At 36.7% G+C, this 65319-nt stretch overlaps 1 protein-coding gene across 1 annotated transcript; it reads right to left on the bottom strand.

Annotated features, from left to right (window-relative positions):
- Positions 1-16112: 16112 nt before the first annotated feature.
- On the bottom strand, positions 16113-48755 carry LOC136024933 (glutathione S-transferase D7-like). The gene is made up of 4 exons (XM_065700520.1): positions 48530-48755; positions 30000-30159; positions 21595-21765; positions 16113-16375 (listed from the first exon to the last, which is right to left on the bottom strand). Exons 1-4 carry the CDS (start codon positions 48709-48711, stop codon positions 16202-16204), a joined length of 687 nt encoding a protein of 228 aa, XP_065556592.1. The 5' UTR covers positions 48712-48755; the 3' UTR covers positions 16113-16201.
- Between the last annotated feature and the right edge of the window lie 16564 nt (positions 48756-65319).

The following is a 65319-nucleotide window of genomic DNA, read 5'->3' as shown; positions in this document are numbered from 1 at the left end:
ATACTAAAGATTGTAGACAAAGCTGTTCTATCATAGTTAGTAATGTCATTTATATTTTAAAAGAGCTAATTTGATTGGAAATTAAGAAGTTTTAGTTCCCTTTTTAAGATTCGAAAGTGATTGGAGGGCAATCAGTCCTCCTCTTTAGCCATAATTTTCCAAACACTTCCAATCAAGATTTTAAGGCATCCATTTTGTTCAGTAGAGCGGAATGGTTTAGTAAATACATCTATAGCGTTACTAGTAGGTCAACCCCCGCCGTTATACAATTTGCACTTTATTCTTAAAAAGCAAATGCTACTTTAAAATTAAATTAAATTTTAAAGGTTGCCGATAAGACCTCTCAGCAATATCCCCAGAATGACTAAGCGTGCTAGGTTTAAACTTTTGGGGCTACTTTTATTAATACTTTTGCTTTTATAATTTAACTAAAACCCTAGAGTGTAAGCGTATCCAGGCAGTCAAAGACCATAGATAGAGCATTCTGGGAATGGTATCAAATTTTATTCTTCAGGTTAACTACAGGAGGTATAAAATTAAATGAACAGAGACAAACAGAATTTACAATTGATAACCAAGTCAAACTCAAAACGAGTAGAAATTAACATGAGCAGAGCTCAGAACCCCTATGCCTGCCCAGGGCCAGAATATAATTTGCACTTTACTGAAAACTACAAATGAATGTGCATTGTCAGTTTGAAATACATATTCTGACATTTATTCCTTAAAATATTAATAATGTTTGATTTATTAAAGTTAAAAAAGAGAAAATATTTTTTTTTAGTAAAGTGAAAATTATATTCTGGACTTGGAAGGCATAGGGGTTTTGATCCCTACCCATGTTAATTTCTGCTCGTTTTGACTTTGACTCGGCTGTTTATCGCTATTTCTGTCCTTTTGTTTTTTTTTATTTATTGATGCTGTTTTGTGGTTCAATTCTTAACAGTTCAGTTCCTTTTATTATTACAACAAAAATATTTACAAGAGCATTATTCCAAAGGTCTTCATAAGGCTCCATGGCCCGTAGCATCAAGCCTAGTTCTACGCTTGATAGATTATTTGATTCTATTAATGCTCATTTTTGGTTTGATGGAGTTTTTTATTTTTCCTTGAAAAACTTCTTTTGTGAAAAACTTTTTTTAAAATTAATTTCTGTTTATTTTATATTGACGTATTGTTTTCATGAAAATAGAATTAGAAAGCTGATTGCCCTACAATCACTTTTGACTCTTAAAAAGGGCACAAGAACTTTTAATTTCCAATCAAACTAGCTCCTTCAAATTATCAATGATATTACCAGTTATAACAGATCAGCGCTGCCTATGATATTTTTTATATGCCCATTTAATACCGACATGCATATCCTTTTTTCGTTTTATTGAAATTTCCCCTAAATGTTCACTAAAAGTTTCAGCTTATTGCCCAAAGTATTGTTAGTTGCAGTAACTATAGAAGTGGGACTAAAAATATGCACATAATCTCTTCTGTGCTATTCAAAATCCTCCACAACTTACCCTGAAAGGTCTAATTTATACTGTAAGCCGTCATTGCAATATTACTTTGTCGCTCTTTTGACAATCTACACGACCATAGTTTGTTTTGACCTAGTTCAATATCTGCAAAAATATTGTTCGAAAGCTTTACATTAATACCCTTAGCTAGTGTAGTAGCAATAGTAGCATTAGTAGCAGTATGCATATATCACAGTTGGTATTTGTTCAACATCCCTTCAAAACCCGATGTTCCCACATAATACGCAAATTAATTCTCCAAAAAACAAGTTTTTTTTTAACTGCAAGTAAGGAGTGACATTAAAACTTAAAACGAAAAGAAATTATTAAAGGGGTTGTCCCCTCCTCAAGGCCTCGATCTTTACGCTAAAGTTTGCCTCTTTGTCAGAGTTCTACTTTTTAACACAAAAAAAACTTTTGCGTAAAGAGCGAGGCGTTGAGGAGGGGACAGTCCCTTTCATATACGGAGTAATTTCTGTTCGTTTTAAGTTTTAATGTTGCTCCTTACTTGTAGTTGAATTTTTTTTAATTTAATTTATGAACGTTTTTAATTAATATGTTTTTTTTTTTTTTATTTTGGCTCAATGATTTTGGAAATGAAGGATGTTTGAAATAGAAGAAATATCTCAAGATGATAGAAAGTAAGGGAAATAAACTAATAGGAAGGTTAAGTAAAAGTAGTGTTAAGGAAATTAGGGAGGTAGGACTGCTAAAGTATGTTTTTAATGTTAGGGTTAGATTGGTCATTAAGGAGTGGAGCTTTGGGGGGTTTAATAAGGGGTTAAATTTAGAGAGAATGCAGTTGAATTTTTTAAGCGTATGTTAGGCCTTGATAATAAGTTTAATGGACTAGTGCTGAGAGGCAATATACGAAATAAAGTGCATGAGACAGCGTAGGATAATTAGCATGGTTATATATTGGGAAAGACTAAAGTATTTTTAATGATGCTTCAAGATAAGAGGAAGGAGTTGTGGCCAAATCAGGTGAAGAATATATTAGACTGTGTTAGACTGTGCAGGGCTAGGTAATTGCTGGAATGAGGGAAAGGGGATAGGAGAGATGGTATGAAATTATTCTGTATATGATAGGGTTGTCCCCTCCTCAGCGTCTCCCTCTTTCCGCTAAAGTTTGCCTCTTTGTCACAGTTCTACTTTTTAAAACAATGAAAAACTTTAGCGTAAAGAGCGAGGCATTGAGGAGGGGACAACCCCTTTCATATACGGAATAATTTCTGTTTGTTTTACATTTTAATGTCGCTCCTTACTTGCAGTTAAGAAAACTTGTTTTTTAAAATTTAATTTCTGAACGTTTTTTAATTAATACATGTTTTGATTTTGGCTCACCGCACATGAATAATTAAAACGAAATTTTTATTCATTTTTTTATTTTAATTCTCATAGTTTTGATCGGACGAATTTGAAAGAAAAGGGTTGAGGAAGAGGGCTAGTTCACTTGGTTACTTAAAAACGCAACCAGAACTTTTTATTTTGTTTACGAACGTTTTTATTAGTAATAAATATTCGTAACTTAAGAATTAACTTACGTAACGAACTTCTATATTTGAACATTTTTATTACGTATGTGAGGGGGTTCGTCCCCTCGTCAATTCCTCGCTCTTGACACTAAAGCTTGATGTTTGTCCCAATTCTTTAAGAATGACTCCTGAATCACCAAGTCTGTAGAATAAATGGTTGAAATTACTAAAAATACTTAAGCGAAAAGAGTGAGGTATTATTGAGGAAAAGAACCCCCTTATATACGTAACAACTTCTGTTCGGTTTGTGTTTTAATGCTGCTGCTTACTTCAGGCTGAAAAATCTTTTTTTTATATTTATTTTCCATTGTTTTTTTTAAAGTAATGCTAGAAAATCCAGCGGCCCCTTCATGGAAATTATCTTCCCTCGTGATAAATTCTCTCCATGGAAATATCCTCCCCCGTAACCCCCTCCCTCTCCTTTACCGTGAAGAGTCCCCCTGAATACGTCTGTACACTTCCCAATGACCATTACTATATGTAAACAATGGTCGAAGTTTGTAACTAGCGGCCCCTTCCCCAGGGACTGTGGGGGATTAAGTCGTACTGAAAGACATTATTAGGTTTTTCGACTATGTTGAACAAAATTGCTATCTCAAAATTGTAACCGGTGACTTTGGGAAAAAAAATGAGCGTGAGAAGGGCCCTAGGTGCCCTCCAATTTTTTGGTCACTTAAAAAGGGCTCTAGAATTTTGAATTTTCGTTCGAATGAGCCCTCTCACAATATTCTTGGACTACTGGGTTGATACGATAAACCCTGAGAAAAAAACAAATAAACACGCATCTGTGATCTGTCTTCTGACAAAAAATTCAAAATTCCACATTTTTGTAGATAGGAGCTTGAAACTTCTATAGTAGGGTTCTTTGATACGTTGAATCTGATGGTGTAATTTTCGTTAAGATTTTATGACTTTTTGGTGGTGTTTTCCCCTATTTTACAAAGTAAGGCAAATTAGCTTGGCTCTTAAATTGAAGGGTAAGACTAAACCTGATGAATATTCTTATATATTTAGAATCAGCATAAAAATGCAATTCTTTTGAAATAAGTATTGGTATCAAAATTCTATCTTTTAGAGTTTCAGTTACTATTGAGCCTGGTTGCTACTTGCTACAGTTCGTTACCACGAGCTGTTTGATAGTATCAATGTAGTTACTGTGGTAGTAGAAATAGTTGCTGTGTCACTGTTGTATTAGTAGAGGTAGTAATAGTAGTAGAAGCAGCATTAATAGCTGTAGTAGCATGAACTACTTGCCTTTTAATCAGTTGAATATCCCTTTTACGATGCCCCGGCAGTTTCACCTTGGCACAGTAAACTGTTCCAAAAATATTGCTGATTTGTGCTTTAGACCCCTTTTTACGCCCTTTATAAAATAAATAAAATAAAAACAACTTTACGTCATTTTCAAAAAGTGAAAGCATGGGATATCAAATTGATCTAAGTTACAGATGAATAAATTAAATAAGTTGCTGAGTTGGGGAAAATCGGTTGAAACTTCAAGCTATATTAAGCCTAGTCGATTTTACGCCCCTTTTTTCATGAAATAAAAACATTATCTTCTATTTTTTAGCTCATTTTGAAATTGATTTTTAAAAAAGAGTTATTTTTATTTACTATTTTTGTTTTAATATTTTTCACATGGTCTTTCCACTTACAGCTGCAGAAAAAGAAATCAAGCATTAAATAAAAATTTCAATTATTCATGTTGATGTTGAGGTGGTCTTCCCGTTTCATCGGGACTGATTGTACATTGCCATATGACGGTGAAGGTTGCGCATACGAGTGTTATGTTAGACGCAGAGGTCCGGTTTGTGAAACTCGAGAAGATGCAACCTAAAAATAAGTTTTTCAATAAGTTATGAAAAACGATAAAAATCAACTCCTATCTATACCCTCCACATTTGGTTAGAATGTAGATGCATTTGCCTTAGTAGACTCAATTGTTCTGCAAGCGTTTGAGATGGGGCTGCGGAGCGATCTCCAAGAAGCGGTTAGGTTAAGACAAGATGATTATGAAAATCTAGACGAAGCACTTGAGATCGCCCAAACTATCGAATCAGTAAAATCTAGCCTCAGATTTAACAACCAAATGGAGCAATTTGAATATCTTACGGCGTGGGTCGCAGAAATAAATATTAGTAGAAATAGAACTCCCCACGGGCAAGCAGGAAGGGCTTCCCGTGGTAATAACTTTACAAATCAATACAATACTTACCAGCAGGCTCGACGCCAGATGGCCCGGCACTGAAATACGGGCAATACTTTTTTCAATCTAGAAATTATCAAGGCCCACGGGATCGCATCCACAAGGTCCTGGGAGGTACTATGAAAAAAATCCCAGAGATGGTTATAATTATTCTAGCCCTAGAGGTCATTTGATCAAAGAAGTAGTTCTACTTCACATTTTAGAGGTCGATTTAATTCAGGGCTTAATTATGAGGAAAATAGAAATTTTGTTAGGAGCGACCCGAACAGGAATGGTAACTACCGCGGTGCTATTAACTCACACCAAGAATCACAGTTTAGTTGTAGTCGTTCCGATTCAGCTTGTATTCCCTTTCGTGGTATAATTATAATGGTAGATTTGAAGGTCAGAGAGGTCGAAATTCCGATCGGTCTCAACAACAGATTAGGAAGTACCAGACGAACGACGTAGAATTAGCACCAATTATATGCTTAATGCTTCAGCAAGGGAAAAATGATTACACGAAATTTGGATTTAGTATTCTGACCCACTTGACGAGATGTCATAATTCTTCAGATCTACCGAGACAACGTTTAACTTTAATGAGGGTTATCATATTTCCTTTCCTCCAAAATTGTAAACTGCACGTAAAGTAATAAACCTGGAATTTTTAAATATGTCCTAGGGACTCCAGTAGTATCTTCATAAGGCATTTAAAGGGAAACCTGTCCCTGCTTTTAAAGGGTGCCATCCCTACTTTTAAAGGAGGGCGTATCCTGTCATTCTATAACCACCAGCAGGTGTATGGTACATCATAGGGAATGTTTTTCAGGAGATGCAGGTGTCAGTTATGTAATAGGGAGGGTTTACTTTGGTTTTTAGGTAATATGGAGGGTTTAATTTGGTCGATACTTAATATGGTTTAGGGTGTTACGTTATAGGCTTTGTTGGAGTCCATTAATCAAGCAGGAAAGCTTTTTTTAAAGACATTTTTCTTCGGGAGTTTTTCAAGATGTTTCAAGACATCCCATGACGTTTCTTAAGACATTCCTTTTCAAGACGTTTAAGTCATCCCAAGGCGTTTTCTATGACATTTTTCCTTTGAGGCACTTTTCTTCATGATTTCTTTAGTTCTTACGCAATAAGGGAATGTTTCCTTATGATAAGGATGACGAATTAACACGTGACTTGTTTCTTCAGGCCCCCGTGGGGGATCCCCTGCTTGTAACTGAGGAGGACACACACGTCGGTGTTACGTAATGGCGGCGCACATGTGAGATGTCACGTAATAGCAGCGCAAACAGTGGATTATTACGTAATGACTGTGCAGACGTGGGATGTGACATAATTTTACACATGGGTGCTTTATAATGAGGAGGGGTATCCGTGGGTATTACGTAGTAACAGTACACACGTGGAGTATTACGTAATAACGATACACATATAGGTGTTACATAATACTTTAACAGATTTTTTTCGGGATTTCTTTTTCCTTCACGGCATTTTTTGTCAGGGAGCATTTATATTCTAATGATTTTTGTCCCCTTTAGGTTTTTAGAGTGACATATCCATCCTATGGGACTATGCACAAGACAGCTAAACCACCAATCTGTTTCTAATATTATAATTCCGGGAATTGATTCTACGGAATAAATAATTGCAAAAACGTAGAATTCCAATGTCCAGCTCACTAAAATGATTAAGCTCTTGATTACGTGATTCAGGTGAGTGCAATAATTGAGATACTGAGGGGAAAATTTATTATTAGAGTTTGGCTGTATTTGAAATGCGCCTGCTTGTTAATTAATGCTTTAGAGAGTGTTATCCGATAATATTTCTATCAGAGATAAAATAAAAACGAGAGTACCATTATGGTTAGAATATGCTAAACCTTCATATATTATCAAAACTTTTTTACTTCTCCTCTTTAATACACATAATTTTACATTTATATTAAGGGCATTCTTGAATGAGCTTATTTATGTGCATAGTATGTTGAATATATGGAAAATATGACGAAGTTTTATTCGGTATCAATAAGTCTAAAAGATACTAAATTTTATTGTACCTACAAATTTTATTAATAAAAATATCTACCAGCATTATTAAAACGCAGAAAAAGCAGTTAAAACTCAACAGCAGAATAAAGTTGATAAAGGTTAAACATGACCGAAAAGAACCATGAATTAAAGAAAAACAGGGGTCCTACCAATCAATTTCAGAGGGGATGAGGGGGCTTTGCTATTAGAGGTAAATTTAAACCGTATTAAGAGCTATTTCTGAGGGGTCTTAATGAAAATCTCTCATTTTCTTTTGACTTTGTCTTAGATTTCAGTTGCCCCACTGCCGAAAAATTCATTTGGAACCTCCCACCTTAATTTTAAGCTGTAGAGATGCTAGTCCAAGCAATTCATGCCACCATGGTGATATGTGGCTTCCCTGTAAGAAAAATCAGTTAAAACTTGACAACCGAAAAACAAAACGTAAAAAAGTTTACAAGGGGAAAATATGAGCAGAAAGAACCGTAAATTAAAGAAAAGTGAAAACTCTAGCATTCAAGCCCACCGGTCACCTAGCATCAAATTCCACCGGGGCCCTAGCAAGAAATTCCACGAGAGGGGGGATGTACAATAATTCCACCAGGGAGGGGGCTTGTTATTAAAGGTAAATTTAAGTTGTATTAGGAGTTATTTCTGAAGGATTTCAATGGAAATGCCACCGTTCCTTTTAGCCAGGATTATGCATATTCACGCGATCCTGACAATATGCGGCTAGCTCACCCTAGAAAGTGATTCCAGAGGGGAAGGGTTGTTATTAGAGACAAATTTGAACCACATTAAGGAAGTTTTGAGGGCTTTTAATGAAAATAGCTTTTTTTTTTACTAAGGTTTATATTCCACTTCCTCTCAATCGAAAAATTATTTTAACACCTCCCACCTTTAACTCTACGCTGTAAAACTAGCTATTTTATGGTGATTCTAAGCCTGTGACACTCAATGGCTGACAAACGATACTCTCTAGCAGGCATCATTGGACATATGAAATTTTTTGAGAATTTTCCTACAAAAGTGTTATTTACACTAGAATCAATTGTTTACACTTGATGAAAAAATCCCCATTAGTGTTTCTTCTGATGACTCCTAGAAATTGAAGTCTGCGTGGCACAATGTAACAGCGGCCCACAGAAACCCTTCTTGCACACATTATCACACCAAAGGGTTTTTCAAACTTTTTCTCACAAAGATAAATTTATAAACTTAAAAATGACCATTGTTTTTATTTGAACGGCAGAAACTTGCCATTCCATTGCTAGACTGCGATGTCCCATGACAATTCCTCGGCTGTGACACTCTATGGCTGAGTAAAGATATCTCCAAGCAGGAATTGCCACGCATATGACTTTATTCGGGCATTCTGCGGGCAAAAATGTTCGTTTATACTAAAATCGATCGTTTAAACTTAATGAGAAAAATTCCCGTTAGCTTTTTTTCTGAGAGCTTCTAGCTTTGGAGGCCAGCATGGCACAATGTGCCACCCTTTCACCACTGACACCCACCTGGGGCACATTATCACGCATAAGGGTTTTCATCATTTCCCTTTCAAAAACAAATTTATAAACTAAAAAATAACCATTGTTTTTATTTGAACAGCGGAAACATTTTATTATATGTGATAAACATTCATTAAAAAAAAAATATTCGGCAATAAGCTTGGAAGGCCAAGCATGGTTATCACTCTCATCTAATTAAAACCACATTCATATCACCCTGCTCAATACAAAATAAACTCAAATGATGAAGGAAGAAAATAAAAAAAGAAAGAAGAAAAGACAAGAAGAAGATAGAAAACAAAACAATTTAATAGCAAAATAAATCATTGAAATATCTTTAAAAGAATGACAACCTGGAGCGGGCTTCACATTAAGATCACTCACGAGATAAAAGAAACTTCTTTGCTCGTGACTTGAAAGCCGGAAGACTAGGCCTATATTTCACACATTCGGGCAATATATTCCAAACATGGGGATCAAAATGACGAATCACAAAAGATGCCCGAATAGTACTCCTAAACTCATGATTCAAGTCATCAGCTTTTCTTGTATTATGACCATGACGGTCTCTGTTAAAAGTAAACAGATTTTCAAAAGCAGGGGTGAGCAGGTGACTCAAATATTTATACGAGTAAATCGCCACTTGGTAATCTCAAATTTGGGATACATCCATTAACTTATTCTTTTTAAAATGCTCATGAGCAGGAACCTCATCAGAATCATAAAATTACGATAATAATTTTACAGCTCTCTTCAGAAGTTTTTGCACTCTTTTGACACATGTTCAAAATTACTTGCCCATATAGAGCATCTGTAGCTAATATATGGACAAAATATAGAAAAATAAATAATTTTTATAATCTTTTTTGGGACTAAATTTTTAATTCTTCGCATCACCCCAATACCTCTGCTTAATTTTTCAGCTATCGCATTTGTATGGTTTTTTAACGACAGGTTTTCATCAATTAAAAACCCCAAAAATTTTGATGTTGATACTCTTTTTAACACATTTCCTCGAACCATGATTTGATCATTTCCAACACTTGACGAAAGTCTAGAGAATAACATGAAAAAGTTTTAGAAAAGCTTAGGGTTAACAAATTTTGTCGAGAAAATATTAAAAATTCAGATACAGCATTATGAATTTTATTATACAAAACATCAAACGAAGGCGCAGCTAGAAAGAGTATGGTGTCATCTGCAAACAGGATAACATCAGCCTCCAACAGGAAATGCTTCACTCCATCAATAAAAATAATGAAAAGAAGGGGTCCCAGGATTGACCCTTGTGGGACCCCGCACTCTATTTTCTTTTTTGAAGGTAAAAATGATTCACTGACAATGATTTCAGTACTACCTAATGTAGATTGGGTAGATATGATGAAAACCACTCAAGGCTTGAACCCTTCACCCAAATTGAGAAAAGAGCTTGAATAAGCTTTGAGTGGTCCCCCGTATCGAATGCTTTTCTCATATCCAAAAACACAGCTTCAGGTATAAGACCAGCTTCAAAGACATCATTAATCCAATCAACCAATTTTAGAAATGTCATATCCGTACACAGTCCTTTTCTGAACCCAAATTGGTTTTCCATTAAAATTTTATTCTTTTTAATGTAATAGCCTAACTGGACATGTACCGCTTTCTCATATAACTTAGTGAAAAACGGGAGAATAAATATAGGTCTTCGATTCGAAGGGTCATCTTTTTTCCCTCCTTTATGAAGATGAACCACTCTTGCAACTTTAGTTCTTCCGGGAAGACTCCAAGATCAATAGGAAGGTTGATGAGGTGCGTCAAGAGAGGTAAGACACTCGTTTTTGCGGCTTTTACGAGTTTCAGCAAAAACTCATCCATCCCACTAGAGCCCAACTTCATTGTAGAAAGTAACTGTACTACTTTCTGTTACGAATATCTTGCAAATTCAAAGAAATTGTCACTTGCAAGCTGTCTTTCAAAAACATATCCAAAACTCCCAGATTTACGTACGTTAGCCCGTGCTTGATCGCAGTCTTTCTCCTTCATTTGCAAGATAACCACACAGAAATTCAGTCATGTGTTGAGAATCAGTAAGACGACCTTTTATCATTTCCGTAGCTCTCACCGACTCCCTACTATGAAAATTCCCCAAAAGTTTATTTCTTGTTTTCCATGTATTTTTCACATTTCCTTAATTTTCATGAAACTCGCTTTGAAAATGAAGTTTCTGAGCTTTCTGTTTTACTGAATTTAAAACACTCCGAAATTTTTGTATTTTGTAAAATTATCATCTGAACGATCCTTTAAATAATTCAAATGAAGTTGGTTTTTCTGCTTTATTGAAACTAGAATAGCTTCCGTTATCCATCGTTTCCTAGGAAAATTTCTATTAGGGTTTATTCTTCGTAAGGGACATGTTTCATTCATTACATTAGTAACTATCTCACTGAAGGGGTCACATGCTGTATTCGGACAATTTTCCCCACGCGAGAAATTTATTTCATTCATCTTATTCTCAAAATTCTTTAGATTTTTATTTTTCACTTCACGGTAAAACAAAGCCCTTTCATATCGTCTGTTTTATTTTGACTGATTCATCTTTATTTTGATTATTAAAAGAAGGTGACCTGACTCGTTGGACACGATCGCATCTGCTTGGGATCTTCCAAGTAATCCACCATTAACGAAAAAATCAAACAGGTCGTGATAACGAACTGTAGTAAGGAGCGACCCGGCTCAATAGTAAACGAAACTCTAAAAAACAGAATTTTGATGCTAAAAGATACATCAAAAGAATCGTATTTTCATGCTGATTTTAAATATATAAGTTTCATCAAATTTAGTCTTTGTCATCAAAAGTTGTCACCCCGCTCCATAGCTGTCCGTTCTCTTCGCTTGCAAACATATCCCGGAAAATGAAAATCCCAGGGCAGTGAATCGCTAGAAAAAAATGTCTCACAAAGGCCTACAATGCAGGGCTTCTTATCCAGTAAACTTAAAATCTCACATAAAGAAGAATATGCCGTTCTTAGACTTGGACACTTCTAAAAAACAATCGCTCTTTCTGCACTCACAGGTTTTGAACACTCATAAAGATTATTCGGATTCACAAAATTACTTGGTTGACGACTCCATAATAGCATTTCATTGCTAGACTGCGATGTTCCATGACAATTCTCCGCCTGTGACACTCAATGACAAACGACATCGTCTAGCTTGTTCGGGCATTCTGCGGCAAAAATATTCGTTTACACCACTAGAATCGACCGTTTAAACTTAATGAGAAAAATTCCATTAGCGTCTCTTCAGAGGACTCCTAGCTCTTGAGGGCAGCATGGCACAATGACACCAATGACCCTTTCACAAATGACACCAACCTGATACACATTATTACGCATACTGGTTTTTAAACATTTTTCCCTCAAAAGTAGATTTATAAACTAAAAAATGAACATTTTTTTTTGTTTGAACGGTGGAAACTTTTTATTTCATTGTTTGATTGTGATGTTCCAAGGATATTCCAAGCTCATGGCATTCAATGGCTGACACGCGGCACTCTCCACCAGGCATTATCGTAATTGTTACATGTTTAATAATTTCTGCAAAAAACATTCGTTTACACTAGAATTGATCGTTTAAACTCAATGAAAAAATCACCATTAGCGTTTCTTCTAATGACTCCTAGCAATTGAGGCCAGCCTGGCATAATATTGTAAACTTTGAAAGTAGGTTAGACACATAATTAAATTCTTAATCATAATTAAGTTCTGTGAAATTCCCACTTCCTAAATGATTACATTAATATTATAAATTCCGAATATTTGCAGGAACTGACAGATTAAAATAGGTCAGTTCCTGTCACATGCTTCAATGTTTGTTTCCTTGTTTCAGTGTATATAAGCCAACGTTTTAGATTATTTTATTCAGTTCTTATTCTGTTTCTGTCCTCGTCGTGTGTACATTTAATGTATTATATGTGTAAATAAACATTTTTATACTCTACGCATAAACTTTATGAAAGTTAGAGACGCTCGGCTTCCTCTACCGGTCGAACCCCAGAATGTAGGCCAACGCTACCATTAGATTCTCAAGAAGAGAGCACAGAGAAATAGAGTCACAATTTACAGTAAAGTAGTAGTAGAGAATACTTTACAATATACCCCCTCCACCAATGAAACCCTTCTGGTGCATATTATCACATCAAAGGCTTTTTCGAAAATTTCCCCTAAAAAGTAAAATTATAAACTAAAAAATGACCATCGTTTTTATTTGAATGGCAGAAACTTGCCATTTAATTTCCATGGCAATTCCAAAGCCCATGACACTCAATGACTGACCCAAGGCAGTCTCTAGCAGGCATTATTGCACACATGACATTTTTTTTGAAATTTCCTGCAAAAATAATCGTTTACATTAAAATCGATTTTTTAAACTTATTGAAATAATCCCCATTGATGTCTCTTCCAATGACTCCTAGCAATTGAGGTTAGCGTGGCATAATGTACCTTTCTCTCGATGACACCCTTCTGGCACACAATATTAGACCTAATGGTTTTTCAACTTCTTTCTCTCAAAAATAATTTAATAAACTAAAAATTGACCAGTGTTTATATTTGAATAGTGGAAACTTTATTATATATATATTTAAGTAGTAGAAGCTAGACTGCGATATTCTCTGGGAAGTCCCGGCCTGTGACACTAACTCGCTGATACACGGAAGAATTTAAAACATTTTCTTGAATAAGCCTTTTCTTTATTACCACAACATTTAGAAACTCAGAATGAACAAAAGACATCAAGACCAAGCCGTAGAATTCCAGGCAAACTCATAGAAATCATGACCAAACTGTTGAAATCGAGGGCAACCTCTAAAATCAAGGCTAATACATAAAAATCATAACCAATACTTAGATATGAACACCAATACATAAAAATCAGGGTCAGTCGTAGAATTTCGGACCAAACCATAGACATTCAGACCAATCCAAAGTAATCAAGAGATCAACATATAGAAATCCAGAGCCAATACATAGAAATCAAGACCGAACTGTAGAAATCATAACCAATGCATAGAAACCCAGAATAAACCATAAAAACAAAGACCATAACTTAAAAATCATGGTTAACCTATAAAATCAAAACCAATCCAAAGAAATCAAAGGCAACATCTAAAATTCAAGATCAGTACATATAAATCATGACCATGCCACAAGAGTTTAGACGAGCTTATAAAAATCAGGACCAAACATACAGAATCAAGGCCAACCTCTAAAAATCAATACTAAACCGAAGAAATCAAGTGATCAGTATGTAGAAATCCCGAGCAGACCCACGGAAATCATGATCAACTCATGAAAATTGAGACGAACTCATAAAAATGAAGAGATAAATATGTAGAAATCCAGAACAATCCTAATAAATCAATACCAGTACATGGAAATCAGGCCAAACTCTAGAAATAAAGAACCAAACTATAGAAATCAAGACCAATGCGTAAAAATAAAGACCGGACCATAGAAGTCAGACAAAACTATAGAAATCATGACCAACTTACATAGACTTACTTACACCAGCTTACAAAAATCATTACCATTACATAGAAATCCTGACGAATTCATAAGAATCAAGACCAGTCTAAAGAAATCAAGAGGTCATTATGTAGAAGTTTAGAGCAACCCCAAAGAAATCATAAACAAAGCATAGAAATCCAGATGAACTCACAAAATTCGAGAGATCAAAATGTAGAAATCCAGAACAATCCTTGAAAATCAAGACCAATATATCCAAATCATGACCAGCCCCTGGAAATCCAGATGAACTCATAAAAATCAAGACCAAACCGAAGAAATCAAGGACAACCTCTAAAATCAAGACGAAACCAAATAAACCATGTGATCAATATTAGAAATCCTAACCAAACTATGGAAATCAGAACACCAATGCATAAAAATTCAGACCAAACCAAAGAAATCGAGACCCCCCCCCCCCCGAAATCAAGAAGTCAAACTTAGAAATCCAGAATAATTCCCTCCTGAAAATCATAGCCAAAACATGCAAACCGGTGTAAATTCTTGCATATCTTCATCAATGCATAGGAAACCTTACGAATTCATAAAAATCAGGGTCAACCCTAGAAATCCAAACAAAACACTAGACATCAAGACCGAGCCTTAAAAATCGAGAGAGCAACATATAGAGACCCAGAATATTACTTAAAAATCATGACCAATATATACATTTTAAAACAGGTTGAGCCATTTCTAGGGGGGAGAACCAGGCTAAATAAAAAGTTATAATTGGCTCAACCATGAGGTTGAATCCAAATGGTGTTTGATGGTCTCTTCTTTGAAAATCAGCAGACTTTTGTCACTTTTTGTCGTTCCTGAGGGGGAGGGGGAGGGTACCGGGGTTAGGAGATTGCTCATTTTGATCAAACTTTTACTCTGATTAGGTTTTTTGCTTGAATTTGAGTCAGGAAAGCAGGTACTATTAATATTTTTCCCCATTCACCATTAACCCTAAGGATGGCTCTTGAAACAGGTGACTTAACCTGAAGTACAACTTTGTCTGTATTTATGGTCGATCTTGTAGTCAGAGTTTGTCAGAGTGCCCATGCTTCAAAACCTTTTTTAACCACTGTCATCACTGTAGCTTCCAATTTCTTAATCTTGGTTTGCAGACTTATCTTCTCATTCTTCCGAACTTTTTTGTAGAAAGACACACTGAGCCTTGACTATTCTACCTCTAACATCTTCACTGCCCCCACCGTCTGTTAGGGTGTTTGTGTTGCTGAAAGCAGGCCGTGGATCGCTTATAAAACAAAATCGATAGGTAAGGCCGTCAGAGCACACTCCTTTGTGGAAAGTTCCTGTCACATAAAACCCTTCCTTCTTCACAAAATTTCCTCTGAATACTTTCATCGTTACTGATAAACTTTGGATGCAAACAATAATGCAAAATATTATTGCAAACAAATAAATTTTATAACTTACAGCCCTTTCTCCAGGGTCTGAGCTGTCATATTCCCCCCCAAAGGGAAATTATTCAACCTTTCAACTATTTTGAACAAAATGGTTTTCTTAAAATTTTAATCAAATGACTTTGAAGGAGAAAGGTGCATAGGGGGTGGGCTAGCTGTCTTCCAAGTTTTTGATCGCTTAAAAAGGGCACTAGAACTCTTCATTTTCAATCAGATGAGTCTTCTCCCCATCATTTAGGATCATAAAAGTAATCATGACTCCACGATCACTCCCAGAAAAAATGTTTATATTTTTTTCAATAAAACACAAATGAAACTGGCTTTCAAAAAGGCTTAACGTATATTAGCCCACTTAGCCCCTATCTTATCAAAATAAGAGCTCAAGTTTTATTAGTCTTAAAAACTAACAAAATTCATACAATTTTCTTTTCTCATTATCAAGTGCAAAATTAGAATTGCTTATTACACATCTGCGTCTGGTAGTTTGAGTCCCCTCGTCTTTAACATTGTACGAGCTTGTGCGGATAGATTTTCACAACCTGGCTTACATAAATCTTCATAGCCTGGCAGGTCCTGTTTGCATCTGACTAACCACGCTCTAATGGAGGGATAAGGTACCAGATTATGAGAAAGTGCCTAAAAGAGAAGAAAATTAACAACAATATGGCCCCTAGGCTAAAACTTTTTAATTTCATTTTTTTATTTAAAATTAAGAACTGTTTAAATTTTATACTGCTCGATTCATTTCACTACTCGTATTGTTTAGAACACCCAAGTTATCATTTACTTTCGTAGCTTTTATGATCTTACGACAAAATTTAAACGCATTTATGTTTAACCCAAAGTGTAATAAAGCCCATTTGTAGGCGAATATAAATATTGAACTTCTTTAATCAGTTAGTTGTTCAAAACAGCAAAAATCGTATCACGAATGACGCTCTTGGAACACTCTCAAATCAATTGTTAATTCACATTGAATTTTTCTTAAAGTTACAACTCATATTAACCATATTGTAAAATCATCTAATTATAAAAACTATGAAGAATAATAATTAAAGAAATAATTTTAAAAATATAATTTTTGACTTCAATTCAAATAAAATATACATAGCATAGTATGGTATTAAATAATAAAGGATAATCAAGCAAGATTTTTCCATTAAAGTGTCAATCCATTTTCGTTTGGATAGAACATAAATAAGGCCAACAACTTTGGTGTCTCGGCCATGTCCAGTGGATAGTCAGTTCTATTTCCCGAAAGTAACCTTTGAAGACCAAATTTACGGCTCCTATCCTCGTGATTAACGTGTGAGTAACGTCACACGTTATCGCATCCCAGACCCTTTCCGTCAAGAAAAAGACCACAAGATATACAAAAGCCAGATTTACGGTATCACAAAGAAATATACTCCAACATAGGACTTTCAAAGACGGATGGGACTTAAATCGAGTTAATGTTTGTGTGTAAAACAATTGGGTGCAATGCTTGAGTGTAAAAGTAGGCCTTGCCTTCTCAGAACCAGCCTAAATAATATTTCCTTTTTTATCTGAATGATACGATACAGATCCTGGCATTTTTTTCAATCTTAAGATATCCATTTTGTCTTTTCTTAAAGCAAATAAAAGAAAGGTCTTTGAGGATAACCCCTGCGGGAAGATTATCGCACGTGGTGACAGTACGTCAAACAAAGTTCTTATTTAGGTTAATGTAGTAGAGAATCTCCAATATAAGGTAGTCATAACGAGCACCATATAGATCAAGTTGTCTTCTATAGGTCTGGAGTGAGCTGCTTTAGTAAACTTCTTGATTTATTAAAGACTACTTGTCTTTAGCTTTACGAGAGAGGAACAATATTGGTTCTGGGGGTACCAGACAATCATATTCAATAGTGCGCCTGAAGCAAAATCTGAAGTCTGGGAGGAAGGATTGATAGGGAGGGTTCACATAGAGGGTTCAATCCTAGCTAATGGAAGTTGAACTTGACTAAGGTGTTTAGCCCACATAATTTTTGACGAAAGCAATGATAGTTATTATTGACTCTACCTTAAAGTGAAATCTGATTGGTGATCCACAATCCTTTCTTTGGAAATCAGGTGCACATTCAGTGCTGATAGTTATACTCCAATAATATGTTTGGTAATCAATAGTTACTTTGAAATACTTACTGTTCCTTCTAATGTACCCGACACTCAAAAATTACAATGAAAATATTATACTCCAATAAAATGTTATACTCCAATTAAGAGTTATACTCCAATAAAATGTTTGGTAATCAATATTTACAGACCTTTACTTCAAAGAAAGCAATAGCTTTATCAGTATCGTGACATAGCTTATATACTCGTAAATTAGTACATACATTTAAATTATTAAGTTAATTTATTAATTTTGTTCAAATTTAATAGATTATTAACTGTATAGCAATTACAAATCAGTACATATACAAAATTTCAGTTCTACAAGGCCACAAAAAGCTGGAGAAATATTGATTACAAGACTTAAACTTTTGACTTAATTTAATTAAAAAGTTCCTAAACAGTATTTTTTCAAAGAAAAGCATGAGCCACATCAAATCTAACACCAGAAGAAATAAAACCTGCATTAACTCAAATTCAAAACGATCAGGAGTTAATATTAAGGAATAAATGAAACCCAAAACGAACAGAAATTGAATAAACAATTATAGCTTTTGAATTTTATACATTCTGAATTGGATTCGGGATTAATTCCAGCTGCTATGTTCCTGGATATTCGCAAGGCATTCGATTCCTTAACCCATGAAATTCTTCTATCGAAGATGTCTCATTTTGGCATTAGGGGTAATGTATTTTCTTGGTTTCAATCTTATTTGAATGATAGGTTAATTTTTGTCAATCCACAATTTAATTTCTGTCCATCACAAGTGAATTTTGGCGTCCCTCAGGGATCAGTTTTAGGGCCAGTGCTATTTTTGATTTATATAAATGATTTTTTTACGCAGTAAAAAAGCAGAAACCTATTCATTGCTGTAGACTCTGTCATCCTAAACCTTCCCTTGCCCATAGTGCCAGCTATAACATCTTCTGATGTCCTTGTTTGTTTTGCTGATGATAGCACACTCGGCACTTCGGGGAACTGTGAATCCGAGCTTCGATTAAACTTGGAATACTTGTTTGAGAGAGTAATTTCATGGCTTGATGCTAATTTTCTTACCCTAAATTATTCAAAATCCAATTTTTTGATATTTTCGAATGTTTCTCAGATTTATCCCAAGTTATCAGAAATTCATCAACCAAATGGGATAATTCACAGATCTAAAGATCGATATGTTCGTTTTTTGGGCATTCTTGTTGATGAAAACTTGTCTTTCAAGCGTCACATTGATTTGATTAAAATGAAGATATGCAGGAGTCTCGGTATTTTAAGGAAACTCAAACATATTTTCCCTGGATCAATTTTGGAAATCCTTTTTCACTCCTTGATCCGATCTTACGTTTCCTACTGTCCAATAGTATGGATGTCAACCTTTCCTTCACTGTTAAAACCACTTTCTAAGGTTTATAATAAAGCTAGAAACCTCATTAAGGAAACTAACCGTTCAAGAGTTATCCCATTACTTGATCTCGAGTCACTGTATATTCTTTCGTGTGCATGTTTTACTTTTTCTCAGCTTCATGGTGACCTCCCCCGTCCCCTAAGTGTTCAGCCATCTTTCACCTCTGATCAGAATAATTATAATCTTCGCAATACCGAAAATCATATTCAAGTTCCTTTTACTCCTTGTGTAAGGTCAGACTTTAATCCTTTAATTGCGAGTTATATTGTATGGAATAAGTTGCCCGAATCAGCTCGAAGGTGCCACTCATTCGGTTTGTTCAAAAAAATTATTAAAAATTGATTGGCTTCTTAGAAATTATTTTATCTCTATTTATATGTATATATGCGTGTATGTATGCATATATATTTCCTGATTATTTCATTGGAGTCTATTTTATCTACAGATCTACATAATTAATTTAGTCTGTTCAATCTATTAGTCTATTTAGTTTTGTTTTCTATAGTTTTTCATTTTATTTATACTTTCCTCTCTTCTCCGTTTTGCTCTTCTCTCTGTGAGTAAGTGATTATTTTTTTTCTTCTCTGAGTAAGTGGCTCGTTCATTTTCCCCTTTTTTACAGGCTAAAGAGCCTTTGGGGAAATAGTAAAATGTAATATTGTATGTGTGTTTCGTGATGAATAAATCTTATTTTATCTTATCTTATCTTATAGCAAAAAACCATACAACTGATACTACTATAAATGAATAAATAAATCTTAAAACTAGTTAAGATTAAATTGGATATGCAAATGGAGGCTGAAACGAACAGAAATCAGTACAAAAAAGAGTTTGGGTACTGCCTCCATCCTTAACTGTAAAAATATAAAACTAACTGCGTCACCTGCAGTTTACTGAAAACGATAAGTGTCTTGAACAGTCTTTGAAAGAACTAAGAAAGAAACAGAATAATTGATACTTAATAACATTAATTGTTGAAACCTCATCGCTTTAAGATTCTATTTCACAGTAATTTTTATTTTTATTTTCAATGTTGTAATAACTAGAAATTAAAATATTTGTAATATAATTTATTTTTCAATGACGCACTCGGCTTTAGGTTTTTGCAGGTAGGGAAGAGGGCAGTATCCAAACTATTGTTTGAGGTGAAAATATATTTGTCTTGAACAGTCTTGGGAAAACTAATGAAATTAAACTGATTATTTGTTGAATAGTAATATTAATTCAAATTAATTTGGTCATCAGTTCAAAATTTCTAAAAATTTTACTGTAATTTTTATGTCTACTTTGAGTGTTGTAATAGATAGATTTTATACTTTTACAATTTAAGAAGGAGGCAGTACCCAAACTCTTGTTTTTAGAAATTTTTGTTTGTTGTAAGCTATATTTGCATTTTCCCTTGAAGTTTTACTCATTTTAAGATTTATTTATTCATTTATATTAGTTCCTATTGTATGTGTTTCTGCTATGATTATTCAATTTATGTTCGTTGTAGGTTTGATTTATACATCAGTATCTAAAGATATTTGTTCGTTTTAAGTTTGATTTACACATTCAGTTCAAGTTTTACTCATTTCAAGATTTATTTGTTGATTTATATTAGTAGCTGTTCTATTTTTTTTTTTTTTTTGCTATGTTTGAAGTTTTCTTCGTTTGAAGTTTAATTTTTTCGTTAATGGTTGTTTCAATCATAGTCAAACGAACATTATTGATTTAGGGTCCTTTTGAGATTGAGTCATAGAAAGGTGTTACTTCTTCTGATCTTATGTTTAATATCTCTGAATTTCGATCGGATGCATTTCGGGAAAAGGTGGTTTGAGGGGGGGAGTAGATGCCCTCCTATGACTTTTGGCTCTTAAAAAGGGAAAAATAAATTTAAATTTCCAATCAAATGAGTCCCCTCTGAAGTCTTTGCGACCCCCTCATATATAAAACGTTATATGCCTCCGGGGCATAACTTACGACACTTGTCCTTGGGCTTTGGGGCTATTTGTCAACCCCGGAGTGTTTGTCATTTGAATATTGAACTATTTTGAAAAAAAAATACTATCTAAAAATTTTAATCGGATGCATTTGGGGAAAAGAGGCATTGGGAGAGGCCAGTTACTCTCCGATGACTTTTGACTCTGACAAAGGGCACTAGAACTTCCAATTTCCAACCGAACGAGTCCTCTCCAAAGTTTATGTGATAACACCCTCAATATCAAGCTCCTCTGAGAAAAAAATAACACAATATTGGAGCCCTATGGCCTTTACTACAGGCAATGCTATTGTATGGCCTCTGACAAACAAATTAAAAGTAGATTTAAACCAACTTACCTCAATTTGATTCATTGTTGTAAATAAGCAAATATCGGCTATTGTTGCTGTTTCTCCTGTAGAAAATCCACCCCTTGTATGTTCCAAGAGTTTTTCAAACATTGACAGCGCTGTGTCCAATTTTTTTCTTCGCTCTTCCTCAAAGTTTCCACCATATTGTGCGGCATACAGCTAAAATGAATACTTCTTAAGGTGCTCAGACAATGTAAGGCTTATTGAAATTAGCCTGCAGGCCTAAATGCATTAATAAATAAAAAGGGGGTTTTATTAAAAGAAATAAAACAAATCTTTTACCTAAAGAGGCATGAGCGTTGTCTAAAGAAAGTGGAAACATTATTTGCCAGACGCTAGTTGGAATCACATTTACCAACTTAGAGACTACAAGACCGACCATAAATACAGACAAAGGTGTATTTGAGCTAAAGTCACCTGTTTCCAGAGCCGAACCTAGGGTTGATGGTGGCTGTGGAAGAAACAATAACAATACCTTCTTTCCTGAATGAAGTTTGAAACAAGTTTGATTTTATCAAAGAGCACAATCCCCAAGCCACAGTACCCTCCCCCCCTCAGGAACGACAAAAAGTGCCAAAAGTTTGCTGATTTCCAAAGAAAGGACCGTGAACCACCATTTGGGTTCTATCTTAAGGTTGAGTCAATAATAACTGTCAATTTAACCTGGTTATCCCCCCTTAGAAATGGCTTAACCTGTTTTAAAATGTATATATTACAAAAAAAAGAAATGATAGTTTTTACAATAAGATAGAATCAGTGGTATATCGGAAATTTTTGCAGCTTCCCTTGAAGTTCCCCTTAAATAGAATAGTAGGAGATTCCAAACAGGCTGCTAACAAGAATGCTCCAATTATATGCAGGAATACACTTAGGTCGAAAAAGTTGAAATTAAAGTGGGATTTCTACAATTTGACTAGTAAAACTGATAAGACAAGGCAATGATTTTACCTTCGTTAGAATTCTAGCTTTCAAAAGAAACACTGAGCTAGGAATCAAATGCCAGTTAAAATTGTTCTGCGCCGACAATTTTCACCAATTTGACTAATAAATATTGCATTTAGCTAATAAAATTAAAAAAAATCAACCTAATTGGGAAGAAAATGTATTTAGAAAATTCTGGTCAAAATGTAAAGAAAAATCATGAAATTAGCCAAGGCTACCACACTCTCCACTAATGGTCTTTGTGGTTATACCAATATTACAGAAAAAATAAGCTGATACCTGTGCTTAAAGAAGCCATTAATGAACCCTGTTTACAAAATCAGGGTGTTTTACTGAATATATTCGGCTTGAATTCATGTTTGCATTCAGAACTTTTTTGCGAACTGTTTTGTTTCCGATACCATAGAAACAAAATTATGGAAGCATAGACGAACCTGACCTATTGTAGCCTAACCTAACCCTAACGCCTAATCAGGGCCAGATCGACTAGGTGTGAGGCCTGATTAGAAGTTTTTGTGTGAGGCCCTTTCTGTGTACTCGATTTTAAGCGAAATCAGGTTTATTATATATGTATATATGTTGTTGCGAATGTGAAGCAACAGGTTGCCTTAAATTATACTCCAGTTGTTTGTGTTTTGCAATATTTTCTTCCAAGAGATCCACTAGATTACGGATATTCCATAATTTGAAAGTTATTCAAGGTGTTCCTTAACAGTTTCATCGGGGTCTAAAAAGTGTATTTGGCCATATGAATGAGGATTCAATCTGAAAACATCACGACTATTGATGTTCATATCATCGCTTACGTTGAATAAAGCTAAAGCAAAACATGAGTTTAAGTTTTGTATTTGTTGGTGGTATTCTTTAGGGAGCAAGTGATATCCTATTAGCAGGTCATGCTGATTTTTTTTTGGAAATCACTTTTGCTGCCTACTGTTCATGCGAGAAAATGGAGGAATATATACAATGTTGAAGGGTCTAGTGACTTATAATTAACACTTGTGTAGTTGACGACTTCTTTATACGTTTGTTCTGGGTTTTGCGCCACAGTTTGTTGGCATCGAAGATTGTGATTGTGATGTTCTTCTAACTTAGCATTTCTTTCTTCTTCAATTCACTTTTCACTTTGAATCGTTCTGGTTCTCACTGACACTTGTCTTCGGAGAGCGCAGTTCTTTGTTCTTCATTGCCATTTTTAGATACTCTCTGATAATTCCTGTCACGTTTAAGCTAACTTTACAATTCTTTGTAAGAATTGTAAGGTTTTTTGACACTTTCATTTTTGCCATGTTCTGATTCCCGCCATTGCTTGTAATTCTCGCTGCCGCTTATATTCTAAATCCATATTTCTTCGTTCTCGCTGTCGTATATCTTCTAACCACATATTCCGATGACCTTTATTTTATTTTTTATTCGTTCATATCCTCATTGTCACATGTCTTATAGCCGCATATTTTTGTGTACTTCAATTTCGTTTTCGACTCGTTGTAATTGTTGTTTTCGCCAGTATTCTAATCACACATTTCTTTGCTGTTTATTTTTTCAATACCTTTTACCGTAGCTGCTCTGATTGGTCATGTCACATTTGATGGTATGGGTTTTTCATTTTCACCAGTATATTTACATTTCTCAGGTTGTTCTCTTGATCTTGTCTCATCTGATGAAAAAGTTTGTTCATTTTGAGTTTACGTTTGTCCTCTTTTGTCTTCATTTTGAGCTTACGTTGATTATTTTTCTTTTTTAGTCCTCTAGATATTATGAAGCTGCTGAAAATGCTTTTAAAATTTACCTCACCGACTATGAACACATGAATTAACATATTTCTGCGTTTTTGTTCCGTAAATATTTCTAAAATTGATCTAAAATTCAATTTCCTCGAGTCTTCACTTTCAATCGATATAATTGCTAAGCCAATGAATCTATTCTGACTCACTGGTGATATCAGGTAGTTTTTATTGGTTTTAAGCTAGAAAATGATCTTTGTCCAAAAGTAACGCTCACTGGAATTGCTAAGAATAGGCAATTTTACACTGTCGCAAAAATAGTTCATTTTGATACCAGTGCGAAGAACTGGTATCAAAATTTATAAAGAACTGGTTCAAACGCGGAGCCCGATGGGGCCCAATCGTTCCAATCACCCTTTATCCAGTCCTGTCCCTAATGTGCAAATATTATCCAAATTAAACAAGTCCAATGCATTCTTTCTATGTCTAGTACATTGTATCATCCATCACCTGTTTTTGTAGCGATGAAACCGGTTTTCAGAGATGTAACCTCGGTATAATTCTTGAGCGTGTTTCGAATAGCCGACAAGTACTTTTTCCTTAGCTAATTTGCACAAACAGTTCGTGGTAACGAACTGTAGTAAGGAGCGACCTGGCTCAATAGTGACCGAAACTCCAAGAAACGGAATTCTTATAACAATAGTTACATGAAAAGAATTGCATTTTAATGCTGATTTTAAATATATAAGTTTTATTAAGTTTACACTTACTCATCGAAAGTTACGAGCCTGAGAAAATTTGCCTTATTTTATAAAATAGGGGGAAATACAGCTTAAAAGTCATAGAATCATAGACAGTAGAAGTTTCAAGCTCCTATCTACAAAAATGTGGAATTTTGCATTTTTTGCCACATAACAGATCACGGATACGTGTTTATTTGTTGTTTTTGTTGTTGTTGATGTTTTTTCCCCAGGGTCGTCGTATCGACCCATTGGTCCTATAATGTGCTCTGAGGGCTCAATTCTAACGGAAATTAAAAGTTCTAGTGCCCTTTTTAAGTGACCAAAAAATTGGAGGGCACCTAGGCCCCCTCCCACGCTCAAGTTTTTCCCAAAGTCACCGGATCAGAATTCTGAGATAGCCTCAGATGTCAGTCTGTCGGTCTGTCTGTCTGTCTGTCCCGGTTTTGCTACTTCAGGCAGTTCCAGGCAAGCTAGGACGATGAAACTAGGCATGCGTATCAGGGACCAAACCAGATTAAATTAAAAATAGTCGTTTTCCCGATTTCACCATCTGGGGGGGGAGAGTAGGGGCCAGTTAATTCCGAAAAAATGAGGTATTTCTAACTTACGAAGGAGTAACCGGATCTTAATGAAATATGAAGTTTGGAAGGATATCGTCTCTCAGAGCTCATATTTTAAATTCCGACTGGATCCGGTGACATTGGGGGAATTGAGGGGGGAACCTAAAATCTTGAAAACGCTTCCGTCCCGAACCGGGACGGATCCGCTCTCTTTGGGGGAGTTGAGGGGTTGGGGGTTAATTCTGAACAAATTAGAAAAATGAGTTATTTTTAATTTACGAAGGAGTGATCGGATCTTAACGAAATTTGAAGTTTGGAAGGATATCGTATCTCAGAGCTCTTATTTTAAACTCTGACTGGATCCGGTGACATTTGGGTGATTGAAGGGGGAACCTAAAATCTTGGAAAACGCTTAGAGTGGAGGGATCGGGATGAAACTTAGTGAGAAATATTAGCACAAGTCCTAGATACTAGATTGACATAACCGGAATGGATCTGCTCTCTTTGGGGGATTTTGGGGGAGGTTAATTCTAAGATTAGAAAAAATAAGGTATTTTTAACTTGCAAAACAGTGATCATACCTTAATGAAATTTGATATTTAGAAGGACCTTGAAACTTAGATCTCTTAATTTTTATCCCGACCGGGTCCAGTGTCATTAGGGGGGGGGACCGAAAATCTTGGAAAACGCTTAAAGTGGAGAGACAGGATGAAACTTGGTGGAAAGAATAAGCACAAGTCCAACAAAGGTGACTGACATAATCAGACCGGATCCGCTTTCTTTGGTGGAGCTGGGGGGGGGGAGTAATTCGGAAAAATTAGAAAAAATGAGGTATTTTTAACTTACGAACGGGTGATCAGATCTTAATGAAATTTATATCTAGAAGTATCTTGTGCTTTAAAACTTTCATTTTAAATCCCGACAGATCCGGAAACATTAAAGGGAGTCGGAGGGGGAAGCGGGAATTTTTGGAAAACGTGAAATCGAGGTATCTTACGAATGGGTGATCGGATCTCAATGAAACTTTATATATAGAAGAATCTTATGTCTCAGATGCTCCATTTTCAATTCGAATTGGATCCGGGGACATAGAGGGTTGCAGGGGGGGAAACAGAAATCATGGAAACCGGAAAATCTTGGAAAACGCTTAGATTGGAGATATCGGGATGAAACTTGATGGGAATAATAAGCACCAGCTATAAATACGATATATATAAGTGGTATGGATTCGTTGTCTTTGGTGAAGCTGGGGGTTGTTAATTTGGAAAAGTTAGAAAAATTGAGGTATTTTTGACTTCAGAGCGGGTGACCGGATCATAATGAAATTTGATATTTAGAAGGAACTCATGTCTCAGAGCTCTTATTTCAAAATCCCGACCAGATCTGTTGACATTGGGGGGAGCTGGGGGTGGAAACCAGAAATTCTGAAAAATGCTTATAAATGTCGTAGATACGTGACTGACGTAACCGGACTGGATCCGCTCTCCTTGGGGGAGTTAGATGGCGGGGTTCACTGCTTTGGCGAGTTTGGTGCTTCTGGATGTGCTAGGATGATGAAAAATTGCTAGGCCTGTCAGGGACCTGTACAAATTGACTTGATAAAGTCATTTTCCCCGATTCGAACATCTGGGGGGCAGAAGGGAGAGGGAAAATCAGAAAAATTGAGGTATTTTTAACCTGCGAGTGGGTGATCAGATCTTAATGAATTTTGATATTTAGAAGGACCTCGTGACTCAGAACTCTAATTTTCAATCCCGACCAGAATTAAGCCTCTAATTTTCCTTTTAAAGCAATCTTTTGATTCTTTCAATTTTGCTAGAGCTCATACCATAGGAGCTCTTGGCTCTTGGCTCTTCCGACCTCGTCATAAGTACCATATGAGCTCTTAGTTCTTGTTTTAAAGAACAATGAAAATATAAGTATGAAAAAGTTTTTTCAACTGAAAGTAAGAAGCAGCATTAAAACTTATAACGAAACTAACTTATTACCTATATGAGGGATTCGCCTCCTCCTAATACCTCGCTCTATACACTAAAATAATTTTATATATTTCAACTATTTATTCTACGGCCTTTGTGATTCAGGGGTCATTCTTAAGGAATTGGGGCAAAATTTAAGCTTTAGTGTAAAGAGCGAGGTATTGAAGAGGGGGTGAACCCTCATATGTGTAATAAAAACATACGAATATAAAAGTTCGTTGCATAAGTTAATTCGGTGAGCGTAAGCTAGGTTAATTCGTAAGTAAGGAGCAACCCGGCTCAATAGTAACCGAAACTCTAAAAAATGGAATTTTCATCCAATAGTTACATCAAAAGAATCGCATTTTAATACTGATTTTAAATATAAGTTTCATCAAGTTTAGTCTTACCCATCAAAAGTTACGAGCCTGAGAAAATTTGTCTTATTTTAGAAAAAGGGGGAAACACCCCTTAAAAGTCATACAATCCTAACAAAAATCACACCATCAAATTCAGCGTATCAGAGAATCCCAATGTAGAAGTATTGAGTTCCTATCTGCAAAAATGTAGATATTCATATTTTTGCCAGAAGACTGATCACGGGTGCGTGTTTATTTGTTTTTTTTTTTTTTCCTGGGTCGTATCGACCCATTGGTCCTATAATGTTACAAGAGGGCTCATTCTAATAGGAATTGGAAGTTCTAGTGCCATTTTTAAGTGACCAAAAAATTGGAGGGCACCTAGGCCCCCTCCAACGCTCCTTTTTCCTCAAGGTCACCGGATCAAAATTCTGAGATTGCCATTTTATTCACCATAGTCGAAAAATCTTATAACTATGTCTTTGGGGACGACTTACTCCCCCACAGTCCCCGTGAGAGGGGCTACAAGTTACAAAATTTGACCTGTGTTTACATATAGTAATGGTTATTGGGAAGTCTACAACCGTTTTCAGGGTGATTTTTTTTGTTTTTTTTTTGGCGGGGGGGGGGAGAATTTGAGGGGGGTTACGTGGGAGGATCTATCCATGGAGGAATTTGTCACGAGGGAAGAGAATATCAATAAAGGGGGCGCAGGATTTTCTAGCATTATTTAAAAAACAATGAAAAAATAAATATGAAAAGTTTTTCAAACTGAAAGTAAGGAGCAGAATTAAAACTTAAAACGAACAGAAATTATTACGCATATGAGGGGCTCACCTCCTCGTAATACCTCGCTCTTTACGCTAAAATATTTTTAGTAATTTCAAGTATTTATTCTACAGCCTTTGTGATTCAGGGGTCATTCTTAACGAAAATCACACCATCAGATTCAACGTATCAGAGAACCTTATTGTAAGACTTTCAAGCTCCTATCTACAAAATGTGGAATTTCGCATTTTTGCCCGAAGACAGTTCACGGATGCGTGTTTTTTTATATTTTTTTCCCAGGGCCGATCGTATAGACTGAGTAGTCCTAGAATGTCGGTAGAGGGCTCATTCTAACGAAAATTAAAAGTTCTAGTGCCCTTTTTAAGCAACCAAAAAGTTGGAGGGCACCTAGGCCTCCTCTATCACTCCTTTTTTTCAAAGTTTTCCGATTAATTGCAATTAATTAATATGCAAATTTCGTTTTAATTATTTATGTTGGGAGAGCCAAGATCAAAACATGCATTAATTCAAAAACATCCAGAAATTAAATAAAAAAAAATTTAGATTAAAGTAAGGAGCAACATTTAAACTTAAAACGAACATAAATTACTCCGTATATGAATGTGTATTTTCCTCCTCAACGCCCCGCTCTTTACGCTAAAGTTTCTTACTGTTTTAAAAAGTAGAGTTAAGAGAAAGAGTCAAACTTTAGCGCAAAGAGCGAGGCGTTGAGGAGGAAAAGCCCCTTTCATATATGGAGTAATTTCTTCGTTGTAAGTTTTAATATTGCTCCTTACTTTCATTTAAAAAAACTTGTTTTGTATTTAATTACTATTAAAAGCAGTCGCTCCTTTTTTCCCCGCTCCTTTTTTCTCAAAATCGTTCGATCAAAACTATGAGAAAGCCATTTAGTCATAAAAATAAATTAATATGCAAATTCCGTTTTAATTATTCATGTGCGGAGAACCAAAATCAGAACATGCATTAATTCAAAAACGTTCAGAAATTAAATTAAAAAAACAACAAGTTTTTACAACTGAAAGTAAGGAGCGATATTAAAACTTAAAACGAACAGAAATTACTCCGTATATGAAAGAGGTTGTTCCTTTCTCAACGCCCCGCTCTTTACGATAAAGTTTTTTACTGTTTTAAAAAATAGAGTTGAGAGAGGGAGTCAAACTTTAGCGTAAAGAGCGGGGCGCTGAGAAGGGAACAGCCTCTTTCACATACGGAATAATTTCTGTTCATTTTAAGTTTTAATATCGCTCCTTACTTTCAGTTATAAAAACTTGCTTGTTTTTTAATTTAATTTTTATATAGGCACAGCGACAATACTTACATAATAGTCAAAAAAATTTCGGTACAGAAACCAAGCCTCGAACATTAGTCGGTGGTCTACCAGTGCTCTTTTTTTAGGGTCTTTCGGGTACCAAGTGTCATCTTTAGCGTACATGTTGCATAAATACTGACAGATTGCACGACCTTCTGGTAATATCAGACTATAAATAAGAAGTACCATTTTAGCTAAGCCTGGAATAACAACATAATTTTACTAATAAGTTTTTTTCATTCTTTTAATTTTGATCTGTTGGTACAATCTCAGGCCTTATGAAAACTTCTATTATAACTGTTAAAAACTATAAATTTACATTAGAGACGATCTAATATTTAGTCATACATTTTTAATTTTTTTAATCCTGAGGTAGTATATCGGGCCTTGTGAAAACTTCTATTATTGCTGTTCAAAACGGTAAATTCACACAAGATTTCACTTTACAGACGATCTAACTAAGGAAGAGCTAAGAGTTAGTCACTTGAAAAGGGGGTGTATGTTAATAAGGGAATGGACGAATTTACTACCCATAAAACCAACTTCAGACGGAATGCACAAAAACAAATAAACACAGAAACAAAATCTAAACTCAACACACTTCAAATATTCAGAAAAACAAATATAAGGGAAAAATAAATGTTTCAAGCAACTATGGTGGATAAAACGAAATAATGGTATTGCTGTTTCAAGTCATGATCCCAGGTAGCCTATGGGTTCTAACAAAAGCATTATAACGAGAAATTTCCGAAGAACCCCTTCTGTTGGATTAATAAACTGAAGACAGTTCCAAAAATGAAGTTTTTCAAGGAAAAGTACAGAGCTACATTTAACGGCTCAAACTTAAAAGTAACAGAAATCACTATCAATGGATAAATGAGATTCTTAACAGACAGATATTACAATGAATAATTTAGCTAAATTTATAACAACGAGAAATCACCACAATCAGGGCAAGGAATAACGCCCCATAAGCCTTCTAAAGGCTAGAGCATCGTTCGTGACTTGCTGAAAACGATTTTTACTTTGAGCTGGGTTTTTTCTCAGTCATTACATTAACAAAATTACAAAGAAAATCACCACAATAACCAAGATTACTGAAAAGAACAAATAAAAATAGACTGATTGTTTACTACCCATAAAACCAACTTCAGACGGAATGCACAAAAACAAATAAACACAGAAACAAAATCTAAACTCAACACACTTCAAAATGGTTTTCTTTCCTGGAAGCCTCAGTGATTCCGGGTGCATCAACGTTTAAAATATGTTTATCTTTTGGTGAAGCGCAAATGACACTGTTGCCCTTTGAAGGCACAGGGGGGAGGCGTTCGCCATATTTCAGTTTGTGGAAGTTGATGGTCTTTTAAGTTTGAATTGATTATTCATTGCAGTTCAGTTCAATATTGGTCTAATTTATTCATTAATAATAATGTATGTTCGTTTTAAGTCGAAATTATTATCTGACTTTATTTGTGATCAACTTTGGTTCGACGCGGCTCTTTGCTTTTCTTCGAAGAAACTTCTTATTTAGTTAATTTTTGGGGCATTTCTGATGGTTTTTCTCCGGTTTTTCTTGTTCAAAATTAAGAACTTGGTTCGCTATTTACATTTGGAATAGAATTTTGCAACAGGTATTAATAACAGCTTTGCTATCAAACTTTGAATAGGCTGGCATAGGGAATAGAATTGAAACAGATGGATCGAAAACTTACATAATTTTTGGCCTTCTATAGAAAAGAAGTCTGAAAAGGAAAGAAGAAAAGAATTTCTGGACGTTTTTGAATTAATGCATGTTTTGATCTTGGCTCTCCGCACATAATAATTAAATCGAAATTTACATATGAATTAATTGCAATTAATCGGAATATTTTGAGAAAAGAGGAGCGAGGGAGGAGGCCCATCATGTTATAGCCTTGAATATATACTGCTATTGATCGACCCTTTCGTCACACGAATCTTATTGTTCAATATTTTGTTTCAAATGCCTATTTGTTTAAATAAATGAATATTCAGGTCTGTTAGGTCTATAAAAATAGGATATCAAGTATCAATTCAATTAGATTTACTTTTGGCTAAGGTTCTCTGGCCAAAAGAATGTGCGGTTCTCAAGCGACTGCTCCAAGTACCGGGGAAAAGCCCTACTGTCAGTCCCTGGCAAAAAGTTTTCGATTGTCCTGCTGAATCGATGTCGGGATATCATTAAAAATGTGGCAACCGGAACAAGCTGGTTTTACGTCGGACCATTCAACCATCGAGCAAATTTTCAGGACTCGACAAATAGTAGAGAAGACCACTGAGTTTCAACAGATAGCATTTATTGCCTTCGTCGACTTCCGTGCTGCATTTGACTCAATCGATCGAAAAGCTCTTTGGCGGATTCTAGAGTTGACTGCCCTACCCGACAAATATTGTAGACTTCTCAAGGCGCTACACCATAGGATAGAGAGCTGTGTACAAGTAAATGGTCGGCATAGCCCGTCCTTTCAAATCACGACTGGGGTGCACCAATGATGTGTAGTGGCCCCAGAGCTCTTCAATGTTATCGTAGATTACATAATGACTAAAATCACTTTAACGTCTCAGCTTTGGGCTCAAATTCGAAGATCGTGCCATCACAGATGCTGATTTTGCCGATGACTTGGCCATTCTGACGGACTCCATGGAGCAGCTGCTGGAAGCGCTACGAATTTTACGAGGAGAGCCTGCCAAAGTAGGACTGCATATAAACTGGAACAAACTAAAACTATGGCCATAGAACTGTCTTCTCCTGCTGTTAACTCTCCAGTTAGCCCGGACAGCACCACTGGCATCGAGGTTGTTCAAGACTTCAGCTACCTGTGCTCCATAATTTCTTTAAATGGTACGCTTCTCCCTGAGCTGCAAACGAGATTATCCAAAGTGTCTTCTGTCATGGGCAGACTAAATCGTCACCTCTGGCGAAAACCAAATATCAGTCGTACAACGAAACTGCAGATCTTCAATGCTCTAGTCGGCTCTGTGATGCTTTACAGAGCTGAGACATGGCAAGAATCAGCTGCAACCCTCAAAAAAATCGACGCATTTCATGCAAAGAGCCTGAGGAGGATCGAGGGCCTATGATGGTCCAACTTCGTCAGCAATGAGAAGCTTCTACAGCTCACAAAGCAGTCTGGGTTTTCGATCCAAGCAGCCAAGCGAACCTTATGACGGTTTGGGCACCTGCTTCGAATGCCACCACATCAACCTGTAAAGACAATCTACGACTTTGACCTTATCAGAGTCGTTTGGAAGCGACCTCACGGAGGACCGAAGAAACATTGGTTCGAAAGCCTGTCCGAGTTCTTGACGATGGCAAACATCAGACAGGGTGAAGAGCAAATACTTGCCATGTACCGAAGTAGATGGAGGAGGCAGACGTTACTCTCTACACCGAGCGGCGCCCGACAGGAGGCTTAAGTCAAGTTCTCTTGGCTTCAAAATTCAATTGAGTTTTTTTCATAGCCTGAAATTTTAAGATGGTCATTATAAGAAATAAAATATTTCGCATAAAGGATCAATATTCCTTAAAACATCCATTAACCTTGATAAGCTCCCCTTGGTCCTTCCAAGTCAAAATTTAAATGATATTTGATCTCCACATCCGATTCTCCCTCAAAATTATTTTTGAGCCCTTAAGCAGTTAATTTATACCCTACGGTGTATTTGGTTTCAGAAACTTCTAACATAATACACTTAAACACTTATGAGCCAATACACATACTCATTTCTGATAACCCGAATGGGTTTTTTGAAGCAGTTTATTTCCCTCTTAACTTCACCTGAAAGTTCCAACTTAATACCATCAGCCGTCCCCAAGACATTACAGAAACGCCAGTTGACAACCTGGAGTCGCATTGTGTTTCCTCTTTTATTTATTTCGTTCAATTTCCTACACAAAATGCCCTGAAAGTTTTAACTAAATACCCTCAGCCGTTCCGAAGATATTACAGACACGCCGTTTTTTAAAAATCTAGATGCATATAGTGTATCATAGAGCACAATATTATTCAAATATCCCTTCAGCACCCCCAAACAGTTTCAAATTAATAAACTTTGTGTTCCTGAAATACTGCAGATACACCGTTGTGATACTCTAAATGCGCATTCTATTTTTGGTCGAAATGTGATATTGCCCATTACTTTTATAGTATTATTACACTGCCTGTGCCACAAAGATGTTATAATTTGGCTTACCATTGGATTAAAGAACTTGAATTTTTAATTTTTAAAATCAGAGACTAATCTGCGAATGCTCCTTTTGCAGCAAAGACAAAGCTTCTTCTTAGCCATTTGTGACGCGGCTAAAGTTCGAAATACAGCATCAAATCCTGTTTAAGATAAATCCAAACCTTCAACAATGCGAGTAATTAACTATTTCAACTGTGACTTTATTATACTGCTATCAAAAGAAGTACGAGACGAGACTTCACCCTGCCTTAGACCCTTCTTGACTAGGAGCTATAGCGTACTACACGTGAAAAGGTCCACCTTAATCTTCGACAAATCATTACCCACAGAAAACAGAAACTTTTGAGCTCAGCGCGTGAATCGTTATACATATCAAATAATTGTGCAAAAACAATAGCAATAAAAGTTATCAATAACCTTCCCTCTATAGGCCCTGACAATCCAATATGCTGAATATAAAAATTGGTCAAACTACCTCATCCTATGAAAATTGATATTTTGTGCTAGACTAGGTGGGATTCTATATATCACTTCGCAACAGACATCAAAAGAAAGTTGAGGAATTGAGAGGATTTTGAAGGCTTACCAATTACATTTTTGGGTCCCTTCATAGCGTGCAATTAATTTTTTAGGACTTTTTTTCCAAAAAAAAAGTTTTTCCAAGAAAAGTAAATTTACTTATGACACAATGACATTTAGAAGGCTTAGAAGGTTAGTCCTATTCCTTTCCGGTGTCAAGTTTGTTTGGTACACAATGTACTTTATGTTTTTTTTCTGGGTCTTGTTTGCTCATTGATTCATTTTAAGTTTGGATTACGATTGTTTGGCTTTATTTCTGGTCGTTTTTGGTTTTATGTTGCTCATTACTGTTCTTAGAAATCCTTCAGTTTTTGGAATTTTAATTGACACTATTTTGTTATCGTTTAATAAAAGGATTATTTATTGACATTTCGTTGGTTATTCTCCTTAAGAGATCTTGGCTTGCTGTCTATATTCTGAACACAACCTTACAACAAACTTAATAATATTACTATAAAATTTTATGCTGACGGGGACGAAGAATACTATTCAAAAATACAGATTAAAATCTTGCTTATTTTTTCGCCTTCTATCGGTCAGGAGCCATCATGTCCATGTTGCGACCTTCAATCTAGAAAAATCACGATCAACTATCCTATTGGAAGAATGTCATTGTGTTATATTTTTCAACTATTTAATTTTTAAATAAATGCATATTTAGCTCAATTATTAAAAAGGCCTCTGTATTCTTGCTTTAAAAACAAAATAAAGATAGGCTGTCGAGAGTCAATCTCAACACATTTGTTTCCGGTTGAGTCTCTCTTGGTTCTGAAAGTTATTAAATAAAAAAAAAACTAGTTTTTTTAACTGAAAGTAAGGAGCGACATTAAAACTTAAAACGAACAGAAATTACTCCGTATATGAAATGGGTTGTCCCCTCCGCAGTCCCTCGCTCTTTACGCTAAAGTTTTACTCTTTGCCACAATTCTCCTTTTAAAACAATTAAAAACTTTAGCGTAAAGAGCGTGGGACTGCGGAGGGGACAACCCATTTCATATACGGAGTAATTTCTGTTCGTTTTAAGTTTTAATGTCGCTCCTTACTTTCAGTTAAAAAAACCAGTTTTTGTTTATTTAATTTCTGAACGTTTTTGAATTAATGCATGTTTGATTTTGGCTCTCCGCACATAAATTATTGAAATGAAATTAGTATATTAATTTTTTTTGGCTAAATGGATTTCTCTTAGTTTTGATCAGACGATTTTGAGAAATAAGGGGTGGGGAAGGAGGCCTAGCTGCCCTCCAATTTTTCGGTCACTTAAAAAGGCTACTAGAACTTTTAATATTCAACGAACGTTTTTATTAGTAAAAAATATACGTAACTTAAGAATTAACTTACGTAACAAACTTTTATATTCTTATATTTTTATTATGTGTACGAGGGGGTTTGTACCCTCGTTAATACCTCGCTCTTTACACTAAATCGTAAGTTTTGTCCCAATTCTTTAAGAATGACCCCTGAATCAAAAAGGCCGTAGAATAAATAGTTGAAATCACTAAAAATAATTTAGCATAAAGAGCGAGGTATTTATCTCCTCCTAAATACCTCGCTCTTTATGCTAAAGTATTTTTAGAACCCCTCATATGCGTAATAATCTCTGTTCGTTTTAAATTTCAATGCTATTCCTTACTTTCATTTGAAAAAACGTTTTCATGTTTATTTTTTCATTGTTTTTTTTTTATAGTAATGCTAGAAAATCCTGCGCCCTTTTCATTGAATTTTTCTTCCCCCATGACATATTCCTCAAAGGAAAGATCCTCCCACAAAGCCCTCTCCCATCAACCCCACCCCCCTAACCAAAAAATCCCCATGAAAACGTCTGTACACTTCCCAATAACCATTACTATATGTAAACACTGGTCAAAGTTTGTAACTTGCAGCCCCTCCCTCAGGGATTGTGGGGGAGTAAGTCATTCCCAAAGACATAGTTATTATGGTTTTCGACTATGCTGAACAAAATGGCTATCTTAAAATTTTAATCTGTTGACTTTTGGAAAAAAATGAGCATGGGAGGGGGCCTATTTGCCCTCCAGTTTTTTGGTCACTTAAAAAGGACACTAGAATTTTTCATTTCCGTTAGAATGAGCCCTCTCGCGACATTCTAGGACCACTTGGTCGATAAGATGACCCCTGGGGAAAAAAAAACAAATAAACACGCACCCGTGATTTGTCTTCTGGCAAAAAATACAAAATTCCACATTTTTTAGATAGGAGCTTGAAATTTTTGCTATAGAGTTCTCTGATATACCGAATGCAATAGTGTGATTTTCGTTAAGATTCTATGACTTTTAGGGGATGTTTCCTCCTTTTTTCCAAAATAGGGCAAATTTTCTCAGGCTCGTAACTTTTGATGACAAAGACTAAATTAATTGAAACTTATATATTTAGAATCAGCGTAAAAATTCGATTCTTTTGATGTATCTTTTAGCATCAAAATTCTGTTTTTTAGGATTTCGTTTACTATTGAGCCGGGTCGCCCCTTACTACAGTTCCTTACCACGAACTGTTTGAAAAGAAAATAATTCGGTATTTCGGGGACATTCCCCTAAATGCCTGTAGACATTCTTGAGATATTGCAGACATGTCCTATCGATGTCTTGGATACTCAGAGTTTCATTTGATCAATTTTTATTGGCTCTGAAAGTTTCAGCTTAACACCCTTAGCCACTCCTCAGATATTGCAGATACGCTATTGGCAACCTAGATACACGTAGCTTCTTTTGTTTTAGGAAATACTCCCCCACAAGGTGTCCCGAAGCTTTCAACTTAATATCCTTAGCTGTTCCGGAAATACTTCGGATGCACCTTTTGAAATGCAGGATCCGCATATTGTCTTTTGATTAGTTCAATATCCCTCTTAAATTACCCTTTAGGCTCCATTTTAATAGCCTCAGTTGTTCCAAAGGTACTATAGAAACGTTCTTCTTACAGCCTGGATACGCTTGGTGTTTTGATTTGATGCTTGGCGTATCCCTCATGAAAAATTCACCCTATAAAAATCCCTCCTGTGGAATATTCCTCTACACGCAAAACTGAGCAGCCACATAGAAAATATTAAATGTGCGCCTCTAAATATCAATGAGAGGTCCTAGGGGTTACAAAAACACCAGCTATCAAAAGGGGTTATAGGACAGGTTGGCTAGTTGGTCTCCAATCACTTTTGACTTTTTAAAAAGGGCCTAACACTATCAATTTTCGATCAAATGACCATCCAGCAAAGTTTTAGGACAATGAGGGTGAGGTGGGGACGAAGAGGATTGCAGTGCCCCTCCTACATGAAATAAATTCTGCTCATTTTGGAGTTTAGTGTAAACCTGCTACTTTCATAATAAAGACGCAGAACAGAAATAATTCCATAAAATCAGGAGGGATTAAAAATAAATTTCTACCTCCCTCTCCATTTCTTATAGCTCCTTCTGTATTTATCTAAAGGTTCAATAAGAGTTGGGATGTCTTGGCATTAAAATACACCCTATGGGGCTTATGCCCCCACTCCTCCGACAAACGATCAGAGAACACTGATGTAGAGGTTTAAAGCTTTTGTTTATAAACGTGTGGAATTTTTTGTTTTTTTTGCCGAAGAAAGATCATGTTTTTTTTATTATTTTTGTTTTTTCCTTGGGATGATGACATCGATCCAAGACCCCTAGAAGACCAGTGAGGGGTCATTCAAATTAAAAGTTCCAGTGCCCTTTCTAATTGACCAAACATATCGGAGGGATACTAGCCCCTTTCTGGTATAGTGGAGGGCATAGGTTGCCTTTCCAAAATATTCGTCTTGTTTATTCCAGTATTTTCGTTGGCCTCATAAAACCCCATCCTGAACCTTCTTTTCTTTGGTTTTTTATTCTTTCTTCACTTACACTATTGCTTGCTTAGCCTATATGGAACAAAGGAGTTCTGTCAATTTTAAATTTGTTTGATTCTGACGCAGAATTTGATTCCATATTAAAATATATAATAATAGCAAGGCTAGTCAAATTTTACAAATAAGAGTGATCCTGCGTTTATTTCCACGATCCCACAAGAGGCGTGTATGTAAGTAAACCCTCGTGTAACTGAGCCCCAAGTAAAGAAACTCCTGTATCTGAACCCTTGTGCGTCTGAACCCATGTGTAAGTTAGCAACTAAACACTTGTGCAACTGAGGCTAGGCGTAACTGAATCCCCGTGGAACTGAACCCTCGGGCAAAAAGACACTAGTGTAACTGAGCTATCGTGCCAGCGAACCCCAATTGACTGAACCATAGCGTCCTCCTGCAATTCATCTCCGTTTAACTGAACCATAGTACAGCTTAATCCCCGTTTAACTGAGGCCTCGTGCAGCTGAACCTCTGTGCAACTTCACCCTGTCAACTGAATCATAATGCAATTTAGCTACCATTTAACTGATCTCTTGTTTAACTGAACCACATTCAAATGAACCCAGTGCAACTGAACCATCGTGTAATTCAACTCTAGCATAACTGAACGACGGTACAACTCAACCCCTATCTAACTGAACCCTTATTCAAATGGACCCGAATACAGCTAAACCCTCACTCAACACATTATCCATGCAAATCAAAGCCATTCAGCTCAACCCTCATTCAGCTGAACCCTCATTCAGCTCAACCTCTGTATAATTCAACGCTTGTTCAACTCAGCCCCAATTTATTTGAACCCCCATTCAGCTAACCTCCGTACCATTCAAGCACCAGGTTTTTGTAGTTCAAGCGCGTGTTTTTTTAAGTCATAAACTAATACCTGAAAGGTCATTCAAATAAAAAGTTCTGTTTTGCTGTCGCAAAGAAAATCAGACGTTACAAATCATTGAAGTCAGATTTATTTGTTGAGCGAAGGTTCAGTTAAATGTTTAACGTGGGTTCTGTTGCAAAAGGAGTCAGCTAAATGGGGATGGGTTCCACGTGGGTCCAGCTAAATGGGGGCTTAGTTGCACGAGATCTTAGTTGCACGGTGGTTCAATTCTACAGGGGTTCAGTTACATTAGGATTCAGTTGCATGAGGATTTAGTTGCACAAGTATTCAATTAAATGGGTTTGTGTTGCACAGGGTTAAGTTGCACAAGGATTCAGTTAAATGGGCTCAGTTATATGAGATTTCAGTTACACGAGTACTCACTTGCCCAGGAGCTCAGTTCACGGGGGTTCAGTTCCACGGCGGATCAGTTGCACTAGGCCAATGATGCACGGGGGTTCAGTCAGTCAGGGATTTAGTTGCACGAGAGGCCAGATTCAAAAGGATTCAGTTGCTAGGGGTTCAGTTACACGACATTTCAGTTGCAGCAGAAACCCATGCAAGCAGTTTATGGGAGATGGCAAACATGCGTAAGGCATTTTGATTTTCTCCGCTACGCGCATCGTTTCCTGAAAATATCGTTAGCAAATTTCTGATGTCTTGGCCTTTCAAACGATCTCGAGAAGCTCCTTACTGATAAGAGGCTAAGACTAAACAGGAGCATTATTTCGGCAATTAAACAAAGAGTAATAATTATTACCGTAATCCGTATAAAGAACACAAGTTTTATTTACTCTACTATACAACAAATGACAATTCAACTAGTCTAATCACTCCTAACTCCGGTAGCTAGCTAACTTATTTCATTCAACGGAGCGCAATTCACCCTCCCTTACCTCTGAAGTTTTATTCTCTCGACTCGAAATGTGATCTATGTAATAAGTTGGCAAATGATTTTAGATAAAATCACCACACTCCTCCCCCATTAGACACATAGGTAAGTTAATACTTTTTTTTACTTTCACCACATATCCTTCAGACACTTTGATTTCTTACTTTCTTTTTTGTGGGGAGCTCTGGAAAGTTTCTCATAGCCTCAACCTTGCTTTCCAGTAGTGTGATTTTACCGTTTCCTACTTTGTGCCCCAAATACTGAACTTTGCCTAGTCCGAACTTGCTTTTATCAGGATGAATGTGAAGACCAGCAGCCACTATCCTCCCCAAAACCTCCTTTAAATGTTACTCGTGATCTTCCCAACTATCAGAGAATATTATAAGGTCGTCAAAGTACGCCCTTGCAAAGCAACGACATCCAGTCAAAATATTATCCAAGGCACGATGGAATGTTGCTAGTGCCCCGTGAACACCAAAAGAAAGTACTCTGAACTCGTAGAATCGGGACTTCATTTGGAAGGTGGTCTTTTTCATTCTCTCTGGCGCAAGTTCTACTTGCCATTAGTCTTTGGTAAGATCTAAAAAATTTAAGACCTTTTTGTTACCTACTTCCTCCAGCAATTTATCTGTGCAGGGAAGGGGGTAGGCATCATACTTAGATACCCAATTTAAACGTTGGAAGTCCAAAAAAAATGAATTCCTCCATCCCGCCTGGCAACCACGACTACCGGAGAACACTAGGGACTTGAAGAAGGTTGCATGATCCTCAAATCCAGCCTTCGCTTGACTTCTTCTTCAATGGCTTGTTGTCGACTCTGTGGTACCCTGTAGGGTTTCTGACGCACAGGATGGGCATTAACTGTATCAATGTGGTGTCTGACCACTGATGTTCTTCCAGGAATTTTGGGGAAGCACTTTCTGAATCCCATTAGTATCCCAAAATGTCATTTCTTTCTCTTTTCTGTAAAGTAACTTAGCGAATCTATCACAGTCTGGATGTCATCCTGGTTACCAGAATCATCTGCTTGGTGAAACCTAGGCACACTTGGAGCTTCATGAGCAAAGAAGAGGATATACGTTGGCCTACGCTGAAACTTCCGAAGAAGATTGATTTGGAGAATCCTTTTCTTCTTTTTTTCTTCCGGGACATCGTAATTTACAGCCCCAACTTTCCAAGATATCCTGATGGACCGTTGCCATCTGGTTTCCAGTTCGTGAATTCCAGTCGGCAGAAGGACGAAGACCTCGTCGTCCACCTGCAGATCTCGTGGCTTCGCCTTTTTGTTGTATTGGGTTTTCTGGCTTTCAGACACCTCCAGAAGATTTTTATGTGCCTCTTCTAGGATCTACCGAAGTCGTTCTCACACGGACAAGAGCTCATTTGCCAATATAACGGTAAAGTTTTCAGCGTCTCTCCCGTTGCTTCTTGATGACGACCATTGGACCTCATGGCCTCCGCCCATGAAGAAGCTCTAAAGGACTAGACTTGGTCGAGTCTTGAGGAGTTTCTCTATAAGCAAGCAAGACGTAGAGGATAAAGCGATCCGAGGTCTCTCGGGTTATCCACGACGAACTTCTTCAAAAGCCGAACAAGTGTTCCGTTTACGTTTTCAACCAGGCCATCTGCTTGTGGATGAAAGGGTGATGTCCATATAGGTTTTATTCCGTGAATTTTTTATGCATCGAGTTAGCTCTTGGTGACAAAATTCGAACCCTGGTCTCTTAGGATTTCTTCCGGAACGCCAACCCAACAGAAGTACTGCTCAAATGTTTCTCCAGCTTTCCTTGCATTTATAGATCTCAAGGATATTACCTCGGGATAAAAAGTGCAATAACCTAATATTACTATGAGGAATCGATGACCGTTCCGAGATGTTACCAATGGTCCCACAATACCTGCTGCAATCCTCCTGAAAGGCTCTTCGATGACAGGCAGTCGCAACATGGAGACCCGTTATTTTGGCTTAAGCCGTACCACTAGCTGGCAGAGCTCACAAGTACGTACAAACCGTTTGACATCTTAACGAACCCCAGGCCAGAAGAACCTATAGAAGATCTGATCCAGAGTGCATGCAACTCCAGTGTGGCCGCTCATTTGGTAATCATGGGCTACTCTCAGCACAAATGACCTACAAGTTTTAGGATATACCAGCTGTGTATTCTCTTCATTATCCAGCCTGGTTTTAATCTTCCTGTAGAGCAGACCGTTGGTGAGCTCGAAACCCTGGCTCGAACTAGCCAGAGTGACACACTTTTTCGGTGTAAAATCTTGTTGTTGGAGGTCAGCTCTTCTAGATCAACTTTTGATGGTTTTTTTTTGAAGTTTTTTCGTCTCCACTCTGTTTTCTCCTTTCTTTGGCATTGTCAACTCTTTCTGCCTCTTATGTTGCCCTTCCCATTCTCCGACTCTACCATAATCTGGAAAACATCATTTCCTAGGAGATTTATTGCGGGGGCTTGGGTCTCAGCTTCCGGTCCAGCGTAGTCTTTCGCACTAGTCGACAGAAGAATAGAGAAAGGTGGCCTGTCTACTTCTGAACTTTTGCTACAAAGTTCTAGGAACCCTAGTGACGATCTTCCGATGATAGCGTCTACGGGTATATCCTCAGACACTGCAACTTCTACGTTGCCTTGGAAGGTATAATTGCCACATCCTATTTCTACATAGCCCTTATGTAGAGGGTATTGCATACAATCGCCCTGGACACAACTTATCTCCCTGGTGGACGATGTTTGTTCACCCAGGCTTCCAATGTGTCTTCCTTGGATGATAGTGATGGATGCTCCACTGTCAATAAGGAGCTCTACTGGCTTCCCAACTATCATACCCTGACCCAAAATCTCACCTTGATTCTTTCTTCTGGACTTGGACTGCAAGCCAACAAGTTTTCTTGCCTCCTCGGTTCCCTACAGTCAATAGCTTTGTGACCAAACTTTCCACAGTTGGAAAAACCTTGTGATCATTTGTTAATTTTCTTGCGTGGAGCATTTCGACTGCTGGATCCTGTTGTTTCTGATTCTGCATTAACCGGCTTGTTCATGGGTTTAACTAGCTGTGCTTCCTTTGGAGCCATTTCTTTCCTTGAGGACTGATGTGAGCTTCCTTTTAATCCTTCGCTTCTGTCATCTTTGTGGGCTAGAAAGAAGTTTTCAGCCACAATGCAGACCGCAACGAGAGTTGGTTGCTCAAATTCTGTCAAATGGACGAGTAGTTGTTCTTTTTAATAGATGGGATGTATTGTTCCACCACTAATTTTCTAAGGATATCGGCTATCTTTGTTCTCAGCCCATCTGCGGTTGCGATCGATCTGTAGTCAGCGACGTCCAACCATTTGGTCAGCAGCGGCTCTAGCTTCTTACTGTAATCAGTAAATGACTAGTCTGCCTCCTTCTGTCTCATATGGAATAACCGGTAATAGGTTTCAGATATCACTCAGAATCTTCTCCGAATAGTTTCTTTCACAAGGTCGTAGTCAGAGCTATCGGCCGTCGGAATAACCGCAGCAGCTTTTGCGGCTTTACCTGTCAGCAAGGCCCGGAGACTAACTGCCCATGTAGCACGACTCCGGTTATTTTGGGTGGCAGTTCGGTCGAAGGTTGTGAGGTATGCATCGATATCCATACCATCGGTAAACTTGACAATCTGGATCGTAGTATTCTCAGCTGTAACTGGTAAATTCTGAATAGCGCACTGATTCGTTTTTACAGCTTGAACCAGAGGAGTAAACTGCAAAGTCAACGATTCCAGCTGTTATTGCATCTACCATCGGCTAGTCTCCCTTTGTTGCTCTAGTTCAGCCTGAATTGTTTCCTTGCTTACCTTTATGGAGGCACGAAGCATGGCCATCAGGCGTTCTTCGTCCATTTCCTTGGCCTTGCATTTAGCTAAGTTCTGTTCATGTCTGTGACCTCGTTCGCACGTTACCCTTAAACTGCTCCTTCAGGCTCATACAGCTGCGATCTTGGCTATTGGTGAGATACAGGCGTTCCCAAAGTGCTAAGAAGCACCCACAATATGCCATGAAAGCACGCAGAGATGTGCTATGAAGCACGCGTAACGTGCCATGAAAGCACGCATAACTGTGCTATGAAGCACTCGCAATGTGTTATAAAAACACGCACAAATGTGCTATGAAGCACTCGCAATGAGCTATTAAAGCACGAACAAATGTGCTATAAAGCACTCACAATGTGCTATAAAAGCACGCACAAATGTGCTATGAAGCACTCGACATGTGCTATGAAAGCAGGCCCAAATGTGCTACGATGTACTCGCAATGTGCTATTAAAGCATATACAAATATGCTATGAAGCACCCGCAATGTGCTGTAAAAGCACGCACAAGTGTGCTATAAATCACCCGCAATATGCTATAAAAGCACGCACCTCTGTGCTATGGAGCACTCAAAATGTGCTATGAAAGCACGCCTAAATGTGCTATTAAGCACGAACAATGTGCTATTAAATGAGGTAAAGGTATGCTACGAAGCACGCTTGCACATTTGGTGCCCTGGCACCACGGGGGGGGGGGGTCTCAAGCCTTGTTCATCAAGAATATGCGGTAAATGCAGAGCTAGCTACCGACGGAAACCAATAATCGTTTTATAATCAGTACCCTGCTAATCCAGCAATTATCTCCCCTAGCGAAAACAGTTTAATACGAGAGATAATTTCCACAAATGGTAAAAACGTAAAATGTGCTTTTTTCATGTATAATTTTAACTAGCTATCAAAACTGAAGCATAAACAGATTGCGAATTGACTATTTTCAGCTTATAGATAGTGGAAAATTTAACACAAAACCGGGACAAAGTCCAAATTACCGCAAATTCTTCGTTAATAACGTTTAACACTATCAGCAATTCAGATATATGTGGATGGAGATAACGATAACAAAATCCAAAACGTGTCTTTTCAACAGAGCTAAATGTTAAGAAAAGTTTTGGGTTCTTTACCTTAATTTACGCAACAATTTAATCAGCAAAAAATCCAAGTTTCACTTTATTCAGTTAAGTATCCCACTTCTGACACCACTTATGTCGTAATCCGTATAGAAAACACAAGTTTTATTTACTCTACTATACAATATATAATAATTCAACTAGTCAGATCACTTCTAACTCCGGTAGCTAACTAACTTATTTTATTCAACGGAGTACAATTCACCGCTACCTAACATCTGACTTTTTATTCTCTCGGCACAAAACGTGATCTATATAATAAGTTGGTAAATGATTTTAGATAAAATTAAATAAAAAAAAACAAGTTTTTAGCTGAAAGTAAGGAGCGATATTAAAACTTAAAACGAACAGAAATTACTTCGTATATGAAAGGGGCTGCTTCCTCATCAACGCCCCGCTCTTTGCGCTAAAGTTGTTTACTGTTTTAAAAAGCAGAGTTGAGAGAAAGAGTCAAACTTTAGCTTAAAGAGCGGGGTGTTGATGAGGAAGCAGCCCCTTTCATATATGGAGTAATTTCTGTTCGTTTTAAGTTTTAATGTCGCTCCTTACTTTCAGCTAAAAAAAACTTGTTTTTTTTATTTAATTTCTGAACGTTTTTGAATCAATGCATGTTTTAATTTTGGCTCTCCACAGAGGAATAATTAACACGAAATTCGCAAGTTTTTTTTTTGGCTAAATGGCTTTCTAATAGTTTTGATCGAATGATTTTGAGAAAAAAAAGGAACGGTGGAGGAAGCCTAGTTGCCCTGCGATTTTTTGGTTACTTAAAAAGGCAACTAGAACTTCTAACGAATGTTTTTATTAGTAAAAGATAAACGTAATTTATAAATTAGCTTACGTAACGAACTTTGTATTCTCATGTTTTTATTACATATGTGAGGGGTTCACCCCCTCGTCAGTACCTCCTTCTTTACACTAGAGATTTAAATTTTGTCCCAATTCATTAAGAATGACTCCTGAACCACAAAAGCCGTAGAATAAATAGTTGAAATCACTAAAAATAATTTAGCGTTAAGAGCGAGGTAATATGAGGAGGTGACCCCCTCATATGCATAATAATTTCTCTTCGTTTTAAGTTTTAATGCTGCTCCTTACTTCCAGTTGAAAAAGCTTTTCATATTTATTTTTTCTTTTTTTTATATAATGCTAAAAAATCCTGCGCTCCCTTCAAGGAAATTTTCTTCCCCCATGAAAAATTCCTCAATATACAGTTCCCCAACATTTCCCCCTCTTGTCACCCCCCCCCCCCCAACCAAAAAATCCCCCTGAAAACGTCTCCACACTTCCCAATAAGCCCTACTATATGTAAGCACTGGTCAAAGTTTCTAACTTGTAGCCCCTCCCACGGGGATTTTGGGGGAGTAAGTCGTCCCCAAAGACATAGTTATAAGGTTAAACTTTTCATATTTATTTTTTCATTTTTTTAAATAACGCTAGAAAATCCTGCGCTCCCTTCATGGAAATTTTCTTCCTCCATGACAAATTCCTCGATGGGAAGTTCCCCCAACATATCCCCTCTTGTCAACCCTTCCCCCAAATCAAAAAAAACAACTGAAAACGTCTGTAAACTTCCCAATAAGCATTACTACATGTAAGCACTGGTCAAAGTTTGTAACTTGTAGCCCCTCCCATGGAGACTGTGGGGGAGTAAGTCGTCCCCAAAGACATAGTTAAAAGGTTTTCGACTACGCTAAATAAAATGGCTATCTCAGAATTCTTATCCGTTGACTTTGGGAAAATAATTAGCGTGGGAGGGGGCCTAGGTGCCCTCCAATATTTTTGGTCATTTGAAAACGGAACTAGAACTTTTCATTTCCATTATAATGAGCCCTCTCGCAAGATTCTAGGACCAATGGCTCGATACGATCAGCCCTGGGGAAAAAAACAAACAAACAAATAAACACGCATCCGTGATCTGCCTTCTGGCAAAAAATACAAAATTCCACATTTTTGTAGATAGGAGCTTGAAACTTCTACAACAGGGTTCTCTGATACGCTGAATCTGATGGTGTGATTTCCGTTAAGAATCTATGATTTTTAGGGGGAGTTTCCCCCTATTTTCTAAAACAAGGCAAATTTTCTCAGGCTCATAACTTTTGATGGGTAAGACAAAACTTGAAGAAACTTATATATTTAAAATCAGCATTGAACTGCGATTCTTTTGATGTAGCTATTGATATCAATATTCCATTTTTTAGAGTTATGGTTACTATTGAGCCGGGTCGCTCCTTACTACAGTTCGTTACCACGAACTGTTTGATACAGTTCGTTATCACGAACTGTTTGATCACCGCAATTATTATTACATGAAAGCAAAGAACAACATCAAACCCTCAAACGATCAAAATTAATCTGTATAGAATTTATTCCGCATATGTTCCGTAAATGCCGAACAAATTCTGCTTGTTTTAGGGTTTAATGTTGCTTTTTACTTTCATATGATTATACCTTCACTGTGTCAGTTTAATTTTATATTTTGCTGAAATTTTCTGATTGGGAGGAATTTCTCGGGGGAGATTTCTGAAGAGAGAGGGGGAGAATTTTCCGGGGAATAATTCCACGGGATGAATTTTTCGGGGGTAATACGTCGGCCCCTTTTTGATTAATTCAACATTCCCTAAAATTTTCATCTTAATTTTCTTAGCCTTTTTGGAACACTCAGGATCGAATGTACCCCCTTTCTTAATAATAAGACATATGTGTAAGCAAATACAACAAGCATAATTTATAGCCTTGCTCCAAGGACCGTGGGTGGTCATTTCATCCTCGAGGTATAGCTATTAGACCTCTAGACTATTTTGAGTAAAGTAGCTATCTCAAAATTTTGGTCCGATGTCTCTGTGGCTCAGGGGGATGGGAAACTAAAAAGGGCATGCAAGGAGGATGGTTGCACCCCAAACATTTTGACTCTTAAAAGTACCCAAAAACATTCTATTTTTAGTGACAGAGTCCCCTCAAAAGCTCTTGCAATAGCTCATTCCACACGAAGTAGCCTAAGGAAAAAATAATACATTGAATCCATATCGCTCTTTACTTAGGCAGCGGTATTCCGCTGCCTATGACCGTATGTGGTGAACAATGTCTTCTGTTAGATTTTTCCTGTCTTAAAGAATTCCTACCCATCTAGCAATAATCTATATATGCATCTATAAACACTTACTCTCCATCTACAAGTACAGGGACCATTTTTGTTGGTGTTAAAAGTTCAAATTCCGGTGTCAAGTGCTCTCCCTTTAAAAGGTTAACATGTTTTAGTTCAAGGTCAACTCCAATGGCCTTAGCCGCCATCAAAACCGACCTACATGGTGGCTGCTCCGGAAAATAATGCAAAACGGGAGCCATAATATACTAAACTTGGACGAAGCTAGATTTAAACTGAAAAGTGCCGAAGATAAGAAACGAGCAAGAAGTAGAAGATAACACCTACAATTACATTCATGCTAAGGTAAATAAAAAAAGTTTTATAATCTTGGCAATTTTCCTTGTTTATCTTTTATCTGCTTGGCTTAAATTAATTTTCTACTGTACAGCAATATGCAGAAATCGTCTAATCATGTGGACCTTGAACGGGAAAATTTAGATTTCAGGATATGATCTTTAAGTCGTATATCAATCCTGGGTATTTTCGTATAATATTTGGTAAAAACACATTATAAAACATTACAAATTGTCTTTTAGATATTATCAAACAGTTCGTGGTTACGAACTGTAGTAAGGAGCGACCCGGCTCAATAGTAACCAAAACTCTAAAACACGAAATTTTGATACCAATAGTTACATCAAAAGAATCCATTTTAATGCTGATTTTAAATATATAAGTTTCATCAAGTTTATTCTTACCCATCAAAAGTTACGAGCCTGAGAAAATCTGCCCTATTTTAGAAAATAGGATGAAACACCCACTGAAAGTCATAGAATCTTAATGAAAATCACACCATCAGATTCAGCGTATCAGAGAACCCTATTGTACAAGTTCCAAGATCCTATCTACGATTAAATAAAAAACAAGTTTTTTGAAATGAAAGTAAGGAGCGACAATAAAACTTAAAACGATGAAAATTTACTCTGTATATGAAAGGGGATTTTCCTCCTCGACACCCCGCTCCTTACGCTAAAGTTTTTTATTATTTTAAAAAGTAGAGTTGCGAGAAAGAATCAAACTAATCTTGTTTTGTCCCAATTCTTTAAGAATGACCCCTGGATCAGAAAGGCCGTAGAATAATAATTGAAATTACTTAAAAAATTTTTAGCATAAAGAGCGAAGTATTTATCTCCTCCTAAACACCTCGCTCTTTATGCTAAAGTGTTTTTATAACCCCTCATATACGTAATAATCTCTGTTCGTTTTAAGTTTTAATGCTTCTCCTTACTTTCAATTGAAAAAACTTTTTCATGTTTATATTTTCATTGTTTTTTTATAGTAATGCTAGAAAGTCCTGCGTCTTTCCCCATGAAGTATTCCTCCAAGGAAAGATCCTCCCATATAGCCCTCTCCCCTGAACCCCACATCCAAACCAAAAAAATCACCCTGATAACGCCGGTACACTTCCCAGTAACCATTATTGTATGTAAACATTGGTCAAAGTTTGTAACTTGCAGCCCCTCCCCCGGGGACTGTGGGGGTAAGAAGAGTCAAACTTTAGTGCAAAGAGCAAGGCGTTGAAGAAGGAGCAGCCCCTTTCATATACGGGGTAATTTCTGTTCGTTTTAAGTTTTAATGTCGCTCCTTACTTTCAGTTTACTTTCAGTTTATTTAATAAAAAAATGAGTAATTGAATTAGTTCTGAAGTTCTGAAGCTCATTTCTAGTTCTAAAGGTTCTGCTCTCTCCTCAACGCCCCGCTCTCTACGCTAAATTTTGACTCTTTCTCTGAACTCTACTTTTTAAAACAGTATAAAACTTTAGCGTGAAGAGCGAGGCGTTGAGAAGGGAGCCGCCCCTTTCAAATACGAAGTAATTTCTGTTCGTTTTAAGTTTTAATGTCGCTCCTTACTTTCAGTTTAAAAAAAACTTGTTTTCTTATTTAATTTCTGAACGCTTTTGAATTAGTGCATGTTTTGATTTTGGCTCTCTGCAGATGAACAATTAAAACATAATTTGCATTTTTTTTTTTTTTTTTTTTTTTTTTTTTTTTTTTTTTTTTGGCTAAATGGAATTCTCGTAGTTTTGATCAAATGGTTTTGAGAAAAAAGGGGCGGGGGAGGAGGCCTAGCTGCCCTCCAATTTTTTAGTTACTTAAAAAGGCAACTAGGACTTAAAATTTTTTACGAACGTTTTTATTAGCAAAAGATATACGTAACTTTCGAATTAGCTTACGTAACAAACTTCTGTGTTTGTATGTTTTTATTACGTATATGAGGGGTTCGCCCCCTCGTCAGCACGTCGCTCTTTACACTAAAGCTTAAATTTTGTCCCAATTCCTTAAGAATGACCCCTGAATCACAAAGGCCATAGAATAAATAGTTAAAATTACTAGAAATACTTCAGCTTAAGAGCAAGGTATTAGGACGAGGTGAACCCCTCATAAGCGTAATAATTTCTGTTGGTTTTAAATTTTAAAAATTTGCCATATTTATTTTTTCATTGTTTTTTTTCATAATGCTAGAAAATCCTGCGCTCCATTCACGAAAATTTTCTTCCGCATGACAAATTCCTCCATGTAAAGTTCCCCCTACATATTCTCCTGTTCTCAACCCCTCCCCCAACCAAAAAATCCCCCTGAAAACGTCCGTACACTTCCGAGTAACCATTAATATATATAAGCACTGGTCAAAGTTTGTAACTTGTAGCCCCTCCCATGGGGACTGTGGGGGAGTAAGTCGTCCCCAAGGATATAGTTAAAAACAATTTCGACTATGTGGAACAAAATGGATATATCAGAATTTTGAACCGGTGATTTGGGAAAATAATTAGCGTGGGAGGGGGCCTGGGTGCCCTACAATTTTCTGGTCACTTAAAAAAAGCACTAGAGCTTTTCGATTCTGTTAGAATGTGCCCTCTTGCAACATTCTAGGACCAATAGGTCGGTACATTCACCCCTGGAAAAAAAAAACAAAAAAAAAGCACAAAAACAAACAAACAAATTAACACGCATCCATGATCTGCCTTCTGATAAAAAATACAAAATTCCACGTTTTTGTAGATAGGAGCTTGAAACTTATACAGTAGGGTTCTCTGATATGCTTACTCTGATGGTGAGATTTTTGTTAAGATTCTATGACATTTTCTAAAATGAGGCAACTTTTCTCAGACTCGTAACTTTTGACGGGTAAGACTTGACTTGATGAAACTTATATATTTAAAATAAGCATTAGAATGCAACTCTTTTGATGTAGCTATTGGTATTAAATTTCCGTTTTTAGAGTGTTGGTTACTATTGAGCCGGGTCGCTCCTTACTACAGTTCGTTCGCACGAACTGTTTGACAATAAGATGCTGGACTGCTATTTCTATAGATTATAGTTGACTTTAATAAAGCAAATAGGCATACATATATTTTGTACCATTGAAATTTGGAATGCGAGTAATTTTATTCCTTAAAGTTTTTCTTCTTTCTTTAGGGGGTGGGGTGTTTCTTCTACAAAATCATGTCAAATTTATTATTCTCAAACTTATAAATTGCTAGCAAAGTGCAAATCAAATATGATTTAATTCTGTCAGTGTTTCTCTATTGAATTAAGTACCGAAAATATTAGGGAGAGTTTAATTATTGATGTAATGACGTTACAAAAGGTTCAATACAGCTACGCTGTGAAAAATACGGATTCTTTCTTCAAGTCCTGACCTATTTAGATCGTATTTGTGGCCAGTCATCACTGTTCCTTGTTTTTCAACCGTGGAAATCATTGTCCATTTTTCTTATACTTACTTCGGAACGTTTTTTACGCCTTTTTCTTTAGCACTTTAGATTCATACGTTATCTCACTGAGTTTCTTAAGACGTTATAGATAACAAGTACATCTTTTTCAGTTTCCAACCACAGGTCACTGTTCAAAATTTTGTTTACAACTCGGTGTGATTCTCATTGTCGTTTGATCCATGCCTTTTTCTTTGCTGTTGCCATTCTCACTTTCACTAGTTTTCTAATCACATTTATCTGTTCTTTATTTTCATCTGTCAACCCTCCAAACATTTTAAAAGACCTTAAATTAGAATATGCACTTTTGTAAAATTACATTTTTTGGGGGTGGGGGTGGGTTTTGAGCCTTTAAATTATGCCTTGGCTTGTCTTTTGTCAATATAAAAAACATAACGCCGAACCTGTGTTTTTTTTTTTACAAAGGCATGGTAAGCAGGGATGACCTTATCCTTGTCAAAATCCCAAACCCAGTCACCATAACCATCATTTTCAATTTTGGCACGTTTTGATTCTCGCTCTCGCTTGTCTTCTGACCCCGTTTTAGTTCTTCTTCATTCTGGATTTTCATTACTTCTGACGGTTCACCAATGCCCTTTCATTAGCTTCCCTTACTGTTCTAGTCTTACATGATGGTCAAGGCTATAGATTTGTTAGTTGTTCAGGCAAACCTCCTTTTTTTCCAACAAAATATCATTTCAACGTTTGTAAATTTTCGCTTTTGGGGTCTACCTCTAGATACGTTTTTCACACATATGTGTCTTTTCATACTAGGGTCTTTTCAAAGATATTTGCTTATTATGCATACTAAGCTTCAAACTTTTGGTTTTATTTTTTAAGGTTTTTGAAATGTTTTAATCCCTTGTTAATATATGCACAAATATTTTTAGAATTACCAGTTCTTTGCTCTTTAAGCAATTTAATGCTTTTTCATACTAAAGTCTTTTCAAAAATATTTGATTATTGAAGCAGTCCAATTTCTAACACCGATTGTCTACTAAACTCCTACCTTTTGATTTTTTTTTAAGTTTTCAAATTAGTGTAATCCCTTGGTAAAACATATACATTTTTTTTTCCAACTACCAGTTTTTTTCCTGAAAAAAAATTTAATGTAAACTTCTTTATGGGTGAAAATCTTCATTTTATCCACCTAAATGTGGCAAGTGTTACAACGTCATTACATAACTGATGTATATAAAAAAGATGTCACCCATATAAATATTTTTTTTCTGAAATTAAGGCTTTTAGTGAAATTATTAGATCTAAATCGTTTTTTTAGGGCAGGATATCCAAGGATAAAAATTTTCTCGAAAAAATTTGAAGCAGCTCTCGAGAAAAAATAAATAAACACATACATAAACAATTATTGCACGTTTATAAAGTTAGTATACATATACTAACTGTTGGGGTGGCGCTTCGCGCCTCCCCAACACCTAGCGAGCTATGTTGATGGTGATTGCTAATCAAACATTTCCTATGTCCCCATCGTTATTTATATATCCCTCCTGTGCCCCCCGACGTCCCCTTTGTAGTTGTGTCCCTGTGTCTCAGTCGTCATTTATAGTCGACACACATGACGTCAGTCGACACACAGGTCCCAGTCGTCATTTGTGTCCCGGTGTCCCAGTCTGTAATTTCTCTTTGAGTGTCCCGGTCGTCATTTATATTCCCTGTGTCCCGGTCTGTATATACATTGGTTTTTGAATTGGTATATGATGAAATAATTTTTTTGTTTTTTTCCTTTTTTTCTTTTTAGTTTTTTTTTTTGGTTTTTACCTTTTTCTTAGCTTTTTAGTTTTTTTTTCTTTTTTCTTTTTAGTATTTTTTTGTAGTTTTTACCTTTTTTAGTTTTTTTTTATTTTTATTTTATTTTTTTAGTTTTCTTTTTCTCCTTTATTTTTTAGTTTTTTTTCCATTTTTAGTTTTTTTTTCTTTTTCTATCTTTTGTATTAATGCTATAGCCAAGGTTCGAACCTGGAACCTCTCGGACCTAGAATCTGGAACATAACGCTTTACCAACTAAGCTACTTCGGCTTGAAAACATTTACCTTTTTTAGTTTTTTTTTATTTCCATTTATATTTTTCTTAGTTTTCTTTTTCTCCTTTATTTTTCAGTTTTTTCCTTTTTTTAGTTTTTTTTTTCTTTTTCAGTTTTTAGTTTTTTTATTAATTTTTCTTTTTTTTTCTTTTTAGTTTTTGTAGTTTTACCTTTTTTTATTTTTTTTTTTTTTAGTTTTTACCTTTTTTAGTTTTTTTTTCTTCTGTTGTATTAATGCTAAAGCCAAGGTTTGAACCTGGAACCTCTTGGACCTAGAACCTGGAACATAACGCTTTACCAACTCAGCTACTTCGACTTGAATACATTTACCTTTTTTAGTTTTTTTTTCTTAGTTTTCTTTTTCTCCTTTATTTTTCAGTTTTTTCCTTTTTTTAGTTTTTTTTCTTTTTCAGTTTTTAGTTTTTTTTTAGTTTTTTTTAGTTTTTTTTTATTAGTTTTTAGGGTTTTTTTTTTTCTTTTTAGTTTTTTTGTAGTTTTTACCTTTTTTTAGTTTTTTTTATTTTTTTTTCTTCTTTAGTTTTTACCTTTTTTATTTTTTTTTTAGTTTTTTTGTAGTTTTTACCTTTTTTAGTTTTTTTCCTTATTTTTATTAATGCTAAAGCCAAGGTTCGAACCTGGAACCTCTCGGACCTAGAGTCTGGAACAAAACGCTTTACCAACTCAGCTACTTCGGCTTGAATACATTCGTTTTTGAATTGGTATATGATGAAATTGATACAGTTTTTTTCCTAATCTGACATCAGTTGACAGACCGACAAACAACTTATTTTTATGTATATAGATTATATATATATATATATATATATATATATATATATATATATATATATATATATATATATATATATATACTAGCTAGTAATTCAATTACACCCCAACAGCACATTAAATATGCTCCTACTTACTTTTTCCTCTTATTTATTTGTTTAATGTTTAATTCTTTTCACCAATTCAAAATATAAATTTGCTATCGTCGTCATATATCAACCACTTTAAAAGAAAAATATCTTCTTTCTTGCTTTGTGAAAATCCCATCTTATGGAGTCTTATTCTTTTCTAGTGCATTTTTGAAGTGACTGTGTGTTTTGCTTTTTCCAATGGGTCTGGAAAAAGAAGCAAAATAAGGCTTTAACATGTTTTTATTTTATACCCTCTAAAATTGTTGAAGAACCATCCATTTACGCAAAAAAAAAAATAACTAGGACACTTGGTTCACCTTATTTGGAGCATTTTAGGCATAAAAATCATGACTTCTCGGAGTTGGAAGCTGCACAATAAAATATTATTTCTTTACGTTAATCAAACAGTTCGTGGTAACGAACTGTGGTAAGGAGCGACCCGGCTCAATAGTAACCAAAACTCTAAAAAATTGAACTTTTGATATCAATAGCTACATCAAAAGAATTGCATTTTAATGCTGATTTTAAATATATAAGTTTCATCAAGTTTAGTCGTACCCATCAAAAGTTACGAGCCTGAGAAAATTTGCCTAATTTAGGAAAATAGGGGGAAACACCCCCTAAAAGTAGTAGGATCTTAACGAAAATGACACCATCAGGTTCAGCGTATCAGAGAACCCTACTGTAGAAGTTTCAAGCTGCTACCTACAAAAATGTGGAATTTTGTATTTTTTGCCAGAAGACAAATCACGGGTGCGTGTTTATTTGTTTGTTTGTTTGTTTGTTTTTTTTTTCTTTTCCCCAGGGGTCATCTTATCGACCAAGTGGTCCTAGAATGTTGCAAGAGGGCTCATTCTAACGGAAATGAAAAGTTCTAGTGTCCTTTTTAAGTGACCAAAAAAATTGGAGGGCATCTAGGCCCCCTCCCACGCTCATTTTTTTCCCAAAGTCAACGTATCAAAATTTTGAGATAGCCATTTTGTTCAACATAGTCGAAAACCATAATAACTATGTCTTTGGGGATGACTTACTCCCCCATAGTCCCTGGGGGAGGGGCTGCAAGTTACAAACTTTGACCAGTGTTTACATATAGTAATGGTTATTGGGAAGTGTACGGACGTTTTTAGGGGGACTTTATTTTGTTTGGGGGTGGGGCTGAGGGGGGGGGGCTATGTTGGAGGATCTTTCCTTGGATGAATCTGTCATGGGGGAAGAAAAATTCAATGACAAGGGCGCAGGATTCTCTAGCATTACTATAAGAAAACAATGAAAAATAAACATGAAAACGTTTTTTTCAAATGAAAGGAAGAAGTAGCATTGAAACTTAAAACGAACAGAGATTATTAAGCATATGAGGGGTTCTAAAAATACTTTAGCATAAAGAGCGAGGTAAAAAAAAATATTTTTTTTAGCTGAAAGTAAGGAGCGACATTAAAACTTAAAACGAACAGAAATTACTCCGTATATGAAACGGGTTGTCCCCCCCACAATCCCTCGCTCTTTACGCTAAAGCTTTTAATTGTTTTAAAAAATAGAATTGTGGCAAAGAGTCAAACTTTAGCGTAAAGAGCGAGGGATTGCGGAGGGGACAACCCATTTCATATACGGAGTAATTTCTGTTCGTTTTAAGTTTTAATGTCGCTCCTTACTTTCAGCTAAAAAAATTGGTTTTTTTTTATTTGATTTCTGAACGTTTTTGAATTAATGCATATTTGGTTTCGGCTCTCCTCACAAAAATTATTAAAATGAAATTTGTATATTAATTCTTTTTTGTCTAAATGGCTTTCTCTTAGTTTCGATCAGACGATTTTGAGAAATAAAGGGTGGAGAAGGAGGTCTAGTTGCCCTCCAATTTTTCGGTTACTTAAGAATGCAACTAGAACTTTTAATTTTTAACGAATGTTTTTATTAGTAAAAAATATACGTAATTTAAGAATTAACTTACGTAACAAACTTTCATAATCTTATATTTTTATTATGTATAAGAGGGGGTTTGTACCCTCGTTAATACCTCGCTCTTTACAATAAATCGTAAGTTTTGTCCCAATTCTTTAAGAATGACCCCTGAATCAGAAAGGCCGTAGAATAAATAGTTTAAATTACTAAAAGTACTTTAGCCTAAAGAGCGAGGTATTTATCTCCTCCTAAATACGTCGCTCTTTATGCTAAAGTATTTTTAGAACCCCTCATTTACGTAATAATCTCTCTTCGTTTTAAGTTTCAATGCTACCCCTTCCTTTCATTTGAAAAAACGTTTTCATAGTTATTTTTCATTGTTTTCTTATAGTAATGCTAGAAATTCCTGCGCCCTTTTCATTGAATTTTTCTTCCCCCATGACAGATTCCTCCAAGGAAAGATCCTCCAACATAGCCCCTCCCCTCAGCCCCGCCCCCAAACAAAATAAAATCCCCCTGAAAACGTCTGTACACTTCCCAATAACCATTACTATATGTAAACACTGGTCAAAGTTTGTAACTTGCAGCCCCTCCTCCAGGGATTGTGGGGGAGTACGTCATCTCCAACGACATAGTTATTATGGTTTTCGACTATTTTGAACAAAATGGCTATCTCAAAATTTTGATTCGTTGACTTTTGCAAAAAAATGAGCGTGGGAGGGGGCCTAGATGCCCTCCAATTTTTTTGGTCACTTAAAAAGGGCACTAGAACTTTTCATTTCCGTTAGAATGAGCCCTCTTGCGACATTCTAGGACCCCGTGGTCGATACGATGACCCCTGGGAAAAAGAAAAAAGAAAAAAGAAAAAAAACAAATAAACCCGCACCCGTGATTTGTCTTCTGGCAAAAAATACGAAGTTCTACATTTTTGTAGATAGGAGCTTGAAACTTCTACTGTAGGGTTCTCTAATACGCTGAATCTGATGGTGTCATTTTCTTATTTGGAGCATTTTAGGCATAAAAATCATGACTTCTCGGAGTTGGAAGCTGCACAATAAAATATTATTTCTTTACGTTAATCAAACAGTTCGTGGTAACGAACTGTAGTAAGGAGCGACCCGGCTCAATAGTAACCAAAACTCTAAAAAATTGAACTTTTGATATCAATAGCTACATCAAAATAATTGCATTTTAATGCTGATTTTAAATATATAAGTTTCATCAACTTTAGTCGTACCCATCAAAAGTTATGAACCTGAGAAAATTTGCCTTATTTAAGAAAATAGGTAGAAACACCCCCTAAAAGACGTAGAATCTTAACGAAAATGACACCATCAGATTCAGCGTATCAGAGAACCCTACTGTTGAAGTTTCAAGCTCCTATCTACAAAAATGTAGAACTTCGTATTTTTTGCCAGAAGACAAATCATGGGTGCGGGTTTATTTGTTTTTTTTTTCTTTTTTCTTTTTTCTTTTTCCCAGGGGTCATCGTATTGATCATGGGGTCCTAGAATGTCGCAAGAGGGCTCAATCTAACGGAAATGAAAAGTTCTAGTGCATTTTTTAAGTGACCAAAAAAATTGGAGGGCATCTAGGCCCCCTCCCACGCTCATTTTTTGCCAAAGTCAACGAATCAAAATTTTGAGATAGCCATTTTGTTCAAAATAGTCGAAAACCATAATAACTATGTCGTTGGAGATGACGTACTCCCCCACAATCCCTGGAGGAGGGGCTGCAAGTTACAAACTTTGACCAGTGTTTACATATAGTAATGGTTATTGGGAAGTGTACAGACGTTTTCAGGGGGATTTTATTTTGTTTGGGGGTGGGGCTGAGGGGAGGGGCTATGTTGGAGGATCTTTCCTTTTAGGAATCTGTCATGGGGGAAGAAAAATTCAATGAAAAGGGCGCAGGAATTTCTAGCATTACTATAAGAAAACAATGAAAAATAACTATGAAAACGTTTTTTCAAATGAAAGGAAGGAGTAGCATTGAAACTTAAAACGAAGAGAGATTATTACGTAAATGAGGGGTTCTAAAAATGCTTTAGCATAAAGAGCGAGGTATTTAGGAGGAGATAAATACCTCGCTCTTTAGGTTAAAGTACTTTTAGTAATTTAAACTATTTATTCTACGGCCTTTCTGATTCAGGGGTCATTCTTAAAGAATTGGGACAAAACTTACGATTTATTGTAAAGAGCGAGGTATTAACGAGGGTACAAACCCCCTCGTATACATAATAAAAATATAAGGATAGGAGCTTGAAACTTCTACAGTAGGGTTCTCTGATACGCTGAATCTGATGGTGTCATTTTCGTTAAGATTCTACGTCTTTTAGGGGGTGTTTCCACCTATTTTCTTAAATAAGGCAAATTTTCTCAGGCTCATAACTTTTGATGGGTAAGACTAAACTTGATTAAACTTATATATTTAAAATCAGCATTAAAATGCAATTCTTTTGATGTAGCTATTGATATCAAAATTCAATTTTTTAGAGTTTTGGTTACTATTGAGCTGGGTCGCTCCTTACTACAGTTCGTTACCACGAACTGTTTGATTATACATACGGAAAATTAAAAAAGACTGAAAAACGTCCATCAGAATTGCAGGATTTTGTAAAAGGAGAGAAATGCCTTATCAAATGGGAAATCTTGATGAAAATCAAAACTTCAAATAAGATGGACCTCATTTAATGAAAATGTATCTGAGGCTATAACCCTTATATCAAAAAATACGGTAGCTTGCGGTTCCTTAATAACTATCACATTGAACGTGTCTTTACTTGCATTTTCCGACGAGAAATCTAATAGAACCGATGGTTGAAATTATTAGGAGAGGGGGTAAAAGAATGAAACTAAAGATTCTTGCACCCTTTTTGAGCAACTATAAATTTCCGTCACGGTAAATTAGCAATTTCAGCCATTTTATGCCACATTACAACATCAACGGTAACCATGGGGCCAAATTTTATCGAATACGCATTCTGAAAAAGTCTGTCGTTTAGGGAATATAGGGAAGGTATTTTTATCCACTGCCACACAGTGACCTTCGTCTTTAAAATACACCCATATAAAATAAAAACGTTATTATCGACCATTTACACCGTAATATTAGAGTTTATACACTATAACACCCCACCCGATAGCCAATCAATTAGGCTACTAGCTGGTTGGGGGGGGGGGGATCTTTTCAATTCTTTTTAGGAGAAGGGTTGCCTGAACACATCAAGACGCATATTCCTATGTTTGCTGTTTCCATTTGTTCATGAGCGCAACTCAATAACATACTGATATAATGTACGCCTTTAATGAGAAGTAGGCTCTTTACAATCTGGTTTGGAGAAAATAGCTAACATGAACGAAATAATGCATGATCTTTTTTTCTGAAAGCAGTGGCGCCATTTCAGAAAACCTTAGGGGGGGCCCAAAATCTATTTTGGGCCCCCATCCAGCCTTAAAAATTTTAAAATTTTCGAACATGCCTTTAGGTACCGTACTACCTTTGGGGTTCGCATTTTGCAGCTTATTTAGGGACCAAAAACAGTACCAAAATAGAACATTTACTGTATAAATCAGAAACTTACGTACAGTTACTTCAGCAATGGATATCTCCTTTGCTTCATTTTTGCGAAGTCGTCGACAAGCTTCTCAAAATTGAGCTCCTTCACTGCAGCTTTCTCAGAGAATATAAGCAGCAAATGCGAAAGTCGCTCGTTTTCCATCGTTGTCCGGAGGTAGTCCTTCACAAACGTCAACACAGAGAAAAAACGTTCATTTGAGCACGTTGTGAGCGGGAGTGTGAGGACTACCCTGACGACCTTAAGAAGGTCAGAATAAGCTTCTTTCAATCCTCCGAGGCGCTCGAAGACATCTAAAGCTTTTGCCGGTTTCTGTGGAAGCTGCGACAAAAATGCACGAGCTATTAAAGCTTGACACTTCAGCTGCATAGTATCGATTCCCGCCTGATCGAAGTATGTCGCGATCACAAGAAGTAAATCTGAGTCCATAAAATCTTTGGATTTGGGGTTAAGGCAACGTGTGGCTTCTAGCACTGGCAGCTGGACAGAAAAACACTCTTCAAACTCATTGAACACTCTGTCCAAAACCTCGTAGAAATCTCTCAGCATTTTGCCTTCCGTTGTTGTGCTTTCGGAGTCAATGTTGTGCTTTCCAATTGTTGTTGTCGTCAAATAGTCTCTTAGTCTTCCGGATATCTTCTGAACTCGTTTTGATTTAACAGGTATGGCTGAAGAGAGAGCACTTGTTTCCGACAGATCGAGAAAGCATTAAAATATGAACTAAGGAGATGTGAAATGGAGGCGATCGATAAAATTGCTGAGGATCTGGAAGATGCGGCTAGACGGCATAATAGTAAAATATTATACTGGCATGTTAATAAATTGAAAGGGAGTAGCCGATCCGGACTAGTCCCAGTTAAAGATAGAAATGGGGTCACAATTAGTGATAAGGAAAAAGTTAAAGAAAGATGGGTGGAACATTTTGAAAATGTGCTAAACCGAGATACAGTTGCAGGAAAAGATATAGATGAAAATGAAAAAGTTTGTGATACCTTGGATGTGAAGGAAGATTTGTTTAGTGAGGAAGAATTAGCGACAGTACTAGAAGGATTAAAAAATAATAAGGCCCCAGGTGCTGATAGTATGATTAATGAGTTCCTTAAATATGGTGGCTCTGAGGTTAGGAATAAGCTACTGAAGATTATGAACATGATTTTTGAAAAAGGGGAAGTACCCAATGATTTTAGGAAAACCTTAATTAAACCACTGTATAAGAAAGGTGACAAGAGTGAATGTCGGAATTATCGAGGCATTAGTCTGGTCTCTGTAGGTAGCAAATTACTGAGTAATATGATACTTTTTAGACTGAGACATGCGGTAGACAAAGTTTTAAGGGAAGAACAATGCGGTTTTAGAAAAGGTAGAGGATGTGTCGACCATGTTTTCACTCTTAGGTTAATAATTGAGAAGTCCCTTCGTTGTCAAACACCTTTGGTCCTTAGTTTTATCGATTATGAGCAAGCTTTCGATTCTGTTGATAGAACAGCGTTAACAAAGGTCTTATCGTTATATGGTATACCAGAAAAATACATTAAAGTGATTTGCGCTATGTACGAGAATAATACTGCTGTGGTTAAGGTAGGAAATGAGGTTAGCAACTGGTTTTGTATTAAATCAGGAGTTAAGCAGGGTTGTGTTCTATCCCCCTTTATATGGATCATTTTGATGGACTTCGTCTTAAGGAGCACAGGAAAGGCAATTGGAGACCACGGAATCAAATGGGGAGGAAGAACGCTCCTGGACTTAGATTATGCTGATGATTTAAGCATATTAGATGAAAGTGTGAGCAAAATGAATGAATTTTTAGAGGTTTTACGAGTTCAGGGTGCTAAAATAGGCTTGAAAATTAATGTTAAGAAGACTAAGTCACTAAGGTTAGGAATAAGTGAAGATGAACAGGTGACCTTAGGTAACGAAAAGATTGATCAGGTTGGGAGCTTCAGTTACCTTGGTAGTATTATTAGTAAAGATGGTGGGAGCAGTGAAGATGTTAAAAGTAGAATAGCTAAAGCTCAGGGTGTTTTTTCACAGTTAAAAAAAGTTTGGAAGAATAGAAAGATAAGCCTACAAACCAAGATTAGAATATTGGAAGCTACAGTGATGACAGTGGTCAAATATGGCTCTGAAGCATGGACACTCCGAAAAGCAGATGAAAATTTACTAGATGTTTTCCAGAGAAATTGCCTACGGATTGTTCTGGGTACCCGGCTGACTGACCGTATTTCAAACAGTAGGTTGTACGAAAAGTGTGGTTCAATCCCGCTTTCTGGGGCTATAATGAAAGAAAGGTTGAGATGGCTAGGCCACGTTCTACGGATGAAGGATGACAGATTACCGAAGATTGTCCTTTTTGGCCAACCGTCTGGGGCTACACGGAAAGCAGGTCGTCCTTGTCTGGGTTGGGAGGATGTCATAAATAAGGATTTAAAGGAAATGGGAACTTCCTGGGAGGGTGTAAAGAGGGAGGCTTTAAATAGATTAGGTTGGAGGAGGAGCGTGCGTAGCTGTGTTGGCCTCAGGCGGCTTGGTGCTGCAGTGAGTTATTAGTAGTAGTAGTAGTCTTTAGACTTGCCGTATAGGACACGAAAATACTCGTCATCACGCATTTTCCTCAGTTAGTTCTTTGTTGCACTGATTAAAGTGCAAGCTTCTGAGATGACCAGATCTGCTGCCTGTAGTTGTTCAGAAAGAGGGTTTATCACTGCAAGAACTTCGTGAATGACATGCAAACTGAATATGAAGGGAAACGACTCTAGCTGGTTCTTAAGGCCCGTAGCTTCTGCTGCTGCCTCCCTGTCAGAAGATTCTTGAACTACTGACAGAACTGCGAGTATGCAGTCATATCTAACCAGGATCTTAGCCACTGATCTATACCAGTAAGACCAACGTGTCACTACTGTCCTTTCAAGCGTTAGCACAGGCACATTGGCAGTTTTCTGGGCTTCGACGAACAACTGGTATCGAGTGTTGCTGTTGGAGACGAAACTGTAAACTGTTTGCAAAACTGAAAATACTGATGAAATTCTTTGTATTTTCTGCATACAATCGCCAATGACAATAGAGGATGTTCAGAGGATGTTTCCAAGGGGGATCTCTCCGTGGAGGTGAAGCCAGATTTCCTGGCTTTATTTAAAAAATGATCAGAAATTAAATAGAAAAACAAGTTTTTTCAACTGAAATTAAGGAGCATTATTAAAACTTAAAAATAACAAGAATTATTACATATACGAGGGGGGTTGCCTCCTCCTCAACACTGCGCTCTTTATCCTAAAGTTTAAATTTTGTCCCAATTCTTTAAAAACGACTCCTCAAACACAAAGGGCGTTTTATTAAAACAGTAAGTAACTTTTTTACAAATGCTGAAAAACTTTAGCATGAAGAGCGGGGTGTAGAGGAGGGGGAAGACCCCCTCCTCTATGGGGGCACTGTGGGGGACTTGGGGGGGGGTCCGGATTTCTGGCAATTCCGCGAGATCGGTACTTCCTGATGCAATAGGACGATGAAACTTGGCAGGCATATCAGGGACTCGAACAGACTAACTTGAGATTAGTCGTTTCCCCGATCCGACCTTCGTGGGGGGAGTGGAGGGATGGGAATCTAGAAACTAGTGGCATGCATAACTTTTAAATGGGTGATCGGATTTCAATGAAACTTGGCAAGTGGAAAGAAATATCGTCTCAGATGTTCCATGTCAAGTCTGGATCTGATCCGATATTTGTGGGGGGGTGGAGGCGCCCACCGGGAAACTCGTGAAATACTTGTAGTCGAGGGATTGGATAGGGTACGCTCCGATTCCAGTCGAACTTGATGGACGGGAACCGGAGATGTCAAAGATGTGACTTTTATTTTTTCAAGTCGTGTTCGGCCACAGTAGGGGGCCAGGAAATTGTGTGGCTCGCATATGGGTCAAATGAGTGCAGCGATTTAAATGAGACTTGGAATGTAAAGTAATCATATGCCCTAGATGACATATTTTACTGTCCGAACCAGATCCGACCACGGTCGGGGAGGGGGGGGATTTATTGAAAAATGCTGAGATTCGAGTGAAACTTGATAGGTGGTGAGACAAGATGCTCTAGATGATCCGTTCACGAGTGTCCGAGCCAGATTCGGCCGCGAAAGGGGCGGCTGGAAGGAGGTACCGGAAACCGTGTTGCACGTCTAGGGATTAAACGAATAGGTTTATTGTGCTGAAACTTGGAAGTTACAACAGCCATCTGCTCCAGATGATCCGAGGCGATGCCAGAAATGCACCGACTTGAGTGAAACTACATATTCTATTTCTAGCTCCGAACCGCATTTTTGGGGTGGCGGGTGTGGTTTGTGACGGGCTCATCTCCTTTGTTGTACTGCCTACTCGTAACAAGTGCCATATGAGCCCGTAGCTCTTGTTCTGGTTCGTTCAGTAAGATTGGTCGACGAAACAAAATTTAAAATGTGGTAGATTTACTTACAGTCGGTTTGAAAAACGAAGCCAATCGTCGTTGCATCTTTATTTCTTCTTCTTTCCTTTGGGCTTTTATTTTCCTTTTTTTTTGCACCACTCGCACCGGATGAACTCATGTTTCAATAATCCGATTTGAACTTGAACACAACTCAACACTGTTTCACGGTTCTTTATTTGATGAAGGGTAACGAGAAACTAAATACAAAACTGGAATGAC

This window comes from Artemia franciscana, chromosome 3 (assembly GCF_032884065.1).
Source record: "Artemia franciscana chromosome 3, ASM3288406v1, whole genome shotgun sequence".
NCBI lineage: Eukaryota > Metazoa > Arthropoda > Branchiopoda > Anostraca > Artemiidae > Artemia > Artemia franciscana.
The sequence above is the reverse complement of the archived record's forward strand: the minus strand, read 5'-3'. Positions and strand labels throughout refer to the sequence as shown.

Excerpts from the sequence above, each read along its gene's own strand:
- LOC136024933 (XM_065700520.1), bottom strand. The coding sequence starts at position 48,711 with ATGGCTCCCGTTTTGCATTATTTTCCGGAGCAGCCACCATGTAGGTCG. Across the intron at positions 21,766-29,999 it reads GAAATTTTTTTGACTATTAT|CTGTATGCCGCACAATATGG; the intron begins GTAAGTATTGTC and ends TATTCATTTTAG. Across the intron at positions 16,376-21,594 it reads CAACAATGAATCAAATTGAG|GCACTTTCTCATAATCTGGT; the intron begins GTAAGTTGGTTT and ends CTTCTCTTTTAG.